The sequence below is a fragment of the Bufo bufo genome, chromosome 1 (genome assembly GCF_905171765.1).
Source record: "Bufo bufo chromosome 1, aBufBuf1.1, whole genome shotgun sequence".
Classification (NCBI taxonomy): Eukaryota; Metazoa; Chordata; class Amphibia; order Anura; family Bufonidae; genus Bufo; species Bufo bufo.
In genome coordinates, this window is record NC_053389.1 from 815,321,026 (window position 1) to 815,393,114 (window position 72,089).

Here is a 72,089-nt window from a genome sequence, read left to right on the forward strand (position 1 = left end):
TACATAAACGTGCACAAAACAGTATAAAAATAAAAGGATAAAAAGCAGAAAGGTTCTTACTCGATGAATTGTGTGGTCAGTCCATTCTGGTTTCTGGGGACAGGAGGAATATGGAACGCAACCCAATGTTGATCGGATCCCCAAATTGTGTCCCTGAAATGTTCCCAACCGTTCATCTTGATCCCTGTTCGGCAGAGGGTGGAGCTGTGAGGAGTCTCCCTCCTATTCTGTCCCAGCCTTCTGGGATGGCCCTCATTACCTGTGCATGCTCCACCTCTCTTACTCAGCTGGCAGACATGAAATATTAATAAAACATGGAATTCGGGCCCAGACATGTTTTAATAATGTATATATTATCAGTCCGATCGTTCTGATACCACACATGACCGGTGTGGTTGTCCCAGAAGGCGTGATACTGGTTATGTGGGAATGCTGCCTATCTGGGATGGGATGTTTAGACCCCCTACGAAGCCCACATCACACGGAATGCAATGATCACGATTATTAACATGTGAGTTGTAACAGAGATTAGTGATCACTTATGAGATATTTTCTTCATCCAGGTACTCTTTTTGAAAAGCTGCTGGACCCCCGCTGGGTGAGGTTCCATGCTGTCTGTCTGTCTGCATTTCCAGGAACCGTCTTCATTACCACTTGCAAAGGGCCAGTTTTTTAACATTAAGGTGAAAAAACTGATTTCCTCCAAGGGCAATGCGTATTCCAACTGTAGACCCAGACGGAACGGCATGTACAATCACAGAATGGCATGAAAATATAGAGGATCACATGACTGGTATAAAACATACACAGATATTTTATGAAATGTTGGGCAGCATGGTGGCTCAGTGGTTAGCACTGGTGCCTGGCAGCGCTGGGGTCCTAGGTTCCAATCTGACCAATCTGCATGGAGTTTGTATGTTCTCCCCGTTTTTGTGTGGGTTTCCTCCGGGTACTCCGGTTTCCTCCCACACTCCAAAGACATACTGATGGGGACCTTAGATTGTGACCCCCATTGGGGACAGTTGGATGCTAATGTCTGTAAAGCGCTGCGGAATATAGTAGCGCTATATAAGTGCATAAAATAAATAACTAAAATGTTGTCCATTTCTCAGTTACTTTAGCATTTTGACACTTTGCTCTTATTTACACATTTTGGGTGCCGTTTGTGCAATGAGCAGAACCGTGGTACGGTTACATGGATGCCAAATTATGCAGTGGGTCAGGATATGAGTATAATAGTCTATAGTTTTGTTTGTGACTCCAATTGCAGCGTGCGAAGGGTACTGTCGCAGGGCCCTTTAAGGTGTTGTAACTCACGCCCCAGGTTAGGAATGCCAGAGTGGTGTAATGTCTCTGTATGGTGGTGATAATGGTGTCAACGGTGTCTCCTACCTGGGTACGGCTGGACTCCTGGATCCTGGTTCACTTGCAATAAAATGAGTGTGGTGCTAGTAGGAGTAATAGAGGGATTTGCAGCAGTAATTGAGATCCAGACCTTAGGTAAAATTCAAACGTATCTTTACTGATAGTAACTTTCATCCAAGCAAGATATAGCTTCGTCTTAGGTCCCAGCAGGTATTGGCAATGGTTGGCAGGGATTTATCTTCTGCTCTCTCATGTACCTGGAGCTTTGCAGGAAAGGACATCTGCTTAATAGCTCTAAACTGTGGCAGGAATTTGGCTTCTGCACTGTCTATCTTCTGCTGTCTGGGGACTGACTAGCTGATGAGGAATATGGCTTCTCCTGGGGTCTCTTGTCTCTACTTACAGTTAGCTTCACAGGGTATGGTTCTTCCTGGAACTGGAGTTGTCTGCTTGCTTCTACCAGCTGAGGCTGCAGAGCTCAGGCTGGGGATGATTATCAATTGTCTCAGCCGAGACAAGATCCTGGCTTTGGATCCCAATATCTGGGAGCTCCTACACGCACAGCCTTCCCCTAGCAGGGGTGGCTGGCACACTAACTCTAACCTTTTCTCCCCATGAGGTAGGATTGTTGGCACAGCAACTCTGCTCACAGAGGGGGGAGCTAAACTGGAATGAACTGTTCCAGTCTAGAAACACTAAGCTGTCTTAAGTCCCTGCTAACACATTGCTGCCACCTGCTGGTAAACATGGAAATTACAGCAATATACATTTAACAAGGCTTTCAATGCACATTTGTGAGGATGTAAGGTAAAATTACATTAGATGACAATGTAAATGCTCCTAACAGGTTGTAGCGGGGTGAAAGTTTAGTAACACAACTCTGGGGTGTTACATTTGTTCCCTACCAATCAGCATATGAAAGTTGTTGTTCCAGGTCTGCAAAATAAGTTAATGTGAAACCAATTTTTAACAAGACTTTACCCTTGGACCCAACAGACTTTACCCTTGGACCCATTCACATGAATTGGGCTGAGCTGCTCCTAGGCCTGGCCTATGGAAAGCAAAGGCTGCTGTCTTAAATAGTTGATCGGCGGGGGTCCTGGGTGTCAGACCCCCACTGATCAGATACTGATGACCAATCCAGTGTAAAAAAATAAAACATAAATCTTGGAAAACCTCTTTACCGTCTCAATCTACTTGTCTCAGATGCCTTGTTTAATGACGGCTTGCTTAAAAATGGTCTGATACATCGGCTTCTGCTGGCTTTTGAACAGTGAGACAGAGATGGTCAGAAAAGGCTTGTATAGGCTTACCCTTCTGTACAGTTTTACAAAGCAGCATGCGCTCACCTGCGGCCCATCCCAGTACTTCCAATGCTGCATCCACGAATCTACCCAATGAATGCTCCCTATAAACAGACCCTGGTATGCAGACTTTGACCTTGATTCAAACTTCCCCAAAACCACATCACCTATGTCCCCACCCTCCATGTTAGCATGTTAGGATCCTCTCCAATCTTTATTGGCCCAAGCTCATTGCTCAGCTCCCACTCGAGCACTAGTGGTGTCTCTACCGTAGTCTCTCCCATTTCCTCACCATCCATCCCAGTTTTTACATGAATAGATACAAGAATTACAGATGGAACAAAATATCCTTCATCCTGCTGGTCAAGCACATCATCCTCTGGCTTTACTTTCTTCTAATCGACATCCTCAAAATCTGCAGTCACCTCTGGGGCATTAAATGCAACCATCACAGCACATCATCTACTCCAGGGGTAGGCAACCTCCAGCACTCCAGTAGTTGTAAAACTACAACTCCCAGCATGCATACTTGCTCTGCTCTTCTAAGAACTGTCACATAAATGAATGGAGCATGCTGGGAACTGTAGTTTCACAATAGCTGGAATGCCAAAGGCTGCTGATTCCTGATCTACTCAGTTGCTCCTTTTAGATTTAGAATTTTTTTGACTCTGTATGATCACTCTCCCTATGCCTAGAGGAATTAGATACCTTTTATAGTTGCCTCAGTTCTTAATCTTTTTGACAACTTTCCAACGTCTTTGGTAATCTCTCATGCTCCTCTCCCATACTGCTAGTAGAAGCATGACTTGCACTAATTTTAACCTTCTCCACTTATTTCAAATCCTGAACTTTCTTCCAACACTCTCTCTTGAAGAGTTTTGAGCTTTCCTGAAATCTAACATGAAGAACACAACATTGCCCTCCTTGCCTTCTTTGGGGACAATTTATTTTCTTTCATAGCCTGAAAATGTTTAACTTGCGGCCAAGGATCCTGTGCATTCTCCTTGAATTTTACCAGCTCATCAGTGTCCTTGACCTTTTCAAGTTTCTTATTAGTTTGTTCCATACTGTACCCAAGTAATAATAAACCTGAGAATTCTTTACCTTGACTAGAGTTCGCTTCACTCACTAATAAGTCACTGTGGAAGTCGTCCAAGTGTGCAGACACAAGCCGGCTAATGAGTTTAGTCATGACAAGTGATATATATATATATAATACACTGCTCAAAAAAATAAAGGGAACACTTAAACAACACAATGTAACTCCAAGTCAATCACACTTCTGTGAAATCAAACTGTCCACTTAGGAAGCAACACTGAGTGACAATCAATTTCACATGCTGTTGTGCAAATGGGATAGACAACAGGTGGAAATTATAGGCAATTAGCAAGACCCCCCCAATAAAGGAGTGGTTCTGCAGGTGGTGACCACAGATCACTTCTCAGTTCCTATGCTTCCTGGCTGATGTTTTGGTCACTTTTGAATGCTGGCGGTGCTTTCACTCTAGTGGTAGCATGAGACGGAGTCTACAACCCACACAAGTGGCTCAGGTAGTGCAGCTTATCCAGGATGGCACATCAATGCGAGCTGTGGCAAGAAGGTTTGCTGTGTCTGTGAACGTAGTGTCCAGAGAGCATGGAGGCTCTACCAGGAGACAGGCCAGTACATCAAGAGACGTGGAGGAGGCCGTAGGAGGGCAACAACCCAGCAGCAGGACCGCTACCTCCACCTTTGTGCAAGTAGGAACAGGAGGAGCACTGCCAGAGCCCTGCAAAATGACCTCCAGCAGGCCACAAATGTGCATGTGTCTGCTCAAACGGTCAGAAACAGACTCCATGAGGGTGATATGAGGGCCCGACGTCCACAGGTGGGGGTTGTGCTTACAGCCCAACACCGTGCAGGACGTTTGGCATTTTCCAGAGAACACCAATATTGGCAAATTCGCCACTGGTACCCTGTGCTCTTCACAGATGAAAGCAGGTTCACACTGAACACATGTGACAGACGTGACAGAGTCTTGAGACGCCGTGGAGAACGTTCTGCTGCCTGCAACATCCTCCAGCATGACCGGTATGGCATTGGGTCAGTAATGGTGTGGGGTGGCATTTCTTTGGAGGGCCGCACAGCCCTCCATTTGCTCGCCAGAGGTAGCCTGACTGCCATTAGGTACCGAGATGAGATCCTCAGACCCCTTGTGAGACCATATGCTGGTGCGGTTGGCCCTGGGTTCCTCCTAATGCAAGATAATGCTAGACCTCATGTGGCTGGAGTGTGTCAGCAGTTCATGCAAGACGAAGGCATTGATGCTATGGACTGGCCCGCCCGTTCCCCAGACCTGAATCCAATTGAGCACATCTGGGACATCATGTCTCGCTCTATCCACCAACGTCACGTTGCACCACAGACTGTCCAGGAGTTGGCAGATGCTTTAGTCCAGGTCTGTGAAGAGATCCCTCAGGAGACCGTCCGCCACCTCATCAGGAGCATGCACAGGCGTTGTAGGGAGGTCATACAGGCACGTGGAGGCCACACACACTACTGAGCCTAATTTTGACTTGTTTTAAGGACATTACATCAAAGTTGGATCAGCCTGTAGTGTGTTTTTCCACTTTAATTTTGAAGGTGACTCCAAATCCAGACCTCCTTGGGTTGAAAAATTTGATTTTAATTTTTGTGTGATTTTGTTGTCAGCACATTCAACTATGTAAAGAACAAAGTATTTCAGAAGAATATTTAATTAATTCAGATCTAGGATGTGTTATTTTTGTGTTCCCTTTATTCTTTTGAGCAGTGTATATAGTCAATGCCACAATCCAATCCCTCCTAGCTGGCTCGTCAACTTATTCAATAATATCTTTAGGAATCTTGGTAGAAGTTCTGGGACAATGTGGCAAAGTAATGACGAACCACACATTATGGTTTAATGATAAAACTATTTAAGATGGTCACTTGGAATACAGTACATGTTAAGTAGTCCACATCTCCTTTTACAGTCATGGTATGGTGGTACCATTCATTGTATGGTGGTGGTATCCATTCATGGTATGGTGGTACCATTCATTATATGGTGGTGGTATCCAGTCATGGTATGGTGGTACCATTCATTGTATGGTGGTGTCATCCAGTCACGGTATGGTGGTACCATTCATTATATGGTGGTGGTATTCAGTCATGGTATGGTGGTACCATTCATTGTATGGTGGTGGTATCCAGTCATGGTATGGTGGTACCATTCATTGTAGGGTGGTGGTATCCAGTAATGGTATGGTGGTATCCAGTCATTGTATGGTGGTGTCATCCAGTCACGGTATGGTGGTACCATTCATTATATGGTGGTGGTATCCAGTCATGGTATGGTGGTACCATTCATTGTATGGTGTCATCCAGTCACGGTATGGAGGTATAACTATACCCACTATACATAAAAAATGGAAGCTCTTCATTTTTGATCAAACGTGTGTTGGGCCCATCTACCTGGCATCAAGATGGCTTCTGCAGATGAGTACCTAACACTAACACCTAATACAATCCATACAACTGAGCACCAGGACTGGGTTGAGCACTTGATGGCAATGTCAAATCTAAATTTCTCTGAGCTGTATTTCATTTCTCCATCGTGCTGCAGATGACCTTTTACTGTATCAAATTTGATATTTGTTTTATCATTGATGTTCATTTTTAATTATGGCCATAGAGTGTAAATGGTCCTCTAATGGTGGCATATTCAGGCTTAGTGCCTAGGGCAGCATGAGGTGTAACTACTACACTGACATTATCTAATAGAAGTAACTAATACGTTCTGCAGAAATGTCCTCCATCATCTATGACTACAGTAAACAATTACTGTATTGAAGTTCCAAGGCCTATATAATAAGTAATGGTCACCAAATATTCAAGTAATAGGTATATCCATTAGGGTATATGCTTGATGTACTTCATGTACTTACACTGCAGACTCCATACTTGTAACTGGTACTTGTTGCCCTAAATACAAGAACAATAAACTTTACAGAAACTGTGTTCACGAGGCAGATGTTGTAGATCTCCAAGTTCAATCTCTCAATGATGCAATGAAAGAGAAAAATAACAAATAGTTATGTCCAAGGAGGAAATCCATGATCTGCTCTGTGTCCAAAATTTCTGCAAATACCTCATTGTTCAATGGTTTTATATTGGGGAAATGTAGGAGCCAAAAAGACTTCATGATCACTACCATTTTATTTGTAAGATAAATGGAATGGTCGGGGCTTGGCCCACCACCTACGCCATCTTGATTCATGAAAAAGGAAAGAAAGTGTGATCTGTGGAGTTTTAGACAAAAATCTGGGGAAGGAAAAAAGTCTCTTCTAGGACTGGTTGATGAATCAATCTTCTGGATGGTTCCTGGTCCCCACCTTAAACATAATGAAACTGCTCACTAATCCAATTATTTTTATGAAGAAATCTTGTATAAAAACCATTAATGACGGGCTAATCTTCAGAAGACTTTGGTAGGTGGTGTTTTTTTTTTGTTTTGTTTTTTTATCTATGTACCCGTATTTTTATGCACCTAGGAAAGTAAGAAAAAAATATTTTTTTTCATCAGACCTTATATCAGATTCTCAGATCAGACCCACAAATCAGGACCTCACATCAGACCCCCAGTGCAGACCCCTATATCAGGACCTCTCATTAGACCTCTGTCAGTCCAACTCCATGTCAGACCTCCATATGAGATGAAATAATTTCACTTACCTCTCCTGCTCCTCTAGCCTCGCTCCCTTGTCTTCTCCATCCCGTGCTGCACTGTCATCTGACTGCATGCAGCATCAGGGCATAGTATGCGCACTGCGTTCTGACGGTGTACGCGGTCAGGATCTGCGGTGTGGCCCCAGGGAAGAAGATGAGGGAGAGTGAGAACCACCAGCATTCGTAGTGCTTCGCTCCTCACACCTAAAGCATCCAAGTGAGCACATCCATAATGGAAGTTCTCACTAGTATTCGCTTTGTAAGACGCACAGCCATTTTTCTCCCACTTTTAGGGGAAAAAGTGCATCAAATAAAGTCTGTATATCCTATTCTACCTCCTCTTGCTTGACCGACTGCCGTACCCAACTTAATATTTGGCCTGATATTTTTTTTCCTGCTTACTGTACTTTTTATTTGACTTTTTATTGTATTGTTACTGCACCTTTTGGTTTACCTGCGATGCTGCACTTTCTATTATATCACTGCTCATTGTTGATGACTTTTTTTGTCTTTAGGTCTTGTCATTACTGTTCCTCTGGATTATACGCTGTACTTTAATATGTTTCCAATAAAACAATTTTTTTAAAGTTGTTTGCTAAGTGTTGGACGTTTTTTTTTAAATTACCCAGGCCTTCTCTGTGTTTGTGAATTGCATATTTTCTATTACAGATTTGTATGACAGCTTAAAGGGGTGTTTTCAGCTGGGAACTCCTTAAGTTGAGTAGTGGTCTCCACCTGAGGTGATTTCTAGCCACTTCTCAAGTAAGACCACTTTCCATGGGTCAATGATTGGGGCGATTATGAAGCGGCATTCCTGATAATTCTCCTATATAAGGGTGTCATTAGTCACTTGATAAATGAGCAAACTATGATTCATCAGGTGATGCGATCACTTAAATATTTTATGGGCCGCAGATTGTCCTGTCTAAACATCAATTTGCTGCCAAGAAACAATTTTCTATGGGAAGGAGTGATTATAGCAGTGATTCTCATCCCTATACAGGAAAGGTAATTGTGCAGTACACCAGAATAGGGTACTTTATACATTGCATAACCCAGTATAGCTTTGCATGGATAAGTCAGGGTTAAGGATCTTAACTAACTCTGCTGAAGAGTTGACATAACCTTTTTTTTTCTCATCTACTAAACTTGTAGGGGAACCTCAGCCTTCTACGTACATTTCACCGATCCTTGTAATTTTCTTACTAATCGGTCCATACTTTACCCAAATGATAGAATTCTATAAATCTCTACATATTAAATGCCACAATCAAATCTAGACTACACCGCTCTACCAAACACTCATAACTAGTGATGAGCGGCAGGGGCAATATTAGAATTTGCGATTATTTAGCGAATATTTTGTAGAATATTTGTCATATATTCGAGAATTTGCGATTATTTTCTTGATTTGAGAAAATCGGCAATGTAATATAAACATAATGCGCGCACAATACAGGCGTGGGTCACTTTTGCTACATTTTCCAAGCTGCTAGAAGTTTTCTGAGACTGGAGAAAATGGTCGGCACGGCAGAACATTACAATAGCTTTATATGCAGATAAAGTGCTCCAATATATCCCGATTGCGCAAATTGGCACTAATGATGCGAATATTTTTGGTGCAATACGTGAAACTTCACATTTTAGCAGCTCTGACTACATATTACTGATTGTTGTGAACTTGTGACATCACAGCACTATGTAGCATAATAGATAATTGAAGGAAAAAGGCAGCTCTCACCTGCTTCTCCTGCCAGAGCCGGGATAGGAAGCCTCGACGCGGCTGATGCTAAACTGAAGAAAAGAGAAAATCCGGCTCTTGATAGCAGGGAATCCTTTATTCACAGCGGTATAAAAACTTCCACATATGCCGGGCAGTCAAATCTACGCGTTTCGGACCCTTACATGATGATCATGAGTAAGGACCAGCATATAAGGGTCCGAAACGCGTAGATTTGACTGCCCTGCATATGTGGAAGTTTTTATACCGCTGTGAATAAAGGATTCCCTGCTATCAAGAGCTGGATTTTCTCTCTTCTTTAGTTATATATGTAGCATGCATACATACATACATACATACATACATACATACATACATACATACATGCTTCAGACATAGATTCTGCTGTCCATACATATAGCACTATCCGCTACACTATATAAGGATATAACATACAATGACTATCTGTATTATATATATATATAAGCTAACTAACTAATGTAATGACACAGTAAAGCAGAGAGCACAGCAATAACACTGCTCTCTCAGAACTGTAGAAAATGGCTGCTGGGGAGGTTCTTATATACTAAAGGGGGAGGCAGCTTTCCTATTGGTTGCTAGGGATGTTGCTAAGCTCAGACAAAGACATTGCAGCCTTCTCATTGGCCCACAAGCAAGAAGGGAGGTTACTGATGAAAAAAAAATCTAGAATATTCTAAATTACGAATATATATCACTATATCCTAAATATTCGTGAATTCTCGAAGTGCCGGTATTCGCGATTAATATTCACGCCCAACACTACTCATAACCTGTATTCTTATATGATGTGGTTGCAGTTCTGGGATGATGAAGCAAAGGCCTGATAAACTAATGATTCAATGGTTGATGATTATGTAAAATGAAGATCTGTGGTTCCGCACAGCACAAGGAGCAGACCACCTCAGCTGTCGGTTCTAGACCTCTTCAGCTCATGTCACAGCATCTTCACAGGGTTAGGATCAGGGCTCAGATTTGGTCAGTCAATAATCTTTTTCAGTTGTGGTTTAGGTACTTGTGTGCTTCATTGTCTTGTTGCACCACCCAATGTCTCCTCATCTCCAGGACATGGACACGGCTCGTAAATTCCCCTGTATGATGTTTCATACACCTTAAGTTGTACATTTCATAATTCATTTTATTTTTGGATCCTTATTGATCTGACGTTCACTTGAATCTCATTTACGTGCAGAGTTAATTTAAAGTACTTTCCTAAACTGATCTTTTGGCTCCGTCTTCCATTCCATCGGGAAAAAAACATTGTCTTTTTGGTTCTGTATTGTAATAAGTGGTTTAGTCCACTGAGTAGTAGTTTGTGTGGTCATTTTTCTCTTATTTATCGCCAACTTTCTGAAGTACGTGATGAATAAAGGTGTTTGTGCTCTTCATCAGTCTCAGTCTTTGAGATCACAGTTGGGTATATTGTGGCATGTAGGGATCTGTGTTTTATCAGCTCAGGGGTGTCACATATACATGACCAAACGAAGATTGACCTGGTATCTAACTTCTCACATTTCAATGTCTCATCACATCAAGCAGGACTTGGAAGGTGTCTTCATAGTTGGGCCTACAGGAGCTGTATGCCTTAATCAGATTACAATCTATGGTATTTCTGTACAATAACCGAAACCGGTAACCAGAATCTAGAAGACAAGGTAATGGTAGGGATCAGGCAGAACGAGGAGGAATCATGGTGGAGATGTAGAAGAGGGATTCTTACTGATCTACCTCACTGTAGACTGAAAACTCTGCCCCAGCTGTAATACAGATGTTCCAGGTGGAGAAGAGCGCTGCAGCCTAATGAATATAGGCGCGCTCTATGGCGATAGGGGTGACGTTATGAAGTCGGCCTCCTGGCAGTGAGTGTCTTGGGACATAGGCCCCTATCCAGAAGAGATGGGACAAGCCTACAGAGAGAGGAGTGGATCAGCCAATGAGGAGGAGAGTGATGTCATCAGAGCAGTGGGCGTGTTAGAACCGGTGCCGGTATGTAGACTCGGAAGCATAATATAGCCTGTGAGCGAGGGGCAAACTGCCAATCAGGAGACAGCCGGTGGACTGTGAGATGGGCAGGAATTCAGCTGAAGGCTCGTACTAGGAGTCGTGTTCAGCAAAGTCAAACTAATTGATTTCGATCCGAATTTCAGGAAAGATTTGAAATAACATTTAGCCAAATTTCCTCGCGCTTCGTGCTAACTAATCAATTTTTTTCCTGAAATGGTGGTGTGAAAAAAAAATACATATTCCCTCCATTTTTTTCAGAGAGGCCGTTGCGCCCATCTTAATTAAATAAACGGTGTGACATCATCACGTCGCTGTGCGAGACTTTGTGCTGTTTCTAACATCAAGATGGCCTCGACGGTGAGTGTTTTTTATTTTTATTTTTTTATATTTTTTTTTAACCATGATTAATCCCTGAAAGGCCTCAAAGTGAATGTCCTATGCTGCGATCAGTGATGAACGTGGCATCTGCGTGGTTTAATGACGGGAGCGGTGCGATCGCCGTTCCCAGTCACTTCATCCGCCACATACAATGGAATGCGATTCGTGACAAAGTAATTCATAACGAATCGAATTTCCTTCTGAAATTCGGTAAGGCAACTGAATTGGATTATTTCTAACTTTGCTCATCACGAATTGGGACGGTCAGAGATGGGAGGGAAGTGATGAGGGAGGAGTAAACCGAGCATAAGGGATGGAACGGGAGCGGCGAGGATGTTGGAGAGATGTCGGCACGCGGTCTATTCAGGAGGTTATAGATCATCGTGCAGCGTCGGTAAGGATGTCAAATGTAGGCCCTACCCCAAGAAATGGTAATGGCCAATATGTCAGCCTCTTAAAAAGAAAGAAGGAAAAAAAAAAAGGTGGGGGAGAGAGGTTTACCTAAATAACAAATGTCATAACTCACATGGACCTGTGCTTCTTTTCCGTCACTACTTATACTATGTATACTTTTTACACACCCGATTTTAATTTATTCTTGCTTTTTGTTCCCTGTTTTCAGTGAGCCATAAATTATCTTTTTTTTGTTTGTTTTTTTTTGTTTTTTTATTCTGTTCAAATACGAGGTTTTGTTTCTTTGTGGGATAAGTTGTATTTTTAATGGTACCATTCAATTTACTGTCTTTTTTATTGGAAAAAATTCTGTGTGGTGAAACTGGAAAAATAAGCTAATTCTGACATTTTCAGCTTTCAATGTGCAATAATAATGACAATGGTTTTATGTATATAAATAACCTTAGAAAAACATGTTTTCGCATCGCAAATTTCTGGAGCCCAGAACTTTCATATTTTTGTCCACACAGCTGTGAGGGCACGTTTTGAGAGTACATACGAATTTTTGATCTTTTTTTTTTTTTTTTTTTTTTGGAGGGGGGGGGTCACAACATGGTTTGGACATTTTGGACTTGATTTTTTTTATTATATGTAAAATTGGGAAAAGGGGTGAATTGAATATTTTTATATTTTTGTGGGTTTTTAACTTTTTTTTTTACACTTATTTTTATTCCTCTTAGGCGATACTAGGATGTATGTATGTATGTTCCACAACGGCCACTTGGAGGACAGAGGTTCCCTCCTCCTTCTACTACCTTATGCTGCGGTTGCTATTGACCTTGGCTTCTGATAGGTTAAAGGGCATCTGTCAGCAGCGCACGTGCAACAGGTCAGCCAGTTTCATAGGTACAAAACTGCTGACAGATGCCTTTGTGTAACAAGGATCGGCGTTATCGCCAGTCGTCAATGCCGCTGGGTCTTTGCTTATTATTACACAGCTGGCACAGAATGGATGGTGAACTGAACAGATTTACATTGTATTAAAGGAGTGATCCTGGCTAGGTCCTCATCCCATTAGCGGTGGTCCGAGTCCTGGCACTTCCCCCTCCCGATCAGCTGTTTCAGAGAGCCGCTGCGCTCACCGAAGCTCTGGTGAGCGGTGTAGGCTCCTGGAAAGTTTCCACAGCCAGCGCCGTCCATCGTATAGTGGCAGTGCTTGGTATTGCAGCTCGGCCTCACTGACAGCCCCCCACTGAAGGGGGCGGAGCTGAAACTAGGCCATGTGACCCATGTACAGTGATGTCACTGGCCAGGAAGCCTCTGCAGCGGTCAAGGCCTCTTCTAACACCTCATCTGTGGGGGTCCCGCAGATCTGATACTGATGAGGCAGTTTGACCAAATGAGAAAGACAGAGGCTGGGTCTTACCTTGTGCGCAGAGTGGTGTCTTCCCCCGGTGTACCTCCCCCACCCTACCCATATATTCATGTGATACGGCGCCACCTACTGGCTCAATAATAACGCCATATAGTGCCGCTACCACTGCACACGGCAAACATAGAAGTACCATAACACAATACTCGTATCCCCATGTAATAACCCTGAGCGACCCCGTCTATAACATGAGTAACACTGGCGCTAGGGGCAGCGCCCAAGTCTTTATCTACATGTTACATGCATCAGATTGGGGTGAGGTTGGTGGTCGAAGAATGGCGCCTGTAACACGACAGGTGTTCTTGGATTTAATTACTCCATGTCCTCTATTGCACACGTTTCCCCAGGTTTACGGCTCACGCACAAAACTGTATTTTTTTCCACATCCGATCCGCAGTTTTTGTGTCTCTGATGCATTCACTTCAGTGGGGCCGTAAAAGAAGCGGACGACACATCCGAAAGGCCATTCTACAGCCCTGCAAAAAAAATGGAATGTGTCCTATCCTTGTATAGAGGGCAGGACGTGCCATTCTACAAAATGCTAAATGTATACGGCTAGGATCCGCGGTTTGTGGACAACCAAAAAAAAAAAAGAGCAATGGCCGTGTACAGGAGCTCTAATGGCCTAAGAGCTGACATTCCAAAGCGGATGATGAAACATAGGACATGTTAACACGACTGAAAAACCACTAAAGCTGCGGCCAGAACCAGTGACCCTGAAAGGAAAGTGTATTGTAGGGTTCTGGGTTATTCAATGTAATCCCTACATGTGGCCACCAGGTGTCACTGCACAAAATCCTCATTTCCACCCTTATAAATAGAAGCTTCGTGGGGTCAGGTCCAATCAAAAGTTCTAATTTTATTTCTGAGCATAACAGGAAAGAGGGAGCGACGGAGGACATGATCTACACTGAGGTGGGGAAGAGAAGTCCTTCCTGAAGAACAAGCTGCTCTACACTGCGGCAGTCCCTATATACACCACTAGGGGGAGCTCACTGTATACTGTATCTGCACTGACACACTGTAACAAGCTGCTCTACACTGCGGCAGTCCCTATATACACCACTAGGGGGAGCTCACTGTATACTGTATCTGCACTGACACACTGTAACAAGCTGCTCTACACTGCGGCAGTCCCTATATACACCACTAGGGGGAGCTCATGTATACTGTATCTGCACTGACACACTGTAACAAGCTGCTCTACACTGCGGCAGTCCCTATATACACCACTAGGGGGAGCTCATGTATACTGTATCTGCACTGACACACTGTAACAAGCTGCTCTACACTGCGGCAGTCCTTATATACACCACTAGGGGGAGCTCGCTGTATACTGTATCTGCACTGACACACTGTAACAAGCTGCTCTACACTGCGGCAGTCCCTATATACACCACTAGGGGAGCTCACTGTATACTGTATCTGCACTGACACACTGTAACAAGCTGCTCTACACTGCGGCAGTCCCTATATACACCACTAGGGGAGCTCGCTGTATACTGTATCTGCACTGACACACTGTAACAAGCTGCTCTACACTGCAGCAGTCCCTATATACACCACTAGGGGAGCTCACTGTATACTGTATCTGCACTGACACACTGTAACAAGCTGCTCTACACTGCAGCAGTCCCTATATACACCACTAGGGGAGCTCACTGTATACTGTATCTGCACTGACACACTGTAACAAGCTGCTCTACACTGCGGCAGTCCCTATATACACCACTAGGGGAGCTCACTGTATACTGTATCTGCACTGACACACTGTAACAAGCTGCTCTACACTGCGGCAGTCCCTATATACACCACTAGGGGGAGCTCACTGTATACTGTATCTGCACTGACACACTGTAACAAGCTGCTCTACACTGCAGCAGTCCCTATATACACCACTAGGGGAGCTCACTGTATACTGTATCTGCACTGACACACTGTAACAAGCTGCTCTACACTGCGGCAGTCCCTATATACACCACTAGGGGAGCTCACTGTATACTGTATCTGCACTGACACACTGTAACAAGCTGCTCTACACTGCGGCAGTCCCTATATACACCACTAGGGGGAGATCACTGTATACTGTATCTGCACTGACACACTGTAACAAGCTGCTCTACACTGCAGCAGTCCCTATATACACCACTAGGGGAGCTCACTGTATACTGTATCTGCACTGACACACTGTAACAAGCTGCTCTACACTGCGGCAGTCCCTATATACACCACTAGGGGAGCTCGCTGTATACTGTATCTGCACTGACACACTGTAACAAGCTGCTCTACACTGCGGCAGTCCCTATATACACCACTAGGGGAGCTCGCTGTATACTGTATCTGCACTGACACACTGTAACAAGATGCTCTACACTGCAGCAGTCCCTATATACACCACTAGGGGGAGCTCACTGTATACTGTATCTGCACTGACACACTGTAACAAGCTGCTCTACACTGCAGCAGTCCCTATATACACCACTAGGGGGAGCTCGCTGTATACTGTATCTGCACTGACACACTGTAACAAGCTGCTCTACACTGCAGCAGTCCCTATATACACCACTAGGGGGAGCTCGCTGTATACTGTATCTGCACTGACACACTGTAACAAGCTGCTCTACACTGCGGCAGTCCCTATATACACCACTAGGGGGAGCTCACTGTATACTGTATATGCACTGACACACTGTAACAAGCTGCTCTACACTGCAGCAGTCCCTATATACACCACTAGGGGAGCTCGCTGTATACTGTATCTGCACTGACACACTGTAACAAGCTGCTCTACACTGCGGCAGTCCCTATATACACCACTAGGGGGAGCTCACTGTATACTGTATCTGCACTGACACACTGTAACAAGCTGCTCTACACTGCTGCAGTCCCTATGTACACCACTAGGGGGAGCTCACTGTATACTGTATCTGCACTGACACACTGTAACAAGCTGCCCTACACTGCGGCAGTCCCTATATACACCACTAGGGGGAGCTCACTGTATACTGTATCTGCACTGACACACTGTAACAAGCTGCTCTACACTGCGGCAGTCCCTATATACACCACTAGGGGAGCTCGCTGTATACTGTATCTGCACTGACACACTGTAACAAGCTGCTCTACACTGCTGCAGTCCCTATATACACCACTAGGGGAGCTCACTGTATACTGTATCTGCACTGACACACTGTAACAAGCTGCTCTACACTGCGGCAGTCCCTATATACACCACTAGGGGGAGATCACTGTATACTGTATCTGCACTGACACACTGTAACAAGCTGCTCTACACTGCTGCAGTCCCTATATACACCACTAGGGGAGCTCACTGTATACTGTATCTGCACTGACACACTGTAACAAGCTGCTCTACACTGCGGCAGTCCCTATATACACCACTAGGGGAGCTCACTGTATACTGTATCTGCACTGACACACTGTAACAAGCTGCTCTACACTGCGGCAGTCCCTATATACACCACTAGGGGAGCTCGCTGTATACTGTATCTGCACTGACACACTGTAACAAGCTGCTCTACACTGCGGCAGTCCCTATATACACCACTAGGGGGAGCTCGCTGTATACTGTATCTGCACTGACACACTGTAACAAGCTGCTCTACACTGCGGCAGTCCCTATATACACCACTAGGGGGAGCTCACTGTATACTGTATCTGCACTGACACACTGTAACAAGCTGCTCTACACTGCGGCAGTCCCTATATACACCACTAGGGGGAGCTCACTGTATACTGTATCTGCACTGACACACTGTAACAAGCTGCTCTACACTGCGGCAGTCCCTATATACACCACTAGGGGGAGCTCACTGTATACTGTATCTGCACTGACACACTGTAACAAGCTGCTCTACACTGCAGCAGTCCCTATATACACCAATAGGGGGAGCTCACTGTATACTGTATCTGCACTGACACACTGTAACAAGCTGCTCTACACTGCGGCAGTCCCTATATACACCACTAGGGGGAGATCACTGTATACTGTATCTGCACTGACACACTGTAACAAGCTGCTCTACACTGCTGCAGTCCCAATATACACCACTAGGGGGAGCTCATGTATACTGTATCTGCACTGACACACTGTAACAAGCTGCTCTACACTGCAGCAGTCCCTATATACACCACTAGGGGAGCTCACTGTATACTGTATCTGCACTGACACACTGTAACAAGCTGCTCTACACTGCGGCAGTCCCTATATACACCACTAGGGGGAGATCACTGTATACTGTATCTGCACTGACACACTGTAACAAACTGCTCTACACTGCAGCAGTCCCTATATACACCACTAGGGGGAGCTCACTGTATACTGTATCTGCACTGACACACTGTAACAAGCTGCTCTACACTGCAGCAGTCCCTATATACACCACTAGGGGAGCTCACTGTATACTGTATCTGCACTGACACACTGTAACAAGCTGCTCTACACTGCTGCAGTCCCTATATACACCACTAGGGGGAGCTCACTGTATACTGTATCTGCACTGACACACTGTAACAAGCTGCTCTACACTGCGGCAGTCCCTATATACACCACTAGGGGGAGCTCATGTATACTGTATCTGCACTGACACACTGTAACAAGCTGCTCTACACTGCAGCAGTCCCTATATACACCACTAGGGGAGCTCGCTGTATACTGTATCTGCACTGACACACTGTAACAAGCTGCTCTACACTGCGGCAGTCCCTATATACACCAGTAGGGGAGCTCGCTGTATACTGTATCTGCACTGACACACTGTAACAAGCTGCTCTACACTGCGGCAGTCCCTATATACACCACTAGGGGAGCTCGCTGTATACTGTATCTGCACTGACACACTGTAACAAGCTGCTCTACACTGCGGCAGTCCCTATATACACCACTAGGGGAGATCACTGTATACTGTATCTGCACTGACACACTGTAACAAGCTGCTCTACACTGCGGCAGTCCCTATATACACCACTAGGGGAGCTCACTGTATACTGTATCTGCACTGACACACTGTAACAAGCTGCTCTACACTGCGGCAGTCCCTATATACACCACTAGGGGAGATCACTGAATACTGTATCTGCACTGACACACTGTAGCAAGCTGCTCTACACTGCGGCAGTCCCTATATACACCACTAGGGGAGATCACTGTATACTGTATCTGCACTGACACACTGTAACAAGCTGCTCTACACTGCAGCAGTCCCTATATACACCACTAGGGGAGCTCACTGTATACTGTATCTGCACTGACACACTGTAACAAGCTGCCCTACACTGCGGCAGTCCCTATATACACCACTAGGGGAGCTCGCTGTATACTGTATCTGCACTGACACACTGTAACAAGCTGCCCTACACTGCGGCAGTCCCTATATACACCACTAGGGGAGCTCACTGTATACTGTATCTGCACTGACACACTGTAACAAGCTGCTCTACACTGCGGCAGTCCCTATATACACCACTAGGGGAGCTCACTGTATACTGTATCTGCACTGACACACTGTAACAAGCTGCTCTACACTGCGGCAGTCCCTATATACACCACTAGGGGGAGATCACTGTATACTGTATCTGCACTGACACACTGTAACAAGCTGCTCTACACTGCGGCAGTCCCTATATACACCACTAGGGGAGCTCGCTGTATACTGTATCTGCACTGACACACTGTAACAAGCTGCTCTACACTGCTGCAGTCCCTATATACACCACTAGGGGGAGCTCACTGTATACTGTATCTGCACTGACACACTGTAACAAGCTGCTCTACACTGCGGCAGTCCCTATATACACCACTAGGGGGAGATCACTGTATACTGTATCTGCACTGACACACTGTAACAAGCTGCCCCACACTGCAGCAGTCCCTATATACACCACTAGGGGAGCTCACTGTATACTGTATCTGCACTGACACACTGTAACAAGCTGCTCTACACTGCGGCAGAGGTATGCTGGAGATGAAAAATGGACTGACTCTGTTGCAAAACTATGGGTTACCCGGACTACAGCAAACCCTTTGTTCTGCACTGTGATGCCTCGCAGGAAGGACTAGGAGCCGTGTTGTACCAAGAGCAGGAGGAAAAGTTTTAAAGTAATTGCTTACAGGTCTAGGACTCTCACACCTGCCGAGAAGAAGGTTTAGGACTCTCACACCTGCCGAGAAGAAGGTCTAGGATTCTCACACCTGCCGAGAAGAAGGTCTAGGACTCTCACACCTGCCGAGAAGAAGGTCTAGGACTTTCTTCTCGGCAGGTGTGAGAGTCCTAGACCTTCTTCTCGGCAGGTGTGAAAGTCTAGGACTCTCACTTGCCGAGAAGAACTATCTCATGCATTCAGGAAAGCTAGAATTCCTAGCGATGAAGTGGGCCATATGCGAAAGGTTCCCAGACTACCTATACTACTGTCCATCCTTCGTGGTCTATACTGACAACAATCCACTAACTTATGTCCTAACTACGGCTAAACTAAACGCAACAGGCCACCGATGGGTTGCAGAACTAGCTTACTTTAGTTTCACAATCAAGTATCGTCCAGGTAAAAGAAATGCGGATGTACTCTCTCGTATGCCACCAAGTCCTAAACAATACATGAAACCGTGTTCGCAAGAAGTCGACCCCAAAGTCATCAGTTGCATAACCCAAGCACTTCAAGTACAACAGAAAGAAGAAACGCCTTGGCTGTGTCCATTAACCATCACAAATACAACGTCAACTATAGATATTACCCAGAAGAAGGTAGCTCAAATTCCTAAAGAGACCATAAGGACAGCACAAAAAGAAGACTCAGTGATCAGTCCAGTGTGGAAGTACAAAAACCAAAACAGGTTCCCATCAAAGCAGGAACGACCAGGTGGACCTTCTGATCTCTTCATACTAATGAAGCAATGGACCAAAATATACCTAGAAGAAGATGGAATCTTGAGACGGAAAATACCCTCAAGTTCTCAACTAGTGTTACCCAAGCTGCATCATTTATTGGTGTTGAGAGAATTGCATGAAGAAATGGGTCACCTAGGAGTTGAAAGGACTGTAAATTTGAACCACCAGTGCACCTGCCTGAAAGACAAACACCCTAATAAGCCTACCAGAGCTCCATTGAACAATATGATCACCACTTATTCCTTTGAGATTGTCTCCATCGACTTCCTCCATCTGGAGACATGCAAAGGAGGTACAATGAGTACATACTAGTAGCAATAGACCACTTCACCAGGTTTGCTCAGGCCTATGCGACCAAAAACAAGTCAGCAAAGACTGTTTCTGATAAGATATTCAGTGACTTTGTCTTGAAGTTTGGATTTCCTACCAGAATCCGCCATGACATGGGAAAATAATTTGAAAACCAGTTATTCTTGGCATTAGGAAAACACTGCCACATTCAGAACTCCCACACAACTCCATATCATCCAGAAGGTAATGGACAATTCGACAGGTTTAATCGTATTCTGTTGTCTATGCTTCGGACCCTGTCGCCAGATTCCAAGAAAGACTGGAAGAACTAACTTGCCCAGGTTATACATGCATACAACTGCATCAAAAAGTGAAGCTACGGGATATGCTCCATTTTATTTTCTACTGTTCGGGAGATCTCCAAGAGTATGTAAAAACATGGACAGATAGGATGACTGAAGCCTATCAGGTTGCTTCAAAGGTAGCTACACAAGCTGCGCAAAGAGGAAAAGAGCACTCTGACAGAAAAACTTGTGGAATAGAACTCTCATCTGGCAGTAGAGTCTTTGTAAGAAAGCTTACTTAAAGAGGAGGACCAGGAAAACTGATTGTTCTGGAAAGACCCTGTCCATGTTGTCCTGAGGAGAAAGTGTGAAGATAGCCCAGTGTATGAGGTAAAGCCAGAAACTGGAAAAGGCCGAACAAGAATCCTACGCCGAAATGTGTTATTGTCTTGCGATTACTTACCCGTCAACCAAGGTCAGCAGATACCTGACAGACCCAGTACCAGAAGGCGAAGCCAAGTTTCAAAGACTCCTCAACCAGCGACACAGACATCTGAGGGAATATCAGAAGATAAATCGGATCTTAAACAAGAACAATGGAGATCGTTCATCCCTGTAACCCAGAGAGATCACACAAGGAAAGACATAGAACTGAATCCTGAAGCAGCGGAGTTCTATCCTTGACAGTTGGAAATGAGTGAGGAAGCTACAGAGGAAGCTACAGAGGAAGCTACAGAGGAAGCTACAGAGGAAGCTACGGAGGAAAGTACGGAGGAAGCTACAGAGGAAAGTACGGAGGAAGCTACAGAGGAAAGTACGGAGGAAGCTACAGAGGAAAGTACAGAGGAAAGTACAGAGGAAAGTACAGAGGAATCTACAGAGGAAAGTACAGAGGAAGCTACAGAGGAAGCTACAGAGGAAAGTACAGAGGAAGCTACAGAGGAAAGTACAGAGGAAGCTACAGAGGAAAGTACAGAGGAAGCTACAGAGGAAAGTACAGAGGAAGCTACAGAGGAAAGTACAGAGGAAGCTACAGAGGAAAGTACAGAGGAAGTTACAGAGGAAAGTACAGAGGAAATTACCGAGGAAGCTACAGAGGAAATTACCGAGGAAGCTGCAGAGGAAATTACTGAGGAAGTTGCAGAGGAAATTACTGAGGACGAGCCTGTGAGTCAACCTAAACACACTACATGTTCATCAGGAATCACAGAAGAAGAAAACTCTTCACTAGAAAAAAACAACAGAGACAGTTGACAGTGACGAAGGCGAGTTCGAGGACGCTTCGGATGCCTTTTCGCTACGCAGGATACAGCCCAGCAGGAACAGGAGACAGACAAAAGTTCTGACTTACGACACTTTGGGTCAACCCAGTAGTGTTGCCAGGAATGCAGCAGTACAGGTCATAGTATGTGTTGATACCCCACCGGTTTGCCCTAGCTGGTACCTAAGTCCAGACTGTTTTGCTGAGGACTCTAAAAGTTGGTAACCGTATCCATGCCTATAATGCTATGGTTTATTAATGCCTACTTATGTTGAAAATGTTAGATGTTATTTCTTGCGCTCTTAGAGGAAATTTCTTGCACTCTTACTGCAGACATTCCAGGTAAAATAGCTTCAAGTGATGGAACTAGGTAGACTGGAAAGTCGGCCAACAAAAACAAAAGGTAGAGAATAATAGGTGGTTATGCTGTACTATATTGGTACCATACCATGGGTATTCCACCTTATTAAAAAGAAGAAGAAAAAAGGGACAGAAGTAATAAGGTGTCCCCTAGTTCTCCATCAACTCTTGTCTTCACAATGACGTACACAAACCTGTGTTAAAGGGGTTTCTTACCAGTTGGCTATATGCAACAATATTCCACCAAGCTTCATAGCGCTGTGGACCTGGTGGGAAGCTGTGATATAACTGGGAGTAGATGTCGCAGGGAAGACGGTAATTTCTAAATTTGCTTCTAAACTTCTAAGCTATGTAACATCCCCAAAAAATAAAATGACATTCCCAAAATGATACAAACATGAAGTAGACATATGGGGAATGTAAAGTCATCAACATTTTTGGGGGTATTACTATGTATTACAGAAGTAGAGAAACTGAAACTTTGAAATTTTTGGTAAATTTGGTATTTTTTTTTGTGCAAAAAAAGTAACTTTTTTGACCCAATTTTAGCAGTGTCATGAAGTACAATATGTGACGAAAAAACAATCTCAGAACGGCCTGGGTAAGTAAAAGCGTTTTAAAGTTATCAGCACTTAAAGTGACACTGGTCAGATTTGCAAAAAATGGCCAAGTCCTTAAGGTGAAATAGGGCTGAGTCCTTAAGGGGTTAAAGCCTGAATGATGAGCACAGTTCATATAACACTGCTAAATGCAGGGGGAACTAAAAGACAGACCATTTGTTCCTGATGGGACAGAATACACAGTTGCTCTTCTGCCTACCTGACTGAAGGTCATGCAGTCATTACAGGTTAGGCTACTTTCACACTTGCGTTTGGGGTTCCGCTTGTGAGATCCGTTTAAGGGCTCTCACAAGCGGCCTCGAACTGATCCGTTCATCCCCAATGCATTCTGAATGGATAAGGATCTGTTCAGAATGCATCAGTTTGGCTCCGTTCCGCCTCCATTCCGCTCTGGAGGCGGACACCAAAATGCAGCTTGCAGCGTTTTCATGTCCGCCTGGCCGAGCGGAGCCAAACAGATCCGCCCTGACTTACAATGCAAGTCAATGGGGACGGATCCGTTTGACGTTGACACAATATGGTGCAATTGCAAACGGATCCGTCCCCCATTGACTTTCAATGTAAAGTCAGGAGTCCCTATTAATATACCATCGGATCGGAGTTTTCTCCAATCCGATGGTATATTTTAACTTGAAGCGTCCCCAACACCATGGGAACGCCTCTATGTTAGAATATACCATCGGATTTGAGTTAGATCGTGAAAACTCAGATCCGACAGTATATTCTAACACAGAGGTGTTCCCATAGTGATGGGGACGCTTCAAGTTAGAATATACTAAGAACTGTGTACATTACTGCTGCCTGGCAGCACCCGATCTCTTACAGGGGGCTGTGATCCGCACAATTAACCCCTCAGGTGCCGCACCTGAGGGGTTAATTGTGCGGATCATAGCCCCCTGTAAGAGATCAGGTGCTGCCAGGCAGCAGGGGCCAGACCCCCCTCCCTCCCCAGTTTTAAATTCATTGGTGGCCAGTGCGGCCCCCCTCCCCAGTATTAAATTCATTGGTGGCCAGTGCGGTATCCCCTCCCTCCCCAGTATTAAATTCATTGGTGGCCAGTGCGGTATCCCCTCCCTCCCCAGTATTAAATTCATTGGTGGCCAGTGCGGCCCCCCCTCCCTCCCTCCCCAGTATTAAATTCATTGGTGGCCAGTGCGGCCTCCCCTCTCCCTCCCCCCCTAATTAAAATCCCCCCCCCCATCATTGGTGGCAGCGGAGAGTTCCGATCAGAGTCCCAATTTAATCGCTGGAGCTCTGATCGGTTACCATGGCAGCCAAGACGCTACTGCAGTCCTGGCTGCCATGGTTACTTAGCAATTTTAGAAGCATTATACTTACCTGCGCTGTCTGTGGCCGGCCGGTCGCTCCTCCTACTGGTAAGTCACAGGTCTGTGCTATAAGCAATGCACCGCACAGACCTTTCACTTACCAGTAGGAGGAGCGACCGGCCGGCCACAGACAGCGCAGGTAAGTATAATGCTTCTAAAATTGCTAAGTAACCATGGCAGCCAGGAACTGGACTCCGATCGGAACTCTTCGCTGCCACCAATGATAGGGGGGGATTTTAATTAGGGGGGGGAGGGGAGGCCGCACTGGCCACCAATGAATTTAATACTGGGGAGGGAGGGGGGGCCGCACTGGCCACCTGATCTCTTACAGGAGGCTATGATACGCACAATTAACCCCTCAGGTGCGGCACCTGAGAGGTTAATTGTGCGGATCACAGCCCCCTGTAAGAGATCGGGTGCTGCCAGGCAGCAGGGGGCAGTTATGTACACAGTTCTTAGTATATTCTAACTTGAAGCGTCCCCATCACCATGGGAACGCCTCTGTGTTAGAATATACTGTCGGATCTGAGTTTTCACGATGTGAAAACTCAGATCTGAAAAAGCTGTTATGCAGACGGATCCGTTCTGAACGGATGCAAGCATTTGCATTATAGGTGCGGATCCGTCTGTGCAGATACCAGACGGATCCGCACCGAACGCAAGTGTGAAAGTAGTCTCAGAACAAATATTTAGGGCAATAAACAGGGCAAAGTGATTTCAATCATATCCCTGTAGTCAGTAAGGGCTGCTGGTGATGCTGTGTGAGTAAATAACACACTGCACAAATGTTAGTGGAGTACACTGACGTGTCACATGGCGCCAGTGTATGGTGAATGTGATTGTTATAGGATCTTATGTTAATATATTATGCTGCACTATTTGCCTACTGTGATGCAGATTGAGTAATAATAGATCTGCACATGGTTAATTGTTTATTATTTTATATAAGGATGTTATACCTGTATATGAGACTGTTATTATTAAATAGATAGATGTGTATTAATCTTCATGGACAGAATACACAGTTGCTCTTCTGCCTACCTGACTGAAGGTCATGCTGCCATTGCAGAACATGTTTCAATAAAAGCACTTCCGGTTTCACCCAGCCCGCTCCCTTCGCACATTAGAATTATTGACCATACTTTCAGCATATGTGCAACATTTGCCAAAGGCAGATCATGTCTAAAGCGATCTTCCACCCGCAAACCATGAGACAGTGTGGGGAGAAGCAATGGCATAGCAATCGCTCCCCCCCCGGTTGTCTCCTCCGCTAGCTATTAAGCGATTGCTGGGAGGGACCGCTTCCCTTCAAACAATCGCTTGCTGATCTGCCTGTCTGAACTGTGCCAACCACTTAACTGGAACATTACCGTGCTAGTGTACTGCCACAGTAAGCGGTTTCCCTGCAGGAGAGAACTGATTCGTGGCTGTGATGGTGAGGACATTAAAAACAAAATGCTACTAGAGGTGCCCCCTGGTCATACAGTACCTTCCCACAGGTGCCGGTGGATTCTGCCTGCTATGGTACACTGGACTGTGTGTTATTCATATTATGTTAAATTGACTGTGCCTCCGACGAGAGTAACCATCAGGATTTGTGCCTTCATAAAGTCTTTTGTCCTTGGTTTGTGCCTTCATAAAGTCTTTTGTCCTTGGGTTGGAGACATTCCTGTTGGGGTCTCAACACCTCGGATCTCAGAAGCAGCAATGGCACCTTGAGTGAACTTATACCACCAAGATTCTGTGCCTATATAAGTGATGAAACCAATAAGTATATTGTGCTTCTTACAGTGACAGTAACCACAATGCAGTGCCATTCTATCTGAAGTTCAATATGTGTTCGGTACAGTTGATCTGATTACATTTGGTCTGCAACTGTCTTCTTTTAAAACTAAAAACACACATTACCAAGGGTAAGAAGATGGGCCACAGAGTGGTCCTTTGATCGCCATAATTTTACATGTTAGTAAAGGTAACAATGACCTCTTTAGGCTGGTAGGGGTACAACAATGATGAACCTCCCCAAATATGTAAGGTTGGACTGGCCCACCGGAGGATCATTGGATGGGTCCAAGAGAAAAATAAATTAGATCCTTTTGGAGCTAAACACTTGCCACTAGGGTCTATTGTTTTGATTCAAAGCCTATTAGACTTTATTGATATAGGTCTTGTGCCCTGAGACAAATTTCCTCTAGTGGGCCCAAGGAACCACAGTCCAACACTGTCTGACACAATTCTGAAGTTCTCAAGAGCTGGATTAAGAAATCTTACAGAATAATCACTTTTGATGTTCAGTAAGCAATGATGATAGTCAACATTGCACAGAATGATATTGACTCTGCTGTGTATACTCAGTACCAGGAAGTAAAGATTAGAAAATACTCCATACTCCAGTATAGCGTACAGTTGAAAGACGGGTGGGGTATGTATCATGCAATGTACTATGTAGGGGGGAACGTTACTCTTTACTCGTACGTTACAGGCATCTGTCCATCGGTGATAGGACGTAATATTTTCAGGGTGAAAGCCCTGCTTTATGTGATGTCTTATATGCATGTGACCCACCTACTCACTCAGTGGTCCATGGTGGCACCATGGCAGTCCAAGTCTCTGATCTAATAGGAGAAAGGTAACCCATTTCTGTTGTATGATCACTACCCCTGTATAAATTAAATGTCCACCCTTACCACCAGTTTGTTTGTTTTCTATCTGAATAAGATCAAGATTATATAGTGGTAGGAGCTCTATTTTTACAATACAGTCCAAAATAATCCAAAGATAAATTTTAGGGTGCCTGCAGCCACCACTAGGGGGAGCTTTGACGTTTACTGGATACTGTTTATACACTGAACTCAATAAAAACAAGGTATGCAGTGAGCTCCCTCTGGTGGTGGTATAGAAAAATGGTGCAACCAACTGAAAAAATATAGAGTTTAACAAAATAACACGATCTCAAAAGGGGTTCTCCACAATTTCTACTTGTTTGTAGAGTCCTGTGGCAATTATCTGATCTCAAAGTAGTCTCCCTCATGGAACCCTCAGCTGTAATCTGTGGGGAAACTGGTTGGAAAGTGTTCAGTTTCCTGCAGTGCACCCCACAGGGGAAATTACACACTACACAGTGTCCATTCTTATAGATGTGTGATGCAGGACAGGACAGTTCCCCTAGAGGGAGGAACACTTTGCCTGAGAAATTGAGTTTCTTGCAGGGAATTCCCTAACAGGATAAACTCCAATTCCCTTAGAAGGTAACAGGTGACTGTGTACTGCATTGGTCAAGGAGTCCCCCAGAATGAGTGGGTTTTGTTGCTGCTCTCAAGTATGCCTTATTGAAATGGATCCATGGTGGACAATCCCTTTAAATATTGCCCATTAAACTAAATTAAAAAACCCCAAAAAATCTATTTACTGCAGTGGATACCATAAAAGATTTAACCCACCTCAGGCAGTTAAGGGGCCTTCTTCCTCTTCACTAAACAAATCTATAACCGAAAAGTAAATTTTTAAATCCCAAATGATGGCCTCATTAATGATTAATTGGTTCAGATAGACTAACCTGAAGTGATAAGAGAGTGCAGGCAGGAAAGCTGCTACTTCACATAGTTCAGATAAGAGGCAAAGGAAAGTGTGCGGAGACCTAAAGCTGAAGAACTTCTGAGAACATTAATGGGGAAAAAGACCATTTAAGACAGTAAATTAATGTAGAAGTTTTTGATGGGTCTCAAGTCCTCAAGTGGTCCTAACATGAACCTCTCTCAGCGAATCTCCTCCACGTTTCAAGTCCAGAGACCAACATCTTCTGACCTCCATCTTCTTAATGAAAACCAACCTCTCCAGAATTTTCAACTGTTAAGTCAAGTGGAGCTCACCAGGGCTCAAAACCTTGGTTTGGATGGACTAAATGATCTGTTCCAAGAAACAATTATTAACCTTGGAGGAAAGGAGAATATACTGCTAGTGGGGGAGTCTGGATACTGTCCAGAGGATGATGGTGGCAGTAGTAAGTTGCTTGAAGAATTGTCTTCTGCTCTCTTTCAGTCACCCAAAAAGGCCAAGGTTTGGAAACCTGACAACAACACAACTGATGGACCTAACACTTCTCTGACTTGTATCACCTCAAAGGCTGTATCGAAGTCGAGGATGCTGGAATTTCCTATCGTTCTGGCAGTGTTTCGAGAACAACTTATAATGGACTCTCAGAACTTGATTAAAGAGATCCTGAAAGATATCTGTTTGAGAACAAAGGAGTTTAGGTCTGCCATTGTGAGTATTGTCTATTCTTGGGAAACTTTAAACGACGGCAAAAAGATCAAGTCCAAGGAACAGCTGAGAAACTTGATGAGTCAGGTCTTCAAAGACCAGCCATGGGGAGTCTGCTGCTACAACAGTTCTGAACCAAAGTCTATCCTGGAGGTAAAGCAGATGATCACCAAAACCATTGGTGTGACAACAGGTAGATACATTGCTGTTTCTCTACACTCCTCTTACTACACATTTTAGGAATGTTAATTGAAGCTCTAACTCTAGGTCAGGAATGGCCAACCTGTAGCTCTCCAGATGTTGTAAAATTGCAATTCCCACCACGTCCTGCTGTAGGCTGATAGCTGTAGGCAGTCTGGGCATGCTGAGAGTTGTAGTTTTACAACAGCTGGAGATCCACAGGTTGGCCATTCCTGCTCTAGGTACACAACTTGAGGTATAAGAGGATACTGCCAGATGTAAGAAACAATAATTGAGAAAACAGATGATTTCCAGCACCAAGATCTTCAGTTAAGACAGTTTTATTGGTTCCATTAAAAACAAGAAATTGAGCAGTGTAACAAGTTTACGCATTTCAGTTGAATGCCTTAGTCATAACTAAGGCATTTAGTTGAAACGCGTAAACCTGTTACATTCCTCGATTTCACTTTTTTTAATGGAACCAAGAAAACTGATGTTTTAGCTGAAACTCATCTTTGTGCTGGAAATCGTCTGTTTTCAGAAGTATTCCTGTCCAGGGAATTACATTCACAATATCTCAATGCCTCGGGCTGTAAGCCGACAAGTTTTGTATTTGCAGACAAACTCTACTTATTCTAGAGATCCTAACTTACAGCCTGCTACACTTCAGAGCTGCACTCACTATTCTATTAAATAGTTACATAGACACAGGTCTATCAGATCAATCAAGTCTAATCTTTTTCAGATCAATTATGAAATATTGTTAAATTAATTATCAACACAATTTTCTAGTTTTTGCCCTGACATAGTATTCACTTTTCCTGACCCTTCCCTCCCCCGACACAATAAGGGTCGGGAAAGGTGAATATTTTCACCTGATCCTTGGCAAGTCAGGAGCTCCCCACAAAAGCATGTTATGAACAGGCAGTCCAAAAATTCTGCCTTTATTGATGGCAGCAGCAGTACAGTATGGAACCTGATGGACAAGGCAGGAGATTGTGGTTGTGTAGGGGTAGTAGTAGTAGTAGATGCAGTAACAGCAGTACAGTATGGTACCTGACGGACAAGGCAGGAGATTGTGGTTGTGTAGGGGTAGTAGTAGTAGATGCAGTAACAGCAGTACAGTATGGTACCTGACAGACAAGGCAGGAGATTGTGGTTGTGTAGGTGTAGTAGTAGATGCAGTAAAAGCAATACAGTATGGTACCTGACGGACAAGGCAGGAGATTGTGGTTGTGTAGGGGTGGTAGTAGATGCAGTAACAGCAGTACAGTATGGTACCTGACGGACAAGGCAGGAGATTGTGGTTGTGTAGGGGTAGTAGTAGATGCAGTAACAGCAGTACAGTATGGAACCTGATGAACAAGGCAGGAGTTTGTGGTTGTGTAGGGGTAGTAGTAGATGCAGTAACAGCAGTACAGTATGGTACCTGACGGACAAGGCAGGAGATTGTGGTTGTGTAGGGGTAGTAGTAGATGCAGTAACAGCAGTACAGTATGGTACCTGACAGACAAGGCAGGAGATTGTGGTTGTGTAGGTGTAGTAGTAGATGCAGTAACAGCAGTACAGTATGGTACCTGACGGACAAGGCCGGAGATTGTGGTTGTGTAGGGGTAGTAGTAGTAGATGCAGTAACAGCAGTACAGTATGGTACCTGACGGACAAGGCAGGAGATTGTGGTTGTGTAGGGGTAGTAGTAGTAGATGCAGTAACAGCAGTACAGTATGGTACCTGACAGACAAGGCAGGAGATTGTGGTTGTGTAGGGGTAGTAGTAGATGCAGTAACAGCAGTACAGTATGGTACCTGACGGACAAGGCAGGAGATTGTGGTTGTGTAGGGGTAGTAGTAGTAGATGCAGTAACAGCAGTACAGTATGGTACCTGACAGACAAGGCAGGAGATTGTGGTTGTGTAGGGGTAGTAGTAGATGCAGTAAAAGCAATACAGTATGGTACCTGACGGACAAGGCAGGAGATTGTGGTTGTGTAGGGGTGGTAGTAGATGCAGTAACAGCAATACAGTATGGTACCTGACGGACAAGGTAGGAGATTGTGGTTGTGTAGGGGTAGTAGTAGATGCAGTAACAGCAGTACAGTATGGTACCTGACGGACAAGGCAGGAGATTGTGGTTGTGTAGGGGTAGTAGTAGTAGATGCAGTAACAGCAGTACAGTATGGTACCTGACGGACAAGGCAGGAGATTGTGGTTGTGTAGGGGTAGTAGTAGTAGATGCAGTAACAGCAGTACAGTATGGTACCTGACGGACAAGGCAGGAGATTGTGGTTGTGTAGGGGTAGTAGTAGATGCAGTAACAGCAGTACAGTATGGTACCTGACGGACAAGGCCGGAGATTGTGGTTGTGTAGGGGTAGTAGTAGATGCAGTAACAGCAGTACAGTATGGTACCTGACGGACAAGGCCGGAGATTGTGTAGGGGTCGTAGTAGATGCAGTAACAGCAATACAGTATGGTACCTGACGGACAAGGCCGGAGATTGTGGTTGTGTAGGGGTAGTAGTAGATGCAGTAACAGCAATACAGTATGGTACCTGATTGGCACCCAGGGCGGGTCCTTTCTCTGGCAACCCCCCCCCCCCCCAATATTTTAAAAGAATTGTACCCCCTCATAGCAGTATTGCCCTCATTGTACAACCTTCACAGTAGTTTTGTACAGATGTGTACCCCCTCACAGTAGTTATGTCCACATTGTGCCCCCTCACAGTAGTTATGCCCTCTCTGTGCCCCTTTCACAGTAGTAATGCCCTCTTTGTGACCTTTCACAGAAATAATCCCCATTGTGCCCCCTTCATATTAATAATCCCCATTGTGCCCCCTTTATAGTAATACACTGCGTGCAGAATTATTAGGCAAATGAGTATTTTGACCACATAATCCTCTTTATGCATGTTGTCTTACTCCAAGCTGTATAGGCTTGAAAGCCTACTACCAATTAAGCATATTAGGTGATGTGCATCTCTGTAATGAGAAGGGGTGTGGTCTAATGACATCAACACCCTATATTAGGTGTGCATAATTATTAGGCAACTTCCTTTCCTTTGGCAAAATGGGTCAAAAGAAGGACTTGACAGGCTCAGAAAAGTCAAAAATAGTGAGATATCTTGCAGAGGGGTGCAGCACTCTTAAAATTGCAAAGCTTCTGAAGCGTGATCATCGAACAATCAAGCGTTTCATTCAAAATAGTCAACAGGGTCGCAAGAAGCGTGTGGAAAAACCAAGGCGCAAAATAACTGCCCATGAACTGAGAAAAGTCAAGCGTGCAGCTGCCAAGATGCCACTTGCCACCAGTTTGGCCATATTTCAGAGCTGCAACATCACTGGAGTGCCCAAAAGCACAAGGTGTGCAATACTCAGAGACATGGCCAAGGTAAGAAAGGCTGAAAGACGACCACCACTGAACAAGACACACAAGCTGAAACGTCAAGACTGGGCCAAGAAATATCTCAAGACTGATTTTTCTAAGGTTTTATGGACTGATGAAATGAGAGTGAGTCTTGATGGGCCAGATGGATGGGCCCGTGGCTGGATTGGTAAAGGGCAGAGAGCTCCAATCCGACTCAGACGCCAGCAAGGTGGAGGTGGAGTACTGGTTTGGGCTGGTATCATCAAAGATGAGCTTGTGGGGCCTTTTCGGGTTGAGGATGGAGTCAAGCTCAACTACCAGTCCTACTGCCAGTTTCTGGAAGACACCTTCTTCAAGCAGTGGTACAGGAAGAAGTGTGCATCCTTCAAGAAAAACATGATTTTCATGCAGGACAATGCTCCGTCACACGCGGCCAAGTACTCCACAGCGTGGCTGGCAAGAAAGGGTATAAAAGAAGAAAATCTAATGACATGGCCTCCTTGTTCACCTGATCTGAACCCCATTGAGAACCTGTGGTCCATCATCAAATGTGAGATTTACAAGGAGGGAAAACAGTACACCTCTCTGAACAGTGTCTGGGAGGCTGTGGTTGATGCTGCACGCAATGTTGATGGTGAACAGATCAAAACACTGACAGAATCCATGGATGGCAGGCTTTTGAGTGTCCTTGCAAAGAAAGGTGGCTATATTGGTCACTGATTTGTTTTTGTTTTGTTTTTGAATGTCAGAAATGTATATTTGTGAATGTTGAGATGTTATATTGGTTTCACTGGTAAAAATAAATAATTGAAATGGGTATATATTTGTTTTTTGTTAAGTTGCCTAATAATTATGCACAGTAATAGTCACCTGCACACACAGATCCCCCTAAAATAGCTAAAACTAAAAACAAACTAAAAACTACTTCCAAAAATATTCAGCTCTGATATTAATGAGTTTTTTGGGTTCATTGAGAACATGGTTGTTGTTCAATAATAAAATTAATCCTCAAAAATACAACTTGCCTAATAATTCTGCACTCCCTGTAATGTCCACTCTGCCCCCTTCACAGTAATAATCCCCATTGTGCCCCCTCCACAGTAATATTCCCCTTTGTGCCCCCTTCATATTAATAATCCCCATTGTGCCCCCTTTATAGTAATAATGTCCACTCTGCCCCCTTCACAGTAATAATCCCCATTGTGCCCCCTCCACAGTAATAATCCCCATTGTGCCCCCTTCACAGTAAAAATCCCCATTATGCCCCCTTTATAGTAGTAATATCCATTGTGCCCCCTTCATAGTAATAATCCCCATTGTTCCCCTTTTATAGTGATAATGCTCACTGTGCCCCCTTAATAGTAGTAATGCCCACTGTGCTAGTAATGCCCTCTTGGCCCCTCCATAGTAGAAATCCCCAGTGCCCCCTAATAATAACCACTGTGCCCCTTCACAGTAATAATGCCCTCTGTGCCCCCTTCATTGTAGTAATGCCCTCTGGCTCTGTGCCCCCTCCATAGTAGAAATGCCTATTGTGCCCTCTTCACATTAGCAATGCCCTCTGTGCCCCCTCCATAGTAATAATGCCCTGTGTACCCCCTCCATAGTAATGAAGCCCTCTGTGCCCCTCCATAGTAATGAAGCCCTCTGTGCCCCTCCATAGTAATAAAGACCTCTGTGCCCCCTCCACAGTAGTAATGCCCTCTGTGCCCCCTCCACAGTAGTAATGCCCTCTGTGCCCCCTCCACAGTAGTAATGCCCTCTGTGCCCCCTCCACAGTAGTAATGCCCTCTGTGCCCCCTCCACAGTAGTAATGCCCTCTGTGCCCCCTCCACAGTAGTAATGCCCTCTGTGCCCCCTCCACAGTAGTAATGTCCTCTGTGCCCCCTCCACAGTAGTAATGCCCTCTGTGCCCCCTCCACAGTAGTAATGCCCTCTGTGCCCCCTCCATAATAATAAAGACCTCTGTGACCCCCTCTGTATTTAAAAAACAAACAAAAAAAAACACAGTAACTACTCACCTTGTCTCGTTCCTAAAGCTCACAGTCCTCTCTTCCCTGCAGACACAGATCGCTATGCAGCACTGTGTGGGCGGAGCTTATGCAGATTTCCGGGCTACAGGCTCCACCCACGCAGGCTGAATAGTGGAGTGGGGAGAAGTCTTCCTGCTTCACCATGCTGTGCGCCGCTGGCCTGAAGGAGGGGAGGAGCGCGGGGAGCTGAGCGGTGAGGGACAGGACCCAGCTCCCTGTGCTCCAGCAATGAGCGCTTCCATCTGTATTAATGGAAGCGCACATTGCTTCTGGCACCCCCTGAGAGCGGCACCCGGGGTGGACCGACCCCCCTTACTACGCCACTGATGAGAGGCATGGCTGACAATTTCTGTTGTAGTTCATCCTAGGGGTGTTTTAGGGGGTTGAGGTCAGTACTATGTGCAGCCAGTCAAGTTTTTGCACAACAGACTCAACCATATGAGCTTTTATTGAACACCAGCAGAATAGTGAGTGCAGCTCTGGAGTATAATACATGCTGTAATTTAGGATCAGTACAGGATAAGTAATGTATAAACACAGTGACTGCACCAGCAGAATAGTGAGTGCAGCTCTGGAGTATAATACAGGATGTAACTCAGGATCAGTACAGGATAAGTAATGTATGTACACAGTGACTGCACCAGCAGAATAGTGAGTGCAGCTCTGGAGTATAATACAGGATATAACTCAGGATCAGTACAGGATAAGTAAAGTAATGTATGTACACAGTGACTGCACCAGCAGAATAGTGAGTGCAGCTCTGGAGTATAATACAGGATGTAACTCAGGATCAGTACAGGATAAGTAATGTATGTACCCAGTGACTGCACCAGCAGAATAATGAGTGCAGCTCTGGTGTATAATGCAGGATATAATGCAGGATCAGTACAGGATAAGTAATGTATGTACACAGTGACTGCACCAGCAGAATAGTGAGTACAGCTCTGGAGTATAATACAGGATGTAACTCAGGATCAGTACAGGATAAGTAATGTATGTACACAGTGACTGCACCAGCAGAATAGTGAGTGCAGCTCTGGAGTATAATACAGGATGTAACTCAGGATCAGTACAGGATAAGTAATGTATGTACACAGTGACTGCACCAGCAGAATAGTGAGTGCAGCTCTGGAGTATAATACAGGATGTAACTCAGGATCAGTACAGGATAAGTAATGTAATGTACCCAGTGACTGCACCAGCAGAATAGTGAGCGCAGCTCTGGAGTATACTACAATATGTAACTCAGGATCAGTACAGGATAAGTAATGTATGTACCCAGTGACTGCACCAGCAGAATAGTGAGTGCAGCTCTGGAGTATAATGCAGGATATAATGCAGGATCAGTACAGGATAAGTAATGTATGTACCCAGTGACTGCACCAGCAGAATAGTGAGTGCAGCTCTGGAGTATAATGCAGGATATAATGCAGGATCAGTACAGGATAAGTAATGTATGTACACAGTGACTGCACCAGCAGAATAGTGAGTACAGCTCTGGAGTATAATACAGGATGTAACTCAGGATCAGTACAGGATAAGTAATGTATGTACACAGTGACTGCACCAGCAGAATAGTGAGTGCAGCTCTGGAGTATAATACAGGATGTAACTCAGGATCAGTACAGGATAAGTAATGTAATGTACCCAGTGACTGCACCAGCAGAATAGTGAGCGCAGCTCTGGAGTATACTACAATATGTAACTCAGGATCAGTACAGGATAAGTAATGTATGTACACAGTGACTGCACCAGCAGAATAGTGAGTGCAGCTCTGGAGTATAATACAGGATGTAACTCAGGATCAGTACAGGATAAGTAATGTATGTACACAGTGACTGCACGAGCAGAATAGTGAGTGCAGCTCTGGAGTATAATACAGGATGTAACTCAGGATCAGTACAGGATAAGTAATGTATGTACCCAGTGACTGCACCAGCAGAATAGTGAGTGCAGCTCTGGAGTATACTACAATATGTAACTCAGGATCAGTACAGGATAAGTAATGTATGTACACAGTGACTGCACCAGCAGAATAGTGAGTGCAGCTCTGGAGTATAATACAGGATGTAACTCAGGATCAGTACAGGATAAGTAATGTATGTACACAGTGACTGCACCAGCAGAATAGTGAGTGCAGCTCTGGAGTATAATACAGGATGTAACTCAGGATCAGTACAGGATAAGTAATGTATGTACACAGTGACTGCACCAGCAGAATAGTGAGTGCAGCTCTGGAGTATAATACAGGATGTAACTCAGGATCAGTACAGGATAAGTAATGTAATGTACCCAGTGACTGCACCAGCAGAATAGTGAGCGCAGCTCTGGAGTATACTACAATATGTAACTCAGGATCAGTACAGGATAAGTAATGTATGTACCCAGTGACTGCACCAGCAGAATAGTGAGTGCAGCTCTGGAGTATAATGCAGGATATAATGCAGGATCAGTACAGGATAAGTAATGTATGTACCCAGTGACTGCACCAGCAGAATAGTGAGTGCAGCTCTGGAGTATAATGCAGGATATAATGCAGGATCAGTACAGGATAAGTAATGTATGTACACAGTGACTGCACCAGCAGAATAGTGAGTACAGCTCTGGAGTATAATACAGGATGTAACTCAGGATCAGTACAGGATAAGTAATGTATGTACACAGTGACTGCACCAGCAGAATAGTGAGTGCAGCTCTGGAGTATAATACAGGATGTAACTCAGGATCAGTACAGGATAAGTAATGTAATGTACCCAGTGACTGCACCAGCAGAATAGTGAGCGCAGCTCTGGAGTATACTACAATATGTAACTCAGGATCAGTACAGGATAAGTAATGTATGTACACAGTGACTGCACCAGCAGAATAGTGAGTGCAGCTCTGGAGTATAATACAGGATGTAACTCAGGATCAGTACAGGATAAGTAATGTATGTACACAGTGACTGCACGAGCAGAATAGTGAGTGCAGCTCTGGAGTATAATACAGGATGTAACTCAGGATCAGTACAGGATAAGTAATGTATGTACCCAGTGACTGCACCAGCAGAATAGTGAGTGCAGCTCTGGAGTATACTACAATATGTAACTCAGGATCAGTACAGGATAAGTAATATAATGTATGTACACAGGGACTGCACTGGTTAATGGCAGATATGGTCATGTACCTATTTTTTCCAGTGAAGTCTATAAAATAAACTCCCAAGTGTATTAGGCAATCTTTATATTTATCCGGTGTGGTAATCACATTACAAACAATGATGAAATTCTGAGAGCTGTGTACACGATTTCTGACTAAACACTTCTGAATCGGGGGCATTATTTACTGAAACCAGGCGTTTCGCACACAAGTCTTAGTATGAAGCTAACTGGAGGAAGATCCGGCCGATTACGTGCCTCAATAAATCTGAGAAACCGCGATCTACTACGGCGAGCAGCTGACGTATATGTCAGCTATAATTCACACTCGTTTTCTGCTGTAAACTGTTATAGTGTTCGTCCAATCGGGTTCTGTCCACTTTTTAGAAAATGTTGTCTCCAAATTTGTAATTTCCTTGGCTGCCTCCCCCAACATAGTATTATTTGTTGATATCGGTATGGAAGAGACTGATATCAGCAAATGACACTTTTTAGAAAAGTATTGAGACCAGAGGAATTTTACAGACTAAATCTAAAATCTCTACTCCTGTTTATCCAAAGGTAAAAACAATGTAAAAATACTCAAATGATCAATTTCTTAAGGAATAAATTAAGATATAATTTGTTTAGCCAATTTTCCCAAATTTGGGAATGATCTCTGTAGCATCTTGCGAGGGCCCCCATGGTTATGTATTGGTCATTGCTTGTCTATACTGGTGGATGACCGATCCATGTTCCTCCATTTTATTTCTAGAAAACCCAAAAGACACATTACTTAACTCTTTAATGGAAGCTATACCAGCCATCCCATATTAATATCAACCTCATCCCCCACCCCACTGGCGACTCATTCCACCTCTTGCCTTATCAAATCGCACACAGCGCGGTGTGTAATCATGGTGGAGAACCTGATAATACACAACAGCTGCCAAGTCATATACCTGGAAAAATACCAATGATGTCACCCTGTTGAGGCACGATTACCTTCTGTCTCAATTACCCTTCAAAATGTTCCTGGTCAACATAAGATCCTTGAAAGCACAATGTACCACTGGAAGAGTAAGGCTAGTTTCACATGAGTGCTTTGAGAGCTATGGTTTTAGTCCGGCCAGTTCTGTGCAGATTTGCCAGGTTGCGGCCAGATCTCCGCCGGTCCACATTGTAGGTAATGGGGCTGGTGGTCATTCGAGCAGCTTCCAGCAAGGCCTGATCCAGATGGCTCCAGCAGGCTGTTTCCTGTTGGAGAAGCCTGCTGGAGATCTCAAACGTTACTGTGAAACTAGCCTAAGGTTCCTCATAACATCTTGTCTTCTGGGTCATCTCATGATCTAGCTTGATTGTTGGTCTTTTATGTTCACATGGAAGAATAAGTGGGATTTAGGCTATTGACATGAGACCTGTATGGTGGCACATTGAGGCATGATTTGCTTGTGTCTCGATTACCCCTTAAAAAGGTTCCTGGTCAACATAAAATCATTGAAAGCATCATGTACCACTGGAAGAGTAAGGTTCCTCCATGACATCTTGTCTTCCCACCACTATAGTCTAGCTCATGTGGGATTTTGCTCTGGTAGACAGGACTAGTGGACGCAGAATAGAGGCAACAACAAGTTCTTTGGATCAAACAGTTCAGTGTTTTATTCACACTTTAGGCAAGTGACAAAACAAGCAGTCATAATCAAACAAAAAGTCACCTTGCAGTGTTGGTGGTAATTCACACCATGCAGCAATTCTGCCTCAAAGAGTCCTTGACCACAGCAGCACCAACCTGTTTTCACGTCAAACAGGTAGCAAGCCTTCATCCAGACACAAGGCTCCCAGGTCCCAACACAGAGACACGGCTTCTGAGCCCAGCTACCTATTTAAGGACAGCCAGGTGCTGCCAAAACCCAGACTGCATTTAAAATCCGGTCCGGTATTTGACCTCACCTGGCTGTAAATCAGCCCAGCAGCACATGCTGGGAGGAAAATACCTGTTTTCCCAGACCAAACCTCTGAGTCACATACACCCCCCCTTTGTTCAACCCTGAGGGGGTGAACACACGCCAGACAGTGTACCGGGACAGGGCATGTTTCTCTGTAACCGTCCTGCCCTGTGTTCCACCGAAAACGTAAAGTTTTGTAGGGAGAGAAACCTTCGGGTGACCCGGGCATTTCTGTCCTTGGCCTGGCTCATCCACCTGAGAGGGGAGTGGTCAGTCACCAGGCGGAATTTTCTCCCCAGTAAATAATAGCGGAGAGACTCGAGTGCCCACTTGATAGCCAGGCACTCTCTCTCCACTATATTATACCGGGTCTCGGCAGGGGTGAGCTTACGGCTGAGGAAGACAACGGGATGTTCCTCCCCGTTGACTTCCTGAGACAGTACAGCACCGATGCCTACTTCAGAGGCATCGGTCTGTACTATAAACTCCATTTTGAAGTCAGGCGTCACCAAAACCGGGGACCCGCACATGGACGACTTCAAAGTGGAGAAAGCCTCCTCCTCTCGATCATCCCAGCGAACCATCATTGACTTGTGTCCCTTCAAGAGTCCTGTCAAGGGCGCGGCTAGAGTAGCAAAGTGGGGAACAAAACTCATGTAATGGCCCACTATTCCCAGGAATGACTTTTAGATTTCTGGTAGCTTCATAGCGTTCCACCAGGTCCACCATCTCAAGGGCATTGCCAGGAGACACCTGACCGATCCAGTGCTAGATAGGGTATGGCAAAGCCCAAACAGACGATCCAGCATAGCAGTGGGACTCAGCACGTCAGGCTGTAGCCATTTTTGCAAGAGGTAAAGTAAGTTATAATACTGGGATCTTGCAGGCTCACCCGGGTTGAACCCCCCACTGATGCACCCGCTGGGCCCGGACCAACACATTCACCCCTAGTCTTGCCAGAGTCTCACCCTTCACTTTTCAGTAGTCGGCTGCTCCTGCTGTCTGCAAAGCCATCACGTGTTGTAGTAGCAACTGGTTAGTCTCCTGTGGCCGCTTATTAGCCTCGCGTTGCTGCAGGTTTGTCTCTTGCTGCTGCAGATTAGCCTCCATGAGGGCCTTCACAACAGCCTCCATTTTGTTGTGGGGCGCTGGTTGCAATACATCTGGTTTAATGTACGACATACAACCGTGCCTGAAAAATGCAGAAACCCCCAAAAATCTGCGTTTACGCCAGCCTCCCTGCTGATACCCGCATCCTCCACCAATTGAGGGGTTTCACTCTGGTAGACGGGATTAGCGGACGCAGTATAGCGACAACAACAAGTTCATTAGATCAAACAGTGCAGTGTTTTATTCACACTTTAGGCAAGTGACAAAACAAGCAGTCATAATCGAGCAAAAAAGTCCCCTTGTGGTGTTGGTGGTAATTCACACCATGCAGCAATTTTGCCTCAAAGAGTCCTTGACCACAGCAGCACCAACCTGTTTTCACGCCAAACAGGTAACAAGCCTTCATCCAGACACAAGGCTTCCAGATCCCAACACAGAGACCTGGCTTCTGGGCCCAGCGGCCCTTAAAATTCGACCTCACCTGGCTGTAAATCAGCCCAGCGGCACATGCTGGGAGGAAAATACCTGTTTTCCTAGACGAAACCTCTCACTGTGTCACACTCATTTGTTGGTCCTTTATGCTTCACATGGAGCAATAGGTGGGATTTAGGCCACTGACATGAGACGTGTATGGTGGCACATCTCTTACTCCATACCACGGAGCCGTAGATTCCTTGTGTGCCGCTGTCTAGTGCCTCTCTATAGCTGTAACAAGTAACTATTAGGTACACGTGTTCTAAGAGCGCTTCTCACCTGATTCATGCCATTGCAATGGATTCTAGGTTCAGGACGGCCGATGCTGATTCCCTCAGTCATGTGTCAGCCATTTAGGTAAGAGCCGCCACGGTCATTTTTACGACTAGTTAAAATCTATGGTGCTATTCACATGGCTGTTTATTTTAACAGCCAGTAAATAGCGGCCATCAAAACATGAGATGTCCTATTTTTGGCTATTTTCATGGCCAGATGGAATCCATGGGCCTGTTTTTACCTGCCGTATAGAACAGAGTGTACCCGATAAAGGTGGCTACAAGCGCATTTCAGGATTTAAATTGAAAAAAATCTTAACCCATCCACTTGAACACGTGGGGACACTCGCTTCTCGATTCCTTGCTATGAACTGGATGCAGCAGGACCTGCTCTTCCAGCGTTGTGATGTCATATGTGACGTCATGACATGTCCTGCGGCATCCAGTGCATAGCAAGTGTTCAATGAGCGAGAGTCCCCGAACGTTCAAGTGGATGGGGGGAGATTATTATTACTGTATTTTTCACCCTATAAGACACACCGGCCTATAAGACGCACCTAGGTTTTGGAGGAGGAGAATAGGAAAAAAATATTTTTCAGCAGACCTCGGCTCACAACCACAATCAGACACCCAATGTTAATAAGACCCTCAATCAGACCTTAGATCAGACCTCCAATGTTAATAAAACCCCAATAAGACCTCAGATAAGACCCCAATGTGAATGACCCCCAATCAGACCTCAGATAAGAGCCCAAATATAAATAAGATGCGTCTTATGGGGCGAAAAATACAGATTTTTTTTTTAAATTAATGTCACCACTAGCAGGGATGGGGGAAGGTGGGGGAATTATATATGGGACACAACTGGGGGCTGTTATAGCTAGTGGGAGGCACCAAGGGGTCCTTATCTAAAACTACTGAGGGGCACAGGCACTATGCAAGCATTATTTATACTGGTGGCACAATGGGGGGCATACTATATACAGGGCACCGTAGGGGTTGGAGTTTTAACTTAAAAACTCAATGAAAATCATTCTTTGATGTAAAATGTATCGAAAACAGCCATTAAAAACACAGACTGGCAGAAAACGGATGCAAAAATGGTTGAAAAATGGCCATGAAAAACTGACAGTGTCCGTTTGTTTTTTCACTGTCGTGTGAATTTCACCTTTCCATATTCATGGAACCATAAACTAGTATTGTACAAAGATCTGTCAAGACGAGGCTGATATACTAAATCAGCACAATATGCTTTTATTAACATCCCCATCATTTTGAGAGAAGTATTTTTACGTCTTTAGAGATAACTGCATCGTCTTATCATTATACTGTATCCACATCCTATGCCATATACCATAAGCACATGGGCCCCGCCTTAGCAGCTGTCTGGCCAGGACTATATTGATACCGTACTAACCTCCATAGCCTTTTACTACTTTTATTACAATTTTTTTTTTTTTTTACTTTTAATCAATTTTTTACTTGATTTAGTTAGTATATACAGTTTATCCTATTACATCTGTGCTAGATACAGAAGTTTTTTCTTAGCACTATTCGTATATTTTATAATTAATACTGATACATTTTATCACTTGTGGTATCAGCCATTCTTCTCCATTAATTTTCCTTCTTGGGTATACAGCTGACTGAGAACTCCACCATCCAAGAACTGTGAAAGCACAACAGATCAGCTCAATTTCTGAATTTGTTTTGCAGGTGGATATCAGTCTGTAGAAGATGACAGCCTGCAGCTGGAAAGATCGTTTAAAGAACTGGTTGGCCAGTTGGGAGGCAAAGAGAGATTTCTTCTCCTTGGGAATATCTGTCCATCCCCTCGCAACTCTGAAAAGACTCGGGTTTTCAGAGAGATTACTAAAGCCCTCTTTGATGATGACCACTGTAAAATGGATACCCAAGAAGAAGAGGATCAAGCCGAGACACTGGAGAGACAAAAGAAGTCAACCAAAGCGTGTATACAGCTCCCCAAACCAAGATCCTTCCCTTACCCACTTATCTTGGTGGTCTTTCGCTCAGCATTCCTCGAGGAGGAGGATAACATGGCTCAAGTCAAAGAGATACTTGCCGACATCAAAATAAGAGTTACAATAAGTTCTACCCAAGTCATCGGGGTGGTCTGTAGTGACAAGAGTTTGCAGAAAACTAAGGAGCAGAGGTACCAGATCCTGCTTCAGAAGATCTTACATCAGACATTCAGTTGTCCAACTGGGGTGTGCAGCTTTGTGAGGACAAATCTAGAATCTGTGGAGGTGGTGAAGAGATGTGTGTGCAATGTCTTGAAAGACCACTGTAGATAAGCCTGATGTTCTTTATACAATGACTTCTCTCCAAATGATAAGCTTCAAGATAAAACCACAAAAAATTGGTCTAGAAAAAGTGGTGGTCTACTTAAAAAGGTTTGATTTATATCTATCATCAAAGATTGTAACACCTCAAACTATTTTCCATACTTGGTGGACCTTCGTGCAACATTCCTCAAGGATGAGTTCAAGATGGCTCAGGTCAAAGAAATATTGAGGGACACAATGTAAACTTTTGAATGAATTGATGTTTGCTCTTGCATTGTTCTCAATGTAGCTCTTTGGTCTCTTCTTCTAGCATCTGCATTTTTCTACCCAGGCCCATGGTTTTTATAATAGATACCTCTGACCTCCATAGATGGCCCTCTTATCAGTCACAGTGCCCTTCCTTCCTCCATAAGCCCATCCTCTGGGCTCAGGATGACATGTCAGAAGCCATAACTACTAAGGGTGTGAATACAATTGGAAATTATGACAAAAGGCCCAAGCAACCAGTGCTGGTGCCCCTAGTGCCCTGACCAACAGATATTGCTGTAAAAGTCCACCACTTTGGCACGTTTTATTGACCTGATAAATGATATATTTCTGTCTTTCTGCAATGACCTCTAGGAGGAGCTAGCTACATATGAAGTAATATAGACCCTAGTGGTAGATACATATCACTGCTATGACTGTGTCACCACAGAAATCCTTTTCTAGCCTTTCTGCTGCCTGAGGCGTAAACTGAAATGGTGCCCCCGCTCCCTATACTGGCAATTTCTTAACCTAACCCCTTTGCCACAATGAAAGCACTCAATGCCCATGGCCCTTCCGCTGCCCCCACCTGGTGCTGTTTGAGGTGATCGCCTGACCTGGCCTCATTGGTGGTGCATCCCTGCCTGCACCTGCCTCTTAAAGGGGTTATGCCTTGATTGATGTGGAAAATAAAAATCACACAAGATATAGTAAATGACAATCTCTCTCTAACAAAGCTAGAACCAGCCCTGTACCTCACATGGATCCAAAGATCTCCCCATTCATTGATCCAATTGCTCTGCTAGATAATTTCAGGGGCATGTCCTTTCTCAGGGGGTGTATCCTTTCTGCTGTGGCTCCGGGGACATGTCCTTTCTCAGGGGGAATGTCCATCCTGCTGCAGCTCACTCCTTGTAAGTATCACAGCTTCTTACAATAGGTGGCAGTTAAAGGACGAACTGAGCATGTGCGACCACCTCATTAGGTGGACATGCACATTACTAGACATATTAAACACCGGGAGGGGGGGGCACCATTATAATGAAGTAAAGTGGAGCCTTCTTTTAACAGAAAGTACATTAGAAAGGTAAACATTTTCATGATGAATTATATTAAAATAACCTTTTGTGATGGCACATCCCCTTAAGAGCCTCATATCTACTCAGTTTCTGTAAATTTGCACATGCCTTACTAATGATAAGTCTCGTATTTACTTTGGCATCACCCAAGGAAGAAACTTGTGCCCAGAGTCACTTTATGAAAATGAAAGGAGACGCGGAGAGAGGGTGCAGCACTTAGACTTCACAGATCTCGAGCCTGGAGATCTTGAGGGCTCTCATGTGGCCGCTCCAGCAGAACCTTATCCAAGCAGCCATAAGGTAGAACTAAGGATGCAACATGGCCAAACCCATCGACCTCAAGAGAAGAATGTCTGCCACCAGAGGTCCAGTGTGCTACAGCCAATGGCTGGTCTCAGTGCGACATGTCACAAGCACCACGTGACTGAGCGTTGACGTGCCGCTAGGGGACCAATGAGGCAAGTCATTGGCTGCAGTGGCGCATGTGACCCTGTCCTTGCGGAACTTGAGTGACGGGGACTAATGGGAGGAGTTAGAACCTAGCAGTGCGGGCAGGTAGGTATGGATTCATGGACAACCCCTTTAAAAGATAACTGTCATATTATTATTTTTTTCTAGTTTATTAGAGCTAATCATGTATACCTGAGTTAGTATGTCAATGATTGCCAAAAGATCTGTAATTACCTTATAATAACCGCTTTCATTAATGTCCCCTGTCCCTTTCCACTGCTCCCTTAAAAGACCGTTGCTATGGCTTGTCTGTCTCCGGATAGGAAGTCGAAGGGGCGGTCCTTCACACTGCATGCCTGCATTAGGCTTCAGAGTGAGGAGGCGTGTCTCTCAGTAATCCAATCTGATTGGCTGGCAGGAAGCTGCTGGCTACAGCAAGTGTGTATGTGACCTGAGGGAATGCAGTTTTGGCCCCAGAGAACTGGCAGAGGAGCCATCTTGAGAAGATCCTCATAATGTAGAATTCAAAACAGCCGTAACTAAGGGGAAAACTCAAGGAAAACAGTGGTAAGTGAGGAAACTAAAGATTGCTTTATGCATAATGCTGCTGCAGCAGTAACATGCTAAAATATATTTTTTGATAAAAATATGACAGTTATCCTTTAATTTAGAACGCTCTTCCTCCATGTTGTAAAAGATCAGATCTACCACCTTCCACTTCTCTCAGGTTCAAAAATAGCAGACTTCCCGGAGGGACTGGCAGATCATCCCACAGTCCTCAGACTAAAGGCTCAAATATTGGGTGATGTGACATTCCTCCACCCGACTGAATCCGTTTATTATTGGGGAGCAAAGTGAAAGAAATGTACTAAACACGTCCCCTAATAATGAGCCGCAATCCTAATCCACGAGAGAGGTCAGAGAATGGAGTACAGGATAATGACACTGACACTTGGGGTACAGGATAATGACACTGACACTTGGGGTACAGGATAATGACACTGACACTTGGGGTACAGGATAATGACACTGACACTTGGGGTACAGGATAATGACACTGACACTTGGGGTACAGGATGATGACACTGACACTTGGGGTACAGGATAATGACACTGACACTTGGGGGACAGGATAATGACACTGACACTTGGGGTACAGGATAATGACACTGACACTTGGGGTGCAGGATGATGACACTGACACTTGGGGTACAGGATAATGACACTGACACTTGGGGTGCAGGATAATGACACTGACACTTGGGGTACAGGATAATGACACTGACACTTGGGGTACAGAATAATGACACTGACACTTGGGGTACAGGATAATGACACTGACACTTGGGGTACAGGATGATGACACTGACACTTGGGGTACAGGATAATGACACTGACACTTGGGGTACAGGATAATGACACTGACACTTGGGGGACAGGATAATGACACTGACACTTGGGGTACAGGATAATGACACTGACACTTGGGGTACAGGATGATGACACTGACATTTGGGGTACAGGATGATGACACTGACACTTGGGGTACAGGATAATGACACTGACACTTGGGGTACAGGATAATGACTGGCATTTGGGGTACAGGATAATGACACTGACACTTGGGGTACAGGACAATGACACTGACACTTGGGGTACAGGATGATGACACTGACACTTGGGGGACAGGATAATGACACTGACACTTGGGGTACAGGATAATGACACTGACACTTGGAGGTACAGGATAATGACTCTGACACTTGGGGTACAGGATAATGACACTGACACTTGGGGTACAGGATAATGACACTGACACTTGGGGTACAGGATGATGACACTGACACTTGGGGTACAGGATGATGACACTGACACTTGGGGTACAGGATAATGACTGGCATTTGGGGTACAGGATAATGACACTGACACTTGGGGTACAGGATAATGACACTGACACTTGGGGTACAGGATAGTGACACTGACACTTGGGGTACAGGATGATGACACTGACACTTGGGGTAGAGGATAATGACACTGACACTTGGGGTACAGGATGATGACGCTGACACTTGGGGTACAGGATGATGACGCTGACACTTGGGGAACAGGATGATGACGCTGACACTTGGGGTACAGGATAATGACACGCTGACGCTTGGGGTACAGGATAATGACACTGACACTTGGGGTACAGGATAATGACACTGACACTTGGGGTACAGGATAATGACACTGACACTTGGGGTACAGGATGATGACACTGACACTTGGGGTACAGGATAATGACACGCTGACGCTTGGGGTACAGGATAATGACACTGACACTTGGGGTACAGGATAATGACACTGACACTCGGGGTACAGGATGATGACACTGACACTTGGGGTACAGGATGATGACACTGACACTTGGGGTACAGGATAATGACTGGCATTTGGGGTACAGGATAATGACACTGACACTTGGGGTACAGGATAATGACACTGACACTTGGGGTACAGGATAATGACACTGACACTTGGGGTACAGGATAATGACGCTGACACTGGGGGTACAGGATAATGACACTGACACTCGGGGTACAGGATAATGACACTTGGGGTACAGGATAATGACACTTGGGGTACAGGATAATGACACTGACACTTGGGGTACAGGATAATGACACTGACACTTGGGGTACAGGATAATGACACTGACACTTGGGGTACAGGATAATGACACTGACACTCGGGGTACAGGATGATGACACTGACACTTGGGGTACAGGAAAATGACACTGACACTTGGGATACAGGATGATGACACTGACACTTGAGGTACAGGATAATGACACTGACACTTGAGGTACAGGATAATGACACTGACACTTGGGGTACAGAATAATGACACTGACACTCGGGGTACAGGATGATGACACTGACACTTGGGGTACAGGATAATGACACTGACACTCGGGGTACAGGATAATGACACTGACACTTGGGGTACAAGATAATGACACTGACACTTGGGGAACAGGATAATGATAATTCACAACTAGTGTGTAGCTTAGTAAAACTTAACGTTTAATAATATCAAATAAAATAATAGGCCCTTTTAAAGTTAAAAAGTGTTGCATTGAGTACAACTAGAAAACCGCATAGGTGTCTACAACTGCAGTGTAATGTCAGAAGAGGAGCGGACCCGATTACAGGGACAGCGGTGATGATAGAGTGAGAGGAAAAAATAGAAGGACACAATGCTGGGTCGCACACCCTAGGTGTCCCTAAATCGGTCTCCTTCCCTCGTTTTCTAGCCCTGGAGTCGCCCTTCCTAAATATAGACTGCCCAGCTTCGTCCGACAGATAGGATCAGGTCCGGTCGATCCTGACCCTCTACTAGCCTTAAAAAAGAAAAAAACGGACAGAAAAATGAGGTTGGCAAAACAGTGTCTCTGTCTGGCTTGTTCCGGCCTTCAACACTAGAATCACTCAACTCTCTGGGGACCTTGTGTTATCCCTTATAATAGTAGTCAGACATGCCCCGACGCGTTTCTTTAGTGGTTACCAATTCCTCAGGCGACTAACCTATGTACTTATGACCACTAGGTATCAGGTCACTGTTCAAGTCAAGTGTATAAAGTAAACACAAGTCAGTTATACTCCAGGCTGATACGATATAATCAGCCCAAGTCCTTGTGACCACAAGGTATCAGGTCACCAGTCAGATCCAGTGTATCAGATAAACACAGATTGATTATAATCCAGGCTAATACGATGTGATCAGCCCAGATCTGATTCCATTCAATGCTCAAAACTCATGAGGTGTTCACTCCCATGCATTGAATCAGCCATCATGGCCAAATATTACCAATAGATATTATCAGCTGTTCAATGCAGTGTGCACAAAGCGCTCCACAGCGGTGGTACGAGGGCACAAAGCGCTCTACAGCGGTGGTACGAGGGCACAAAGCGCTCAACAGCGGTGGTACGAGGGCACAAAGCGCTCCACAGCAGTGGTACAAGGGCACAAAGCGCTCCACAGCGGTGGTACGAGGGCACAAAGCGCTCAACAGCGGTGGTACGAGGGCACAAAGCGCTCAACAGCGGTGGTACGAGGGCACAAAGCGCTCCACAGCGGTGGTACGAGGGCACAAAGCGCTCCACAGCGGTGGTACGAGGGCACAAAGCGCTCCACAGCGGTGGTACGAGGGCACAAAGCGCTCCACAGCGGTGGTACAAGGGCACAAAGCGCTCCACAGCGGTGGTACGAGGGCACAAAGCGCTCCACAGCGGTGGTACGAGGGCACAAAGCGCTCCACAGCAGTGGTACGAGGGCACAAAGCGCTCCACAGCGGTGGTACGAGGGCACAAAGCGCTCCACAGCGGTGGTACAAGGGCACAAAGCGCTCCACAGCGGTGGTACGAGGGCACAAAGCGCTCCACAGCGGTGGTACGAGGGCACAAAGCGCTCAACAGCGGTGGTACGAGGGCACAAAGCGCTCAACAGCGGTGGTACGAGGGCACAAAGCGCTCCACAGCGGTGGTACGAGGGCACAAAGCGCTCCACAGCGGTGGTACGAGGGCACAGAGTCACCATTGACTTATCTGCTCAATGTTGGAGGACCATTGTGCACAGACAGGTGATGCGGATGTCTTTCCTCTGCGTCCTGCGCGTGGCAGCAGCGATGGGGATACATTCGCGGCTCGTTTAAAACGCCCCGCTTCTCCGCCCATCCACGTCCCTTTGCGTCACGTGACCGGATCACATGTAAAGACGTGTTCTTCTCCCGGTCACATGACCAAACGGCTCCAGGAAGTATTCAGGATGTAGGCATACCTTCATTACCAGGCAACCATTCCAGCATGCAGACGTCACCAATGGGCGGGATCACCGTGATGCAATGGGATAGTGCTCCGGGTGCCGATACCTATTCACTGCCTGGCGTCCGCTCTTGCCTGTCGACGTCATCAGTGGGCGGCCTGGTCGCAATGCATTCAGTTAGACCAGTGGGCAATACTAGTCCACCTCATGCAGTGCTCCAATGATATATATATACCCTGGGGATTTGCCAGGTCCGCAGACCCCAGGGAGGTGTTATAGAGTTTATAAGGCCGACCAGTACGCCTCTAAAAGGACGCCCCATTGTGTCAGGGGTAAATAGTCTGACCCAAAACACGGAGATTTACCTAGATCGCATTTTGGCGCCATTTGTAAGGACACTACCCTCATATTTGAGAGACACGAGTGACCTCCTGGGTCGTCTTGAGGGGGTGTCTCTGGAGGAAGACACATCATTGGCCTCTATTGACGTAGAAGCTTTGTATTCTTCCATACCCCCATGCACTAGGACTGAGGGCAGTGGAGACATTCCTCAGCACAAGGGGACGACAATTTCACCCCCACAATGTTTTTGTATTGCGTCTACTTGAATTCATACTGACGAGAAATTACTTTTTATTTGACGGGGTCCTTTACCACCAGCTCAGGGGCACCGCGATGGGGAGTTCATGTGCCCCATCGTATGCAAATTTGTTCCTGGTCTGGTGGGAACGGACCCTGGTGTTTAGTGACGTACCCAGAAATCATATCACACGAGTGATCACATGGGCCAGGTTTATAGACTACATTTTTGTCGTCTAGAAGGGCGAGGAAAAGGACTTTGCGGACTTTGTACAGGACTTGAACATCAATCCCATCAACATGAAGTTCACATCAGAATTTAGAACCAATACTCTTCAATTTCTGGACATTGAAATATCAAGGCGCACAAAAGGTATGATCCAAACGAGAACATTCAGGAAGCCCACCTCCACGAACTCTCTTCTGCATTGGAGTAGTCACCACCCACAACCCCTGAAGAGAGGGATCCCGGTGGGACAGTACCTAAGGATTAAGAGGAACTGTTCCACCTGGGGGGACTTTAAACAACAAGCGGATGATCTGCGAAGCAGATTTCGTGAGAGGGGCTATCCTGATTCTGTTCTCAGATCAGCATATAAAAGAGCTTGTGACAGCAATCGAGATGAGTTACTGTATCCGAAACCTAAAAATACAGACAGTGGCCCCATACGCCTTGATGGCACGTCAGAAGAGGTTAAGCAAGTGTTGAGGAAACACTGGGAAATCCTTCAACTTGACCTTGACATCAAGAAAGTGATTTCTGAAACTGTGCAAGTAACTTATCGCAGGGGCCTTAGCCTAAAAGATCGCCTGGTCCACAGCCACTTCAGTGAGATACAGGACACAAAGGAAATGTGGCTCCGGCGCCCCATGGGATGCTATCACTGCAGTGGCTGTGTGGCTTGTCCACATATCGCCCAGGGACGTTCCTTCAGCAGCAACGTCACAAATAAGATATAATAAATTAGACACTTTGTAAACTGCCGCACCAAAGGGCAAATTGCGACTGTGGCCTGGAGTACGTGGGCAAGACCACTCGTGAGTTGCGGCGACGAGTGAGGGGAACACCTAGGCGATATAAGAAACAAAAGAGAGACACCATTGGCAAAACACATCAACGGGGTACATAATGGTGATTTCTCCAGCCTTAAATTTATAGGGATTGAGGTGGTCCCACGACCAAGACGAGGAGGGGACTGGGACAGGCCTTCAGAGAGAAACCTGGTGGATCTTCCAGCTGAATACGGTGTCTCCCATGGGGCTCAATGAACAGCTGTCATTCAGTTGTTACATTGACCCCTGATTACTGATAATCCCCCCCCGGTCCCTCCCTCTTCTGTTACCATAGTAGGCAATCAGTGATATCACGTCTGGCACCCAATGATGTAGATGTGATCCGCTGCTTATGTCTGAAATCAGAGGATTACCTACCATTTGGGCTCCAGACTAGGATAGCTGCTGAATTTAGGTTAATGTATAGATAATTGTTATTATGTCAGAAACCATAAGGATCGGCCTTATAAACTCTATAACACCTCCCTGGGGTCTGCGGACCTGCAAATCCCCGGGGTACTTGTTCTATTGGAGCACTGCATGAGGTGGACTAGTATTGCCCACTGGTCTAACTGAATGCATTGCGACCAGGCCGCCCACTGATGACGTCGACAGGCAAGAGCGGACGCCAGGCAGTGAATAGGTATCGGCACCCGGAGCACTATCCCATTGCATCACGGTGATCCCGCCCATTGGTGACGTCTGCATGCTGGAATGGTTGCCTGGTAATGAAGGTATGCCTACATTCTGAATACTTCCTGGAGCCGTTTGGTCATGTGACTGGGAGAAGAACACGTCTTTACATGTGATCCGGTCACGTGACGCAAAGGGGCGTGGATGGGCGGGGAATGGGCGGAGAAGCAGGGCGATTTAAACGAGCCGCCAATGTATCCCCATCACTGCTGCCACACGCAGGACGCCGAGGAAAGACATCCGCATCACCTGTCTGTGCACAATGGTCCTCCAACATTGAGCAGATAAGTCAATGGTGACTCTGTGCCCTCGTACCACCGCTGTGGAGCGCTTTGTGCCCTCGTACCACCGATGTGGAGCGCTTTGTGCCCTCGTACCACCGCTGTGGAGCGCTTTGATGCCCTCGTACCACCGCTGTGGAGCGCTTTGTGCCCTCGTACCACCGCTGTGGAGCGCTTTGTGCCCTCGTACTACCGCTGTGGAGCGCTTTGTGCCCTCGTACCACCGCTGTGGAGCGCTTTGTGCCCTCGTACCACCACTGTGGAGCGCTTTGTGCCCTCGTACCACCGCTGTGGAGCGCTTTGTGCCCTCGTACCACCGCTGTGGAGCGCTTTGTGCCCTCGTACCACAGCTGTGGAGCGCTTTGTGCCCTCGTACCACAGCTGTGGAGCGCTTTGTGCCCTCATACCACCGCTGTGGAGCGCTTTGTGCCCTCGAACCACCGCTATTGAGCGCTTTGTGCCCTCGTACCACCGCTGTGGAGCGGTTTGTGCCCTCGTACCACCGCTGTGGAGCGCTTTGTGCCCTCGTACCACCGCTGTTGAGCGCTTTGTGCCCTCGTACCACCGCTGTGGAGCGCTTTGTGCCCTCGTACCACCGCTGTGGAGCGCTTTGTACCCTCGTACCACCGCTGTTGAGCGCTTTGTGCCCTCGTACCACCGCTGTTGAGCGCTTTGTGCCCTCGTACCACCGCTGTTGAGCGCTTTGTGCCCTCGTACCACCGCTGTGGAGCGCTTTGTGCCCTCGTACCACCGCTGTGGAGCGCTTTGTACCCTCGTACCACCGCTGTTGAGCGCTTTGTGCCCTCGTACCACCGCTGTTGAGCGCTTTGTGCCCTCGTACCACCGCTGTTGAGCGCTTTGTGCCCTCGTACCACCGCTGTGGAGCGCTTTGTGCTTTCGTACCACCGCTGTTGAGCGCTTTGTGCCCTCGTACCACCGCTGTTAAGCGCTTTGTGCCCTCGTACCACCGCTGTTGAGCGCTTTGTGCCCTCGTACCACCGCTGTTGAGCGCTTTGTGCCCTCGTACCACCGCTGTGGAGCGCTTTGTGCCCTCGTACCACCGCTGTGGAGCGCTTTGTGCACACTGCATTGAACAGCTGATAATATCTATTGGTAATATTTGGCCATGATGGCTGATTCAATGCATGGGAGTGAACACCTCATGAGTTTTGAGCATTGAATGGAATCAGATCTGGGCTGATCACATCGTATTAGCCTGGATTATAATCAATCTGTGTTTATCTGATACACTGGATCTGACTGGTGACCTGACACCTTGTGGTCACAAGGACTTGGGCTGATTATATCGTATCAGCCTGGAGTATAACTGACTTGTGTTTACTTTATACACTTGACTTGAATAGTGACCTGATACCTAGTGGTCATAAGTACATAGGTTAGTCGCCTGAGGAATTGGTAACCACTAAAGAAACGCGTTGGGACATGTCTGACTACTATTATAAGGGATAACACAAGGTCCCCAGAGAGTTGAGTGATTCTAGTGTTGAAGGCCGGAACAAGCCAGACAGAGACACTGTTTTGCCAACCTAATTTTTCTGTCCGTTTTTTTCTTTTTCGGCGAGTAGAGGGTCAGGATCGACCGGACCTGATCCTATCTGTCGGACGAAGCTGGGCAGTCTATATTTAGGAAGGGCGACTCCAGGGCTAGAAAACGAGGGAGGGGGGAAGGAGACCGATTTAGGGACACCTAGGGTGTGCGACCCAGCATTGTGTCCTTCTATCTATTTTTTCCTCTCACTCTGTCATCACCGCTGTCCCTGTAATTGGGTCCGCTCCTCTTCTGTCATTACACTGCAGTTGTAGACACCTATGCGGTTTTCTAGTTGTACTCAATGCAACACTTTTTAACTTTAAAAGGGCCTATTATTTTATTTGATATTATTAAACGTTAAGTTTTACTAAGCTACACACTAGTTGTGAATTATCATTGGATTTAAGGGTCTAGCCGACGTTTGTTAACAGTAGTTAGACCAACTTGACTTGGTTGTGTATAATTAGTGCAGGATGATGACACTGACACTTGGGGTACAGGATGATGACACTGACACTTGGGGTACAGGACGATGACACTGACACTTGGGGTACAGGATAATGACACTGGCACTTGGGGTACAGGATAATGATAATGACACTCGGGGACCAGGATGATGACACTGACACTTGGGGTACAGGATAATGACACTGACACTTGAGGTACAGGATAATGATAATGACACTCGGGGTACAGGATAATGACACTGACACTTGGGGTACAGGATAATGACACTGACACTTGGGGTACAGGATAATGACACTGACACTTGGGGTACAGGATAATGATAATGACACTCGGGGACCAGGATGATGACACTGACACTTGGGGTACAGGACGATGACACTGACACTCGGGGTACAGGATAATGACACTGACACTTGGGGTACAGGATAATGACACTGACACTCGGGGTACAGGATAATGACACTGACACTTGGGGTACAGGATAATGACACTGACACTTGGGGTACAGGATGATGACACTGACACTCGGGGTACAGGATGATGACACTGACACTCGGGGTACAGGATAATGACACTGACACTTGGGGTACAGGATAATGACACTGACACTTGGGGTACAGGATCATGACACTGACACTTGGGGTACAGGATGATGACACTGACACTCGGGGTACAGGATGATGACACTGACACTCGGGGTACAGGATAATGACACTGACACTCGGGGTACAGGACAATGACACTGACACTCGGGGTACAGGACAATGACACTGACACTCGGGGTACGGGATAATGACACTGACACTCGGGGTACGGGATAATGACACGCTGACACTTGGGGTACAGGATGATGACACGCTGACACTTGGGGTACAGGGTGATGACACTGACACTTGGGGTACAGGATAATGACACTGACACTTGGGGTACAGGATAATGACACTGACACTTGGGGTACAGGATAATGACACTGACGTTATCAGCCTATAGTACAGGATAGATGAGAGATGTGCTTCTCATACAGCTGACTGGTTGTTACAGTGTATCAGCGCAGTTCTATAGTACAGGATAGATGGAGGGATGTGCTTCTCATACAGCTGACTGGTTGTTACAGTGTATCAGCGCAGTTCTATAGTACAGGATAGATGAGGGATGTGCTTCTCATACAGCTGACTGGTTGTTACAGTGTATCAGCGCAGTTTTATAGTACAGGATAGATTGAGGGATGGGCTTCTCATACAGCTGACCATCATTATAATGTCGCCATGTGGCCCTAGCCGTACAATGCAGGATTATCCTGTAAATTGGACCTGAAAGGGAGTGTGTATGATTGAAATGTGCCCCTATGGGTGCACTTCTGGGGTTCCTAGGAGTTTCTGGTCTTATCAGAGGAGGGTATCTGTGCCCTGGAGGATGGTGGCTGCAGGGAGATGCACTGTGTGCTCTATACCACTAGGGGGCATTGTGGCAGAGGAAACACAGGCTATTTAACACTGTGGGGAATAATCTGCAAATCTACTTTATTATGAGGAAGGGGTTAATATGGTGTATTTGGAAATCCTTGTTCTTCTATGTATCCAAAATCACAAAGTTTTCAAAAAGTTTCTTCATGCAGAAGGTTCTGGTCTTCTCCTATCAGTGCAGGCGTGGGGGCTACGGGCAAGGCTGGAGATCCGGCCCTCATCCCCCAAATCTTGAGAAGGGAAACAACATAGCCGTTCCTGGAGCAGTTAATAAAGTGAGAGGGGGCGGAGGTGAGCTCCACGGGACGGGGCCCAGGACTTGGCTCCCAAACCTGTTTACATGAGAGATACATGGAGCGGCGGGCGGACCGGAGGGTCCTGGCAGGGTCGCCAGCTCGCAGGAGAACGCTATGATTTTTACATTTCCTGATAAAATAAAATTTAAGAAAAACATTCAGACATTTTTTAATGTTTTTTTTTTTTTAATTGCACATAAACACACTAAAATATTATTAACGTCTATAAATTCAGCTCATTGCTGGCCTGATTTGTTTCTTTTTCTAGTGCTCTGTGTCGGTCTTAACTGCGACTCTGGTATTCTATTCTCATAGTTTGGTGGCGCAGTGCTGTGGATTCTTTTCAGAGGTGACGTTCGACAGGCATTCCGCAGACTTTGCATGGCGCATAAATCTGCATTTTATATCCAGCACATGAAAGTGTCAGTCTTCACCGCAGCACTGTGATTCTATTCTTAAATTAGAAGTCTGTGGAGGAACTGTATGAAATGTGACATTGTCCAGCACGGCACAGACCTGGAATGGAAGCTAAATCTGCATTTGTATCCTTCATGTGTCATTTTCTTTACTGCAGTTTTGGCATTCTATTCTTAAACTAGAGGCCTGCGGAGGAACTGTGCTAGACGTGACAAACCCCTGCATTCCACAGACCTGCACTAGCAGAAAGTGTCAGTCTTCACTGCACTCCTGGCATTCTATTTATAATGTAGACAGTGCTGCATGTCCATGTCACTTCTGACAGCCCCCAATATTTGACCTATAAATCTCCCTTTCCTCCTAATACTATGATACAAAATACTCCTATCCATCCCATTCCCCTGTTGTATTACTGCCAACCTGTAAGGAAATCATAGTGATTGTAAGCTCTTGGGGTCAAGTTTTATTCAGCCACTAATAAAAAATGGCTTTCCTTTTCTGGTCCCTGCTTCATCTCTCTCTAGTCATCAGACCTGACCATTTTCACAGCAAATAAAAATTATTTATAAAAAAAAAAATGGTGTATTTTTTTCACTTAAAGGGGAACTCCATGTAACACCTCACCTTATCAGGTCGTCAGTCTGCCCTAGGTGTTACCTGTGTATGTATTGATTCCGCCACTGAATTTTTTATAAGGCATCCGTCCGATTTTTCATTGATGACCATGGATTTTTTGGGGTTGTCACAGCTCCACCTCCATTACCATTCAGCCACTTCCTGTGTATAATTAAAGGGGGACACTATCCTTCACACCTTATAATATTATAATCTTTTTGGTGGGAGAAATGATACAAATAATGTGTTGTTTTCCCACCGCCTGTAACATGCTGCGTGCTGCTGCACAGAGCGCAGCCGGCCGCCTCTCCTGGGCGTTGTACCGAGACCTACTTTTCTGTCTATCCAGCATCCTGCTGACCATGTGGAGTCACCTATACAACTATAGGTTCTGATATATGTGTGTGAGTGTATAAATATATATATGTATTGTGCTTTATATTTAACGCGCCTTAGTAGACACTGACAAGGATCAGGGGTTCCGGCTGACGACTCTCCCTATCATCCAGAGTATATATAATTAGACCACAGATAAGGTGAGGACATTAGAATGGAGAGAATGGGATTTCCATCAAATGAAGGTGGAGGAGGGGACGGATCCAGACTGTAAGGGTTATCAGGGTCCGGGTTAGTGGGTGGTCACTCAGCCATGTGTGACCCCCTGTCAAGGTGTAGTAACACCATGAGAAGACGCATGTTAATAGTCCTGGCCGACTAACCAGGTTAAATAGTAACAAAGGAGAGCAAATAATGTCCATTGTCTGAAAACCAGTCCAGGGTTAAAGAGTCTGTATCACCCCAGATAAGATTCACCATTGATGAACTGTGTATATGACGGAACGGCGGTGTCTGATGTGTGTGTATTACTAGGGGGCAGTGTCTGATGTGTGTGTATTACTAGGGGGCAGTGTCTGATGTGTGTGTATTACTAGGGGGCAGTATCTGATGTGTGTGTATTACTAGGGGAGCAGTGTCTGATGTGTGTGTATTAATAGGGGGCATCAAATTCAAGACCCTCTGCCTCACCCATAAATGTACACAAGGGAAAGCACCCCAATAGCTCTGCGAAAAAATAAAGCACTACACCCTAGGTCACCCCCTCCGGTCAGCTAACCAGAACCTCCTCTATATCCCCAAGACCTGCTACAAATCAAAAGGCGAACAAAGGTTCGCAGTCCAAGGACCCCGGCTATGGAACACTCTACCTGCGGAGATCCGCTCAGAAGAAAACCATGTAGCCTTCAGAAAGAAGCTCAAGACCCACCTCTTCTGAAAGCACAGGCGGTCAAAGGCTGCAAAAGCGCCTTGAGGCGATTTAGTTCGCAATTGTAGCGATATAGAAGTTATTCATTCGTTCATTCATGGCTTCTGAGCCCAGCTGCCTATTTAAGGACAGCCAGGTGCTGCCAAAACCCAGACCGGCACTTAAAATCCGATCCGGTATTTGACCTCACCTGGCTGTAAATCAGCCCAGCAGCACATGCTGGGAGGAAAATACCTGTTTTCCCAGACCAAACTTCTCACTGGGGGTGAACACACACCAGACAGTGTACCCAGGACAGGGCATCCGCATTTCCCTGTAACCGGCCTGCCCTGTGTTCCACCGAAAACTTTTGTAGCGAGAGAAACCATCGGGTGACCCGGGCATTTCTGTCCTTAGCCTGGCTGATCCACTTGAGAAGGGAGTGGTCAGTCACCAGGCAGAATTTTCTCCCCAATAATAATAGCGGAGAGATTCTAGTGCCCACTTGATGGCCAGGCACTCTCTCCCCATTATACCATACCGGGTCTCGGCTGGGACGAGTTTACGGCTAAGGAAGACAACAGGATGCTCCTCCCCGTTGACTTCCTGAGACAGTACAGCACCTGGGCCTACTTCGGAGGCATCGGTCTGTACTATAAACTCCCTTTTTGAAGTCGGGAGTCACCAAAACCGGGGACCTGCACAGGGCCAACTTCAAAGCGGATAAAGCCTCTTCCGCCCGATTATCCCAGCAAACCATCATTGACTTGTGTCCCTTTAAGAGTCCTGTCAAGGGCGCGGCTAGAGTAGCAAAGTGGGGAACAAACCTCATGTAATAGCCCACCATTCCCAGGAATGACTTTATTTGCCTAGTGGTGACAGGTCAGGGCCAATTCCGTATCGCCTCTATTTTGTTCACTTGGGGTTTGATGACTCCGCGCCCAATGACATACCCCAGGTACTTAGTCTCTTCTAACCCTACCGCACATTTTTTGGGGTTAGCGGTTAGGCAAGCTTTCCGAAGGGAGTCCACTACAGCCTGCACTTTGGGTAGGTGACTTTCCCAGTCGGTACTGTGGATGACAATATCGTCCAGGTAAGCCAAAGTGTACCAACGATGTGGACGAAGTACAATGTCCATGAGATGTTGAAAAGTGGCGGGGACGCCATGCGGACCAAAGGGTAAGAACCTATATTGATACAGCCGCTCAGGCGTGATGAAGGCAGTTTTCTCTTTGGCAGCCTCCGTTAAGGGAACCTGCCAGTACCCTTTCATGAGGTCCAAAACAAAAAAATACCGGACTTGTCCTAACCTCTCAATGAGCTCATCTACCCAGGTAATGGGATACGCAACGAATTTGGAAACCTCGTTAAGTTTTCAAAAGTCGTTACAAAACCGTAACGTCCCATCCGGCTTGGGTATCAATACTATAGGACTGGCCCACTCACTTTTTGACTCCTCAATCAAGTCTAACTGCAACATTAGCTGCACCTACTCTGATATGGCTTGTCGCCGAGCCTCGGGCACCCGGTATGGTTTTAATTGGACTTTTGACTGAGGCTCAGCGACAATGTCATTCTGGATTATGGAAGTGCGTCCAGGGAGGTCCAATAACACATCCGTGTTCCGACTAACGAACTCCCTGGCCTCCGGAGTTTGTTTAGAGGAGAGGTCGTCAGCAATTTTTACTTTGGCAGCCGCCTCTCTTGCATCAGACAGAGGAGCCGGTACCTCTTCTCCTAGGCCGTGGGCTGTCTTCAGTACAGGTTTCCCTATCTTTCCACGGTTTGAGTAAATTTACATGGTAAACCTGCTCCGGTGTACCTTGTAGTTTACATCTCCAATTTTCTCGAGTACCTCGTAGGGCCCCTGCCACCTAGCCAAGAACTTACTGTCCACTGTCGGCACCAGAACCAAAACTCGATCACCCGGGTTAAAGATACGGACCCGAGCCTGCCGATTATAGACCCGACTCTGGGCTCACTGAGCAGCCTCTATATGCTCCCTAACAAGAGGCAACACTGTCTCTATCTGATGTTGCATCTGGGTAACGTACTCAATGATACCTTTATGTGGAGTGGGTTGTTGTTCCCACGCCTCTTTGGCCACGTCCAAGAGACAGCGAGGGTGTCTGCCATATAGCAGTTCGAAGGGCGAGAACCCAGTAGAGGCCTGGGGTACCTCTCGCACTGTGAACATGAGGTAGGGCAGAAGGAGGTACCAGTCCTTCCCATCTTTAGACACTACCTTTTTCAACATATTTTTTCATGTTTAGTTAAACTATTCTACCAGACCGTCCATTTGCGGATGGTAAACGGACGTCCGTAGTTGTTTTATGTGCAGCAACTTAGAGTTCCCTTATCACCTTGGACATAAAAGGGGTCCTTGGTCGGTCAGAACCTCTTTAGGTAGTCATACTCGGAAAAACATCTCCATTAACTCCTTACCTATGAGTTTGGCCGAGGTATGTCGCAGTGGCACCGCCTATGGGTACCGAGTGGCGTAGTCTAGAATAACTAAGATGTGTTGATGCCCTCTAAAGGACTTCGGTACTGGGCCTATGAGGGCCATAGCTATTCAGTAAAACGGTACTTTGATAATCGGGAGAGGTACTTGGGGACTATGGAAATGTGGCTGGGGCTAGTTATCTGGCAGGTCGGGCAAGACTTACAAAACTCTTCCACTTCTTTGAATATGCTGGGCCAGGAAAACAGCTGTAGAATACGATCCTGAGTTTTCTGCAGCCCCAGGTGACCCCCGAGAACGTGTTGGTGGGCTAGATCTAACACAAGCTTGAGATAAGCCTTGGGGACCACCAACTGTTCAATAGGCTCATCCCATAGTTGGTTTACCTGATACAACATATCTTGATGAACCACAAAACGGGGAAACACTGACTCTGCCCCAGGTTGTTGTGGTTCACCATCTACTATTAACAAATTTCCCCAGGCACGGGATAAAGTTGGGTACCGACGTTGGGCGGTACCAAAATTATCCCCGGAGAGGTCTGCCAATTCAGGACCCGGAGGCAAGTTCTTCACGTCTCCCACCATCACACTTAGCTGGGTTTTCTCCCCCTCTTTCACTAAAGTCACGGTCACCCCTACCGCTGGCCCTTCAGTCTGAGGTTCCCAGGGTTCTGGTCTCCCCCCTGAGCAGGGCCACTCTGCTAGGGTTACCCCTGTCTCATGGATACCAGTCACTCTCATAGCAGGCCATAGTGCCGGGAAGTCTCTCCCTATTATGAGTCCATAATGTAGATATGTGGCGACAGCCATCTTGTGGGTCAATCTACCGGCCACCGTGGTTAGAGACACCAGCGGGTGGGGTAGTCTTTTAAGTCTCCAAGGATGCACATCACCCCGACTTTCCGGCCAGTATACTCAGTGGACCGCACTAGGGTAGCCCTTACTAGGGTCACCAGACTCACTGAGTCTAGCAGAGCCTCCGCCGGAGTCTCCCACTTCCACCTGGCACAAGTGAGCTAGAGACTCTGAGGTACCCGTTGCACACAGCCTACTGGCATATAGCGACTGACGGTAGCCATAGTTAGTGTCCGTGGGCTCAACCCGATGGGGACAGTCAGCCCTTACATGGCCAGGCTCCTGACACCGCCAGCAGACTATCCGAGCCAGGTCCACCGTGGATACATCCGGGGCGGGTTTTATCGGCTCAAATCTCTGGGCCTGGGGTGGAGATTTCTGGGGTTTGCTGACCCCCCTCCCGACAGAATCCTCTTTTAGACTCCTGGTAGCTTCATAGCGTTCCACCATCTCAAGGGCATTGCCAGGAGACACCTGACCGATTCAGTGCTGGAGAGGGTATGGCAAAGCCCTCCAGAACATATCAGCCAACAGACGATCCACCATAGCAGTGGGACTCAACACGTCAGGCTGTAGCCATTTTTGCAAGAGGTGAAATAAGTCATAATACTGGGGTCTTCCAGGCTCAGCCGGGTTGAACTCCCACTGATGCACCCTCTGGGCCCGGACCAACACATGTACCCCCAGTCTTGCCAGAATCTCTTCCTTGACTTTCTGGTAGTCGGCCATTTGATCGTCCGGCAAGTCGAAATACACCCGCTGGGAATGCCAGAATGCCAGAAATGGAGTGATGACCTCAGCCCACTGGTCACGGGGTAGCTTTTCATGGCCACTTTCTCGTACATCGCCAGGTAGGTTTCAATGTCGTCTGCGGGGGTCATCTTAGGAATCGCGGCACGGACTGATTTCCGGGCATCATGGATGCTCGGGGTTGCTCCTGCTGTCTACAAAGCCATCACGTGTTGTAGCAGCAACTGGTTAGTCTCCTGCTGCTGCTTATTAGCCTCACGTTGCTGCAGGTTTGTCTCTCGCTGCTGCAGATTAGCCTCCATGAGGGCCTTCACAACAGCCTCCATTTTGTCGTGGGGCACTGGTTGTAATACAGCTGGTTTAATGTACGACATACAACTGTGCCTGAAAAATGCAGAAACCAAAAATATCAGCGTTTTACGCCAGCCTCACTGCTACTGCCCGCATCCTCCACCGATTGTGGGGACTCGTTCTGGTAGACAGGATTAGCGGACGCAGTATAGAGGCACCAACACGTTCATTAGATCAAACAGTTCAGTGTTTTATTCACACTTTAGGCAAGTGACAAAACAAACAATCATAATCAAACAAAAAGTTACCTTGTGGTGTTGGTGGTAATTCACACCATGCGGCAATTCTGCCTCAAAGAGTCCTTGACCACAGCAGCACCAACCTGTTTTCACGCCAAACAGGAACCTCTCACTGTGTCACAATATGTATTAATAGGGGGCAGTGTACTGATGTGTGTGTATTAATAGGGGGCGGTGTACTGATGTGTGTGTATTAATAGGGGGCAGTGTACTGATGTGTGTGTATTAATAGGGGGCGGTGTACTGATGTGTGTGTATTAATAGGGGGCAGTGTACTGATGTGTGTGTATTAATAGGGGGCGGTGTACTGATGTGTGTGTATTAATAGGGGGCGGTGTACTGATGTGTGTGTATTAATAGGAGGCAGTGTACTGATGTGTGTGTATTAATAGGAGGCAGTGTACTGATGTGTGTGTATTAATAGGGGCGGTGTCTGATGTGTGTGTATTAATAGGGGGCGGTGTACTGATGTGTGTGTATTAATAGGGGGCGGTGTACTGATGTGTGTGTATTAATAGGGGGCGGTGTACTGATGTGTGTGTATTAATAGGGGGCGGTGTCTGATGTGTGTGTATTAATAGGGGGCGGTGTACTGATGTGTGTGTATTAATAGGGGGCGGTGTACTGATGTGTGTGTATTAATAGGGGACGGTGTCTGATGTGTGTGTATTAATAGGGGGCGGTGTACTGATGCGTGTATTAATAGGGGCAGTGTACTGATGTGTGTGTATTAATAGGGGGCGGTGTCTGATGTGTGTGTATTAATAGGGGGTGGTGTACTGATGTGTGTGTATTAATAGGGGCGGTGTACTGATGTGTGTATTAATAGGGGGCGGTGTACTGATGTGTGTATTAATAGGGGGCGGTGTACTGATGTGTGTGTATTAATAGGGGGCGGTGTCTGATGTGTGTGTATTAATAGGGGGCGGTGTACTGATGTGTGTGTATTAATAGGGGGCGGTGTACTGATGTGTGTGTATTAATAGGGGGCGGTGTACTGATGTGTGTGTATTAATAGGGGGCAGTGTACTGGTGTGTGTGTATTAATAGGGGGCAGTGTACTGATGTGTGTGTATTAATAGGGGGCAGTGTCTGATGTGTGTGTATTAATAGGGGGCGGTGTCTGATGTGTGTGCATTAATAGGGGGCAGTGTACTGATGTGTGTATTAATAGGGGGCAGTGTCTGATGTGTGTGTATTACTAGGAGGCGGTGTACTGATGTGTGTTTATTACTAGGGGGCAGTGTACTGATGTGTGTGTATTACTAGGAGGCAGTGTACTGATGTGTGTGTATTAGATGGGGGGCAGTGTACTGATGTGTGTGTATTAATAGGGGGCAGTGTACTGATGTGTGTGTATTAATAGGGGGCAGTGTCTGATGTGTGTGTATTACTAGGGGGGCAGTGTCTGATGTGTGTGTATTAATAGGGGGCGGTGTCTGATGTGTGTGTATTAATAGGGGGCAGTGTCTGATGTGTGTGTATTACTAGGGGGTGGTGTCTGATGTGTGTGTATTAATAGGGGGTGGTGTCTGATGTGTGTGTATTAATAGGGGGCGGTGTCTGATGTGTGTGTATTATTAGGGGGCAGTGTACTGATGTGTGTGTATTAATAAGGGGCAGTGTCTGATGTGTGTGTATTAATAGGGGGCAGTGTACTGATGTGTGTGTATTAATAGGGGGCGGTGTCTGATGTGTGTGTATTATTAGGGGGCAGTGTACTGATGTGTGTGTATTAATAAGGGGCAGTGTCTGATGTGTGTGTATTAATAGGGGGCAGTGTACTGATGTGTGTGTATTAATAGGGGGCGGTGTCTGATGTGTGTGTATTAATAGGGGGCAGTGTACTGATGTGTGTGTATTACTAGGAGGCGGTGTCTGATGTGTGTGTATTACTAGGGGGGCAGGGTACTGATGTGTGTGTATTAATAGGGGGCAGTGTACTGATGTGTGTGTATTAATAGGGGGCGGTGTACTGATGTGTGTGTATTAATAGGGGGCAGTGTACTGGTGTGTGTGTATTAATAGGGGGCAGTGTCTGATGTGTGTGTATTAATAGGGGGCAGTGTACTGATGTGTGTGTATTAATAGGGGGCAGTGTCTGATGTGTGTGTATTAATAGGGGGCGGTGTCTGATGTGTGTGTATTATTAGGGGGCAGTGTCTGATGTGTGTGTATTACTAGGGGGGCAGGGTACTGATGTGTGTGTATTAATAGGGGGCAGTGTACTGATGTGTGTGTATTAATAGGGGGCAGTGTCTGATGTGTGTGTATTAATAGGGGGCGGTGTCTGATGTGTGTGTATTATTAGGGGGCAGTGTCTGATGTGTGTGTATTACTAGGGGGGCAGGGTACTGATGTGTGTGTATTAATAGGGGGCAGTGTACTGATGTGTGTGTATTAATAGGGGGCAGTGTCTGATGTGTGTGTATTAATAGGTGGCAGTGTACTGATGTGTGTGTATTACTAGGGGGCAGTGTACTGATGTGTGTGTATTAATAGGGGGCAGGGTACTGATGTGTGTATTACTAGGGGGGCAGTGTACTGATGTGTGTGTATTAATAGGGGGCGGTGTCTGATGTGTGTGTATTAGATGGGGTGATCTAATGCCTGTATATTAGGTTGGCCACATCAGACCCCCAGCCTGGCCCGTGTATAAGTGAGGAGGGGGCACAGAAGTCTGTGTATGGAGGGGTCAGTGTCTATGAGGTGTGTGTATGGGGGGTGTTGAGGGTCATTGTCCTGATATGTGGCTTCGGTTGGGGGGTCAGTATGTATGAATTAGGTGGGGGGGTTAGAAAAGGTGCTGGGACAGGGGGGATGATTGTATCATTTTATGTCACATTTTTGTGTGTGATGTTTATGTGTGTATTAGGTAAATCTACCATTAAAGGAGCGGTGTCCTGTATACAGGAGGCCAGGCTGTATGGACGCATACATTTAATGTATGGCAGGAGTTAAAGGGGCAGTGTCCTGTGTGCACAGAAGATAAGGGAGCAGTGGAGGGAGGGCTGTCCCATGGCTCACATACTCACATACTCACACATACTCACACATACTCACACGTACACTCCTCTGGCAGAGTGTGAACTGGGAGAACCGCTGTGGAGAACAGACCCCAGAGGTAAGGTTTGCACTGGGTGCTGGGTGACACCGATTGTGCGAGGGTGTGACACAGATTGCGTGTTGGCGTGTGACACAGATTGCGTGCGGTTGTGAAACGTGATTTACGTATGTGTGCGACACATTAAGTGCATGGCAGATGCAGACTGTGAGTGCGGGAGTTTGTGCGATCTAGATTGTGTGAGTGTGCGGTATACTGTAGACTGTGTGTATGATGGGGGTTGTGAGCGTAGATTCTGAGGGTCTGTGATACACATTGTAGTTTTATATCTCATATCGGGGTGGATGTAAGATACAGATAGTAAGTGTGTGTGTACTATATACATAGGATATACACTCTCACAATCTATAATATACCTTTACAGTGTGCATCATACCTACTCAGAATACATGACTGTGGGCGTATGATTATGATACAATCTATAGCGCACACTCACTATATGTGTTATATACACTCATAATCTGTGCTGCACACTAATGGGGTCTATCATACCCGCTCTCAATCTGATATGGACTGTGTGTGATTCACAGTGTTTGGGACTATATATGTTATAATGGGGTGTGCGCTACAGTCACAATCTGATATGGAGTGTATGAGTGTGTGTGATTGTGTGTGCGATACAAAGGAGTGTATGAGTGTGTGTGTGATAGTGTGTGAGAGACACATTTTTTTTGTTTTATATTTTATAATAGGGTGGATGCATCATACAGATAGTGAGAGTGTGTACTACTATCACAAATTCATATGGACATTGTGAGTAGGATACAAATAAATTGTATGTAGGAAACAGTGTATGTATGATTGTTAGTGTGTGTAAGATACAAATAGAGTGTGAGTGTGTATTGGATGAAGATGCAATGTGTGTAGGATTGTAAGTGTGTGTAAGATACAAATAGTGTGTGTATGATAGTCAGTGTGTTTATGATTGCGTACATGTATGATTGTGAATGTAAATGATACAGGGGGGTGTATAATTGAGTATGTGTATGATACAGAGGCGTGTGCATGATTGTGGGTGTGTGTATGTTTGAGTACATGTGTGATTATGAGTGTGTGAATGATAGCAGTGCGCATGATTGTGAGTCTGTGTAGGATACAGAGAAGTGTGTGTGTCTGTGAGTTTGATTGTGTGTGTGATACAGAGGAGTGTGTATGATTGTGTGTGATACAGAGGAGTGTGTATGATTGTGTGTGATACAGAGGAGTGTGTATGATTGTGTGTGATACAGAGGAGTGTGTATGATTGTGTGTGATACAGAGGAGTGTGTATGATTGTGTGTGATACAGAGGAGTGTGTATGATTGTGTGTGATACAGAGGAGTGTGTATGATTGTGTGTGATACAGAGGAGTGTGTATGATTGTGTGTGTGATACAGAGGAGTGTGTATGGTTGTGTGTGTGATACAGAGGAGTGTGTATGATTGTGTGTGTGTGTGATACAGAGGAGTGTGTATGATTGTGTGTGATACAGAGGAGTGTGTATGATTGTGTGTGTGATACAGAGGAGTGTGTATGATTGTGTGTGTGATACAGAGGAGTGTGTATGATTGTGTGTGTGTGTGTGATACAGAGGAGTGTGTATGATTGTGTGTGTGATACAGAGGAGTGTGTATGATTGTGTGTGTGTGATACAGAGGAGTGTGTATGATTGTGTGTGTGTGATACAGAGGAGTGTGTGTGATACAGAGGAGTGTGTATGATTGTGTGTGATACAGAGGAGTGTGTATGATTGTGTGTGATACAGAGGAGTGTGTATGATTGTGTGTGATACAGAGGAGTGTGTATGATTGTGTGTGATACAGATGAGTGTGTATGATTGTGTGTGTGATACAGAGGAGTGTGTATGATTGTGTGTGTGTGTGTGTGATACAGAGGAGTGTGTATGATTGTGTGTGAGATACAGAGGAGTGTGTATGATTGTGTGTGTGTGATACAGAGGAGTGTGTGTGATACAGAGGAGTGTGTATGATTGTGTGTGATACAGAGGAGTGTGTATGATTGTGTGTGATACAGAGGACTGTGTATGATTGTGTGTGATACAGATGAGTGTGTATGATTGTGTGTGATACAGAGGAGATTGTATGATTGTGTGTGTATGATACACAGGAGTGTGTATGATTGTGTGTGATACAGAGGAGTGTGTATGATTGTGTGTGATACAGAGGAGTGTGTATGATTGTGTGTGATACAGAGGAGTGTGTATGATACAGAGGAGTGTGTATGATTGTGTGTGTGATACAGAGGAGTGTGTATGATTGTGTGTGATACAGAGGAGTGTGTATGATTGTGTGTGTGATACAGAGGAGTGTGTATGATTGTGTGTGTGATACAGAGGAGTGTGTATGATTGTGTGTGATACAGAGGAGTGTGTATGATACAGAGGAGTGTGTATGATTGTGTGTGTGATACAGAGGAGTGTGTATGATTGTGTGTGATACAGAGGAGTGTGTATGATTGTGTGTGTATGATACACAGGAGTGTGTATGATTGTGTGTGATACAGAGGAGTGTGTATGGTTGTGTGTGATACAGAGGAGTGTGTATGATTGTGTGTGTGATACAGAGGAGTGTGTATGATTGTGTGTGTGATACAGAGGAGTGTGTATGATTGTGTGTGATACAGAGGAGTGTGTATGGTTGTGTGTGATACAGAGGAGTGTGTATGATTGTGTGTGTGATACAGATGAGTGTGTATGATTGAGTGTGTGATACAGAGGAGTGTGTATGATTGTGTGTGATACAGAGGAGTGTGTATGATTGTGTGTGATAAAGAGGAGTGTGTGTGATTGTGTGTGATACAGAGGAGTGTGTATGATTGTGTGTGTGTGATACACAGGAGTGTGTATGATTGTGTGTGTGATACAGAGGAGTGTGTATGATTGTGTGTGTGATACAGAGGAGTGTGTATGATTGTGTGTGTGTGATACACAGGAGTGTGTATGATTGTGTGTGTGATACAGAGGAGTGTGTATGATTGTGTGTGATACAGAGGAGTGTGTATGATTGTGTGTGTGTGTGATACAGAGGAGTGTGTATGATTGTGTGTGTGATACAGAGGAGTGTGTATGATTGTGTGTGATACAGAGGAGTGTGTATGATTGTGTGTGTGATACAGAGGAGTGTGTATGGTTGTGTGTGATACAGAGGAGTGTGTATGATTGTGTGTGTGATACAGAGGAGTGTGTATGATTGTGTGTGTGTGATACACAGGAGTGTGTATGATTGTGTGTGATACAGAGGAGTGTGTATGGTTGTGTGTGATACAGAGGAGTGTGTATGATTGTGTGTGATACAGAGGAGTGTGTGTGATACAGAGGAGTGTGTATGATTGTGTGTGATACAGAGGAGTGTGTATGATTGTGTGTGATACAGAGGAGTGTGTATGATTGTGTGTGTGTGATACAGAGGAGTGTGTATGATTGTGTGTGATACAGAGGAGTGTGTATGATTGTGTGTGATACAGAGGAGTGTGTATGATTGTGTGTGATACAGAGGAGTGTGTATGATTGTGTGTGATACAGAGGAGTGTGTATGATTGTGTGTGTGATACAGAGGAGTGTGTATGATTGTGTGTGATACAGAGGAGTGTGTATGATTGTGTGTGTATGATACAGATGAGTGTGTATGATTGTGTGTGATACAGAGGAGTGTGTATGATTGTGTGTGTGATACAGAGGAGTGTGTATGATTGTGTGTGATACAGAGGAGTGTGTATGATTGTGTGTGTATGATACAGATGAGTGTGTATGATTGTGTGTGATACAGAGGAGTGTGTATGATTGTGTGTGATACAGAGGAGTGTGTATGATTGTGTGTGATACAGAGGAGTGTGTATGATTGTGTGTGTATGATACAGATGAGTGTGTATGATTGTGTGTGATACAGAGGAGTGTGTATGATTGTGTGTGTGATACAGAGGAGTGTGTATGATTGTGTGTGTGATACAGAGGAGTGTGTATGATTGTGTGTGATACAGATGAGTGTGTATGATTGTGTGTGTGATACAGAGGAGTGTGTATGATTGTGTGTGTATGACACACGTGGTATATATGTCACACACTTGGAGGCGGTGGACAGAGGCAGCATTCAGGCCGGGGGGCGGTGGTGCGCGGGGTCACACCGTTCATACAGCACTTTTTTTAGGATGTTGAAGAACCAGTTTCTCTCTATAGATCCCCAAGGGACTTCTCAGCACTGAGAACGTGCGGAACGCTCTGCAAACACCAGAGATACGGGACAAAGGTGAGGCGGGGGGAGAGTGCAAGCTCCTGGGTCCAGTGAGACTGAGAATAGTGACCGATACACAGTGATAGATCCTGCAGATCATTACACCACTGACCTCTCTAGAGATCTGCAGAACATCGCTCTGTCCTCTCCACCTCCTGACAGATACACAGTGATAGATCCTGCAGATTATTACACCACGGACCTCTCTAGAGAACTGCAGAACATCGCTCTGTCCTCTCCACCTCCTGACAGATACATAGTGTTAGATCCTGCAGATTATTACACCACTGACCTCTCTAGAGATCTGCAGATCATCGCTCTGTCCTCTCCACCTCCTGACAGATACATAGTGTTAGATCCTGCAGATTATTACACCACTGACCTTTCTAGAGATCTGCAGATCATCGCTCTGTCCTCTCCACCTCCTGACAGATACATAGTGATAGATCCTGCAGATTATTACACCACTGACCTCTCTAGAGATCTGCAGATCATCGCTCTGTCCTCTCCACCTCCTGACAGATACATAGTGATAGATCCTGCAGATTATTACACCACTGACCTCTCTAGAGATCTGCAGAACATCGCTCTGTCCTCTCCACCTCCTGACAGATACACAGTGATAGATCCTGCAGATCATTACACCACTGACCTCTCTAGTGATCTGCAGAACATCGCTCTGTCCTCTCCACCTCCTGACAGATACACAGTGATAGATCCTGCAGATCATTACACCACTGACCTCTCTAGGGATCTGCAGAACATCGCTCTGTCCTCTTCACCTCCTGACAGATACATAGTGATATATCCTGCAGATCATTACACCACTGACCTCTCTAGAGAACTGCAGAACATCGCTCTGTCCTCTCCACCTCCTGACAGATACATAGTGATAGATCCTGCAGATTATTACACCACTGACCTCTCTAGAGATCTGCAGAACATCGCTCTGTCCTCTTCACCTCCTGACAGATACATAGTGATATATCCTGCAGATCATTACACCACTGACCTCTCTAGAGAACTGCAGAACATCGCTCTGTCCTCTCCACCTCCTGACAGATACATAGTGATAGATTCTGCAGATTATTACACCACTGACCTCTCTAGAGATCTGCAGAACATCGCTCTGTCCTCTCCTGACAGATACACAGTGATATATCCTGCAGATCATTACACCACTCTCTAGAGATCTGCAGAACATCGCTCTGTCCTCTCCACCTCCTGACAGATACATAGTGATAGATCCTGCAGATTATTACACCACTGACCTCTCTAGAGATCTGCAGAACATCGCTCTGTCCTCTCCACCTCCTGACAGATACACAGTGATAGATCCTGCAGATTATTACACCACGGA

General features: G+C 45.8%; 1 protein-coding gene and 1 long non-coding RNA gene across 3 annotated transcripts in view; both read left to right on the forward strand.

Moving 5' to 3' along the window:
* Positions 1 to 28,021: 28,021 nt before the first annotated feature.
* On the forward strand, positions 28,022 to 44,510 carry LOC120986610. The gene is made up of 2 exons (XM_040415269.1): positions 28,022 to 28,866; positions 42,884 to 44,510. Exons 1-2 carry the CDS (start codon positions 28,128 to 28,130, stop codon positions 43,480 to 43,482), a joined length of 1,338 nt encoding a protein of 445 aa, XP_040271203.1. The 5' UTR covers positions 28,022 to 28,127; the 3' UTR covers positions 43,483 to 44,510.
* Positions 44,511 to 66,383: 21,873 nt separating this feature from the next.
* The window catches only part of LOC120986612, a 17,006-nt gene continuing 11,300 nt past the window's right edge, over positions 66,384 to 72,089 (forward strand). The window contains exons 1-2 of one of the 2 annotated variants that reach the window (XR_005775710.1): positions 66,442 to 66,503; positions 70,675 to 70,744. This is a non-coding gene — a long non-coding RNA (uncharacterized LOC120986612). Of the gene's footprint in view, positions 66,504 to 70,674; positions 70,745 to 72,089 lie in introns of both variants that reach the window. The other variant, XR_005775709.1, reaches the window with a different exon arrangement.

Coding starts and splice junctions, on each gene's coding strand:
- LOC120986610 (XM_040415269.1), top strand. CDS start 28,128: ATGGGTCTCAAGTCCTCAAGTGGTCCTAACATGAACCTCTCTCAGCGA. Junction 28,867..42,883: donor AACCATTGGTGTGACAACAG/GTAGATACATTG, acceptor TTTGTTTTGCAG/GTGGATATCAGTCTGTAGAA.